General features: G+C 37.1%; 7 protein-coding genes across 10 annotated transcripts in view; 4 read left to right on the top strand and 3 right to left on the bottom strand.

Annotated features, from left to right (window-relative positions):
* LOC147521018 (protein BASIC PENTACYSTEINE1-like) overlaps positions 1-3,595 on the bottom strand; it is a 4,605-nt gene extending 1,010 nt beyond the window's left edge. Inside the window, exons 1-3 of one of the 4 annotated variants that reach the window (XR_015193586.1) lie at positions 3,456-3,595; positions 2,175-3,138; positions 1,896-1,974 (exon numbers count right to left, since the gene is read on the bottom strand). Coding sequence is in view for 3 of the 4 variants with exons in the window: in XM_086557772.1 (XP_086413898.1) it covers positions 1,411-1,441; positions 2,175-3,034 (891 nt within the window). In the remaining variant the exon portion in view is untranslated. Of the gene's footprint in view, positions 1-1,391; positions 1,442-1,895; positions 3,139-3,455 lie in introns of those variants that run through there. The other 3 variants (XM_086557772.1, XM_086558675.1, XM_086559072.1) reach the window with 3 other exon arrangements.
* Positions 3,596-6,721: 3,126 nt separating this feature from the next.
* On the top strand, positions 6,722-23,192 carry LOC147521017 (homeobox-leucine zipper protein ROC1-like). The gene is made up of 5 exons (XM_086557898.1): positions 6,722-6,751; positions 21,926-22,090; positions 22,172-22,336; positions 22,557-22,997; positions 23,091-23,192. Exons 1-5 carry the CDS (start codon positions 6,722-6,724, stop codon positions 23,190-23,192), a joined length of 903 nt encoding a protein of 300 aa, XP_086414024.1.
* Positions 23,193-29,240: 6,048 nt separating this feature from the next.
* LOC147521016 (uncharacterized) lies at positions 29,241-30,236 on the top strand. Its single transcript, XM_086557889.1, has one exon. It carries the CDS (start codon positions 29,241-29,243, stop codon positions 30,234-30,236), a length of 996 nt encoding a protein of 331 aa, XP_086414015.1.
* A 3,443-nt stretch (positions 30,237-33,679) lies between these two features.
* Positions 33,680-34,087, top strand: LOC147521015 (uncharacterized). Its single transcript, XM_086557853.1, has one exon. The coding sequence runs from the start codon at positions 33,680-33,682 to the stop codon at positions 34,085-34,087; it is 408 nt and encodes a 135-aa protein (XP_086413979.1).
* An 8,869-nt stretch (positions 34,088-42,956) lies between these two features.
* On the top strand, positions 42,957-45,771 carry MS1 (RING/FYVE/PHD zinc finger superfamily protein). Its single transcript, XM_086556803.1, has 2 exons — positions 42,957-43,012; positions 43,191-45,771. The coding sequence occupies exons 1-2, from the start codon at positions 42,972-42,974 to the stop codon at positions 44,587-44,589; spliced, it is 1,440 nt and encodes a 479-aa protein (XP_086412929.1). The 5' UTR covers positions 42,957-42,971; the 3' UTR covers positions 44,590-45,771.
* On the bottom strand, positions 45,274-45,723 carry LOC147521014 (uncharacterized). Its single transcript, XM_086557843.1, has one exon. The coding sequence runs from the start codon at positions 45,721-45,723 to the stop codon at positions 45,274-45,276; it is 450 nt and encodes a 149-aa protein (XP_086413969.1).
* A 6,987-nt stretch (positions 45,772-52,758) lies between the features above and the next one.
* LOC147521012 (uncharacterized) lies at positions 52,759-53,166 on the bottom strand. The gene has a single exon (XM_086557832.1). It carries the CDS (start codon positions 53,164-53,166, stop codon positions 52,759-52,761), a length of 408 nt encoding a protein of 135 aa, XP_086413958.1.
* Positions 53,167-72,089: the final 18,923 nt, after the last annotated feature.

Here is a 72,089-nt window from a genome sequence, read left to right as displayed (position 1 = left end):
CGGATACTTCCATAGAGGAACTTTACTACTGACGAAGTTTGTGTCAAATCATTGGTATGCCGTCAAAGTTAGGGGGTGTCATTCAGGGCAAGTGTTTGCAAAGTCTAGCATCCATTTGGCTCCTTCCGCACTACTCACACTTACAAACATAATTTTGTAAAATGTCTAGGTGCTAGTGATTAGCAACCTAAGATGAGACTTACACGTTTTGGCTGGACTCAGACACGAGAGAGGAAAGTGGACCAAAACCATGCCAGCTCAAAACCCTTTTCTTCCCCACAAAAAATTACTTCTGCTTTCCCAAAACTTCCACCATCTTAAACCCACTTGATGCCACTACGCTAACAATGATCCTGCATATCAATAAGAGGACCTAACTATACTGGATGTCGAGCACCAAGCGAGTACATGGGCTGCCCTAACCACCAAGCAGCATAGGTGGTGAATGACTCAACCAGAATAAAAAGAATATGGTTTTCAAGAGACCGATACAGTATTTCAAATCTCCACACTAAAGAAAATTAATTTTCAACAGTGATTAAAACAGGCTCCCAGTTAATCCAAACACCACTAGCACCAAAGCAACAACTTTAGAAAACGCGTGCCTCTGAAGATGAGTATACAAGAAATATATATATATATATATATTTGGTGTCTCGAGGCGACCATGGAGAAGGTAGTGATGTCTATCAAGGGACTTCTATTCTTCTGGACAAAGGTTGATGACGACATGCAGAATATACCCTTTGAGTATTTTGTGTGTAGATGGGAGTCTCTTATGTTTTGAGTGGATCTTTGTAATTGTTTAGATTTTTCTTTTTCAGATTATTCTCAGAGGAGATCTCTTGTATGGGTTTGGATATCTCATCCTAACCTAAATGGCTAAATGTATTATTTTTGTTTCATAAAATATATCTATTTACTGATAAATATATGTATATATATACAAGACAATAACACTGTCACGATAGGAAAACTGCAACGCAGGTATGACAGGTATCAATTCTTATCTATAAACGTCTAAGACATTGACAAGGGTACGTGTGTCGGTGTCTGAAGTGGATACGGGGGCATTAACTTTATTTCTTCTTTTTTTCGAATTTTACCGAAATGCTCTGTTTAAAAGTAGTGTAATTAGATTCCACACTCCGTTCTCTAGGAAAGGTAACATTAGACACTGCATCAACTGAGTTAATTAAAATTCCAAGAGTAGACATTCAGAAAATGAAACTTCTAATCACATATTGGTATTTATGAGGGCATGTACCTTACAGATATTATCTCATTGTTGAAATTAGGAAAGACACAGATGTGATAGATAGTTTTCTATTTATTTGAGTTAGAAATTCTTAGGAGGGCCTAACATTTCTAGGTAATTGTATAAAACTTACGTTGATTATTTTGTGCTGACTAACAATGAGTGATTATTGTCCCCGAACTCCTGAAGAAGAATCTAATCAGGATCCAACGCAATAGTCTAAACTCAATCATCAAGATATACGTAGACCAATTATGCAGAGAGAATTACTGATACATGTACATGGACACATCTCAGAATATGTACACATGGACACACTCAAAACACATGCATTCTAACACGTCTGGATGTATGTACGTATGTTTAGAAAATTTTAAATGTTAAAAAAATTGCACAAGAAAACATCTTCCGAGACATACCAAAACAAACAAGTTAAGTAGCAAAACTCAAAACATTCATTATATAAGTAATAAAAAAAAATCACATATCCATACATCAGATCAGTAATGTGCTAGTACCTAATACAAGGTCATGAATCACGGTATTAGTATAACGGCACATGTTCGTAAGAACAAAAAATGAGAACCATTATGGAAATCTACTATTTATCTCATAAATGGAAGGAGGTGAACATTACCCAACATAGGCCGATAAATTCAAAACTCAGTCTTCAATAACTGAATTATGGCAGTCAATTAAGATAGATAGGCCTTAAACTACAAGAAAATAGGTAAAGGAAACAACATATTCAGGGGAGCTGAATGTCTTAATAAACGGAGAAAGCATTTAACATAATAGAAAATTCATTGACAACAAACTACCGAGAAGCCTCTGCAACAGGCATAAACATATATACAGGAGAAACAGACTGAATGCAATGGGAAGCCCAGTTTTGGCACCCACATTGTACAGCTACCTGATTGTGACAAACTTGTTGGTGCCATGTTTCGCCCAGTGAGACCTCAAATCGATTGCATTAGAAAGGTCGTATCCTTCTGCTGCAAGTTTCTCCAACACTTTCTTAAATGCACCCTGGCTCATTTTCCGTCCTGCTATCCTCGCACCACGCCTTTTGGTACTCATTGGCAGCGGGTACACCGATATGCTTGTGGTACAGCATGCAGATTGCCACCCACCACATCCCCATCGATAACACTGCTGAGGTATCCCAGTGCATGAACAAACTGGTATGGGAATGCCCGAAATATCCACATCTATCCCATTTATGACAAGTGCGGTGTTCTTCCTTCCAGGCCTTGCTCTTTGAACAGAGGAGTTAATAGTATCATCTTTTGGCCCAGCTTTCTTATTCTTCTTAGTCTTGGGTGTTTTCAGTGGACGCCCACCAGGTCTCTTCTTCAAAGGGCCATCCTTCTTAATCTCTGGTTCCTCCAACCTTATCATCCTCTCATCCTTCGATGAATCAGGCGATTGCATCATATGCATTGGCTGAGATCCCGAAGTCTCACATAATATGTGTGAATAACTAGGATTCCCCGGCAAAACATGAAGAAGCTTATCTCTTTGCTGATGAATCCAACCATCGTGCCTCATGAAGTCCATGGGTATGGATGACTCAGGAATCCCACAGTGGTCCCTATGGTGATAGGTTCCGTTCGCACTAACCATGATAGTAGAAGGATCACGACCAGAGAAAAACGGTTTCGTATCTCGCTCTGCCGCAACATTCGACATGAGCTGTAGTGCCAGGTTTCCTTTAAGAGATGGTTCATAGTAACCCCAATTCCGAATATGCAATCCACTATCATCATCCATTACAACACCCACAAAAAGTCCGCCTCGCCCAAAAAAAAAAAGATCCAACCTTTATAAAATTCCTTCTCAACCCATCTTCATCTTCAGCATTCCTTATATCAAAACTACAAATAAATAACCAAATTTCAAAAAATCAAATATATATCACAGCAGATCCCCATTTCTCATTTTATCATAAAAATCTCAACTTTAAACAAATTCGTAAAAATTACTAGATTTCAAACAAAGGGGCTCTCTTAAAACATCAATCAATCTTAAAAAACATTTATGATTTCATAAATTTAATCTGCATTTTAAAAACAATTGCAGACCATTAGGGTTTTAGAGTATGATCTTTGTGTAATAAATAAACTAAATTTTTACTATTTCCAAAAATGAGAAAAAACAAGGGGAAATTGAGATTGGGAGAGAGAAGACTTACTTCGCAGATTGTGAAGCTTTTTAGGTTTCCTTTTCTTTTCCCTTTTTGTGAGATGGAGAGAGGATACAAATAGGCCCAACAGGACAGATTTCTAAGTTCTATTTATTTTGTTGTTATAAAATATTATTTTTTATTTTATTTTTTTGTTTTTTTAAAGTAAATCCCAGGTGCCCTGCACACTTTTTTATCTTATCGTCTATTTTAAATCTACTCAAAGTCTGGAACAATGTTGGTATCAAAAAAGGTTAAAAAAGAATGTTCGTACTTTTTAGCTGAAAATATTTAAACTAATATCCTGAAATACATAAGGACCGAAAATGAGGGTAATTCAACTTTTTATGAATTTTGAGATTTTTTGTATGTTTGGAGGTTGAAACTAAGTTCAAAGTCAATTTAGGTCAAAGTTTCAAGATTGCAAATTTGCAGAGTATATTTTAGGTGTATTTTGTTTTTTTGTTTTTTTTAGTATATAAGAAGATAAGTTATTTAATTAATATTTTAAATCTTTCAAACATTCTCTTTTGAGTCCGGTTCCCAGTACAGAAATGAATTTATGTAACCGTGTTATTGCACCGTTGGATCCTCTCGAAATACACACATTTGTCTCAAAATACAAACTTCGACTTCGACATCTGTGTGTTGTGTATTTCGACGCAGATCTAACGGTGCAATAACATGGTTACAGAAATTCATCTCATCTCTGTACCTCGTTATAGAGAAACCGAACTCATCTCTTTTTTCTTTGTTGCATGCCATTTTTCCCACTTTTCACAATTATGGGGCGAAACTCTACTAATAAATCTCCAATACTAAGTGTATCTATCCCAAAAACTGGACTACAATAAAAACAAATCTTGTTATATTTGTATTATTTTTCGAGGAACATATATTATTCACCTTCAAACCTTGTGTATATATATTTATCTCTAAATTTATAGGACGTGATATGTAGTGTATAAATTTACAGGCATAAACATGTTTTTGCAGTGTTAGTTTTCTTTCATTTTTATCTTCTTGTGTATACGTGCGTACCCTGTGTGTGAGAGTTGCAAAAACCTCAATTTCTCTCAAGTAAATGCTACATATTTGCTGCATGATCTCAAATTTCCATAACTTCTATCAATGGTGTTTCGTGTAACACTAAGCAGTGCTTTGACTTTCTCTTATAAAAATGATCCCAATAGCATGTATATAGTTCGATCATTTGTCAAACTATCATCCTTAATTTATCCACGTGTATGAAGAAAAATGTCGTCTACTGGTGTAAAGCAAATGGATTTAATTTCCACTATGGTCACATTGCCACCTATTTGCTGCATGATTCTCCTGTACTTTTACAACTAAATTTTTGTCTATAAATGTTTCAACAATGAGATTTGTTTTTGGTAATCAAACCACTTTAGGCATGTATGGCAAGATGAGTGGTACATTTGCTCTCAGACTCTCACTAGTGTATTCTTCATCACAGTTTCTCCTCGCCGCCACGCAAAACTCAGCCGAGCAAGTCCCAAAGAAAGCTAAAGTAGCAAAGGAGTAAAAAAAAACTTGATTCAAGCTTTACCGCTTCCTCTGCATAGATATGATGTTTAAAGTAGTATAGAAGTGGAGGAAAAACTTGTCTTTCATAGCCAATAAGGTATATTGGGTGGTATTAATAAGATTCTCTCTCTCAATCTCTTTCCCATTCTATCCCTTTTAAACTGAAGTTGTTTAACTAATTATTGTATTTTTTTTCCCTATCAGAACGAACAAGAACTCAACAATTTGGTCTTATAAACAACCAAAGTGCGATCAGAGGTGGTATATACAAATGGATGGTATCAGTGATTATGATTATCAACCTTTAAGATCCAATGGGCGTCTCACACCTAGCCAAGTTGAAAAACTCGAAGAGTAAAATACCTCACTTTCTTTATATTCTTGTATATTTTTTTTTTTAAATATTTATATTTCATTCTTATAGCAAATCTTGATTTGATTAAAAGTTTATTTTTTTATTGCATTATGTTTGGCCGTTGCTTTCTATAGTATAGATCTTAGCTCCATGTGGATCCCAATGAAAATGACAACGAAGTTCTATTTAAATCTGGGTTATCGTTCATAGATTATTTTGGTAGATTTGTTGGAATATTAAAGATTAGAAATCTATGTATATAAACTTTATTAGAGTCGGAAAAAAAAAAAGGGTCGTGGTGCCATGGAGCATTAAGGGACTCCACTCGTTTAATTTTATCATTTTCATTTTTTTTCTTCTAAAATCATTTAAATACCCGAGCATGAGCACAATATTGTCAAGCATACCACTTGATACATTCAAGGAACTTTATCCTCTAAATGAAACAATTATGAAATTCCCATACTTTTCTCAATTCGGGACGGAGGCAAAGAGGTGAAATCAAATTGGATTGAACTAATTAAATTAAATTAAATTAGTTCAAATTTCATAATACAAGGATACAGGATACATGGACACTTTTGTTTACCTTTAAAAACATTTCAAACAGACCATTATTAAATACCGTCAAAATCGTAACACTAAGAAAATTTCAACTTTCAGATGTCGACATTGAATATATCTAACGAAATTTCATGGGCATCGAATTCCTGTCTGTGTCTGTGAAATAAAGACGTCCACATGTCACGATATATGCCAAACTTTCATTGAGATTTTGAATTAGAATCATCACTTTGGAAAACGTTGATGAATTATTATATTAGGCCTCTTTTCTTTGAAACGAATTATGAAGATAAGTAAAATTAATATATCTGGGATTTATTTTGTTTTGTCTACTATCTACTATCTACTATCACCTCTCTCTATATTAAAGCAGAGTACCGCTGAGGTGGACAGTCTCTCTTAGGTGGCGCTCTCCAAGGAGAGAGTTCTCCCAAGTGGACACTTTTAATAATTATATCTTTATGTATTTAGTTTCCTAATTGAACTTGGACTTTTAAGTAAACAAATATAATTAAATGCCTTAATAATTATATCTTTGTGTATTTAGTTTCATAATTGAGCCTTGAACAGTTGAACTAATAACAAATATAATATACTGAAAAAAAGGTAAAGAAATATAAGCCACATTTAGAAATCAATTCTGATCCGATCAGGAAACAAATAGCATGAAATTTGACCCTTCGTTGCATTCAAAACATGAATTCCTATGCAAGGTTTCCATTACTAACTCGATCTTCACTTCAATGAATTTGTATATTTAACTAATTCCTACAATTGCATATTGCGATATTCATTAATATCTACATTCATGGTCTTGGTTGGGATATACATGTTGCAAGTATTGACAGTCGTGAGTGCATGAGATACGTTATTGATTAAATTCCATACCTCACAGTACTATCTAACGGTGGAACAAGATAGGAAATCAGACACGAAATTAGGAAATAAGAGGAATGGTTTTCTTGGTATAGAGATTATTAAGACCGTCTTTCTTTCCATAGGTATGTGTAGTATGCCTTTTTTTTGGTGTATAATACTAAATATATATAGTCGAGGTTATGGCGTTCAAGGCTTCAACCTATGGTACGGTGTTTAATCCTTTAGTCTTTTACCTTAATTATGTAGAAAAAGTTTGATGTTTGAGCTTCAAGCTAGCTATTTGAATGCGGTGTTATTTATATATTAATTATGGAATATGCATGTATTGAATTGATTATGTATAGGTATATGTATAAGATCCATTGAACTGATTTTTGGTAAATAAAGTGTATGTGATAATGGAGTAGTGCTCTGATTTGTGTTCAATTTGTTTGTTGTTAGACGTGTGATAATGTTATTCAAACTATGTTTTCAAGAATGTAGTTGAATGTAGTTGATGGAAAGTTATAACAAAAAAAAATTAAAAAACTTTGGAATTATATTATTGTAGCTCCAATGAAATGGGTAGACATTGGCTTGGCTTAAGCGATTATTATATACAACTTTGGCAGATTATCAATATATATATCGGTTTCATATATATCATCAATTTAATTATATTTTTTCTTAGAAGAGAGTTCGTGGTCCAAAAGTTGTGTCTCCTCTCCCACTTTCGAAAAGCTAAGAACCTTAAGGACGTACACATTCCTAAAAATAATGGTATAGCCTCAAAACTCAACGATAGCTAAAAGTATTAGGTCACCCTAAAAACCTCTAAGAGATAATACAATAACAATTGTGAGCACGTGATGTGTAGGTGCAGTATTGACATCATTTATGAAGCCTCTTTCTAATAGATAAGTAAGTACTCAAAGACCGGGTGGTTATAGATCGAGAATGCTACAATGGTTACAGTTTTACAAACATCTACTACAATATATTCACAAACAAGCTAAGAATTGAGGCATCTAGACATGATCATGTCATTCACAAGTTATACTACTGATCAAACTGATCACTATAGTACTTATCCCAGATTGAAATTGATTGGTCCAGTTTAAACTACGTTACCTGAAATATGTTTGGCGTTAGTTATTTATCTTTCTATCATATGCTCCCTGAGCTAAGCAATTGTTTGATTTACAAGGTAGTGACTCCTTAAATTCAGCAAATTGAGGAAATTACCACCCAAGCAAGATTTTCTTAATTTCTCTTAGGTGGGCGTTCTATTCCAGCTTGGAAACTCTTTTGAGCGAGGTATTTACGTAAGTGTCTAAATAATAAGCTGTTTATACTCCATATATCCATTCCCATTAAAAACATTCTTAGCACATAGAATTCCCCTTGCAACAATATTGCAAAAGTGGTGTGCAACATAAACAAATTGATTATTTCTTAATTGATGGTTTTGCCTAAACAACAAATTAAAGATCCACAAAGTAAGTTTGCAAAATTTATAAAACAATTATGGCAAAAACTATCTAAAAGATCCCGGCCATATGGCCGGGGTAAAAAACCTTGTCTATATACTAAAGCAGAGACCTCTAATTGAGGATTTTCTCTTTCCTATGTGGCACTCTAATATGAGAGAGTTAGTTTTTTCTCTCTCCTATGTGACACTCTAATATGAAAAATAGTCTTTTCTAATAGCCTACAATCTCACATACATAGAACCTCTTAGAAGAGTTTGAGTGTATTTCTAATTATTATATTTGGAAAGTTTGAGTGTATTTTCAATTCTTACATATTTGATCAAATAAAAAAAATTACTAAAAAATAGGTGATTTGTAAAAGGTAATTTCCTATTATGAATCAAACAATTTTAGTGTTCCAATTCTTATATATTTGATCAAATAAAAAAAAATAAAAAAAAATGATAATTTGTATAATTCCTTATTACAAATCATACAATTTTAGTGTCTATGATAAAACACTGACTTATTTCGAATATATTCTTAACACGGCCTCAAAACATAGTTAAAAACAATTATACAAAAAATAACATCACAAAATATATAATAGAAAATGAAAAAATAATAACGGCAAAGCAATAATGACAAATATTTTTAAAAATTGCTAAAAAATAGGTGATTTGTAAAAGGTAATTTTCTATTACGAATCAAACACTTTTAGTGTTCCAATTCTTATATATCTGATCAAATAAAAAAAATTACTAAAAAATATGTAATTTGTATAAACTAATTCCCTACTACAAATCATACAATTTTAGTGTCTATGATAAAACACCGACTTATTTCGAATATATCATTAACACGGCCTCAAAACATAGTTAAAAACAATTATATAAAAAATAACATTACAAAATATATAATAGAAAAAAAAAAAAAAAAAAAAAAAAAAAAAAAAAAAAAAAAAAAAACGGCAAAGCAATAATGACAAATATTTTAAAATATATATAATATTGAATGAAACTAATGTAAAAAAACAATTAATGGGGAACCGAAAACTGGATGCAAATGTATCGAACTAACCTCAAATAATATTTAACGAAAAATCAAAAATTGGATGCAAATGCAAACATTAAACTAATCTTAAAAAGTAATTAATAGAAAATTGGAATATATATAGATACAACTGTATTAAACTAACCTCAAAGAATAATTAATGGAAAATCAAAACTTGGATGCAAATACATCAAACTAACATAAAAAAATAATTGTCGGCAAATCGGAAACTGGATGCAAATGCATTGAGCTAACCATCAAAGATTAAATTAATAGGAAATCAGAAACTGGATGCAATTGCATTGAATTAACATCAAAGAAAAATTAATTATTAATTGGAAGCATGATGCAAATGCGTGGAACTAATATTAAAAAATAACTAATGGGAAATCGGAAACCGGATGGAACTGCACTGAACTAATCTCAAAAAATAAACTGGATGCAAATGCATTGAAGTAACCTCAAGAAATAATTAATGGAAAATAGGAAACTGGATGCAAATTCATTGAACTAATCTCAAACAATAATTAATGAGAAATCGGAAACTAGATGCAAATGTAACTTTATCAAATAATAAACGAGAAATCAGAAACTGGATGCAAATGCATTAAACTAATCTCACAAAATAATTACTGGGAAATCAGAAACTGGATGCAAATGCATTGAACTGACCTCAAATAACAATTAACAGGGAATTGGAAATTGGATGCAAATGTATTGAACTAATCGAAAAGAATAATTAACGAGAAATCAGAAACTGGATGCAACTGTATTGAACTAACCTCAAAATATAAATAACGGAAAATCAGAAACTGGATACAAATGCATTTAACTAACCTCAAAACATAGTTGGGTTATATGTTGTGGGAATGTCTCGATAAGTATAGTTTTGCATTTAAAATGATGTTTACCTTATCTCTTTCCGTATGATTAGGAACTCTTTGCTATTCAAGTAGCTACAATATATATGAACTTCACCTTATTAGGCAATCTCACAAAACTTCAATCAAACTTCTATTATTAAATAACAAAATGAAGTTGAAGGGTTTTATTAAAGGTACATGAGTTATTTTTTTTTAATGGAGAATGAGGTTTTCACGTTATAAGAAATTTGGTTGAGTGATCAATATAATATTAATATATAATAGTTTTGTATATTTGTAAATATTTTTCAAAATAATTAATATAACAACAACACCGTTAAGTAGATAATCTTTGAATATTCTACATAGTAAGTCATGCATAATTTAAAGAATAATTAATGGAAAATCGGGAACTGGATAATCTTCAATGATCCCACATAATAAATCAAACATAATTTACTTTTTATGTCATGTTTGCAAGGACACTACAGATGGATCAGTAGAAGTTGATATTATACACCACATTGGATAATTAAAAGGAAATCGGAAATTGGATCCAAATGCATAACTGAGCTCAAAGAGTAATTAACGAGAAATTGGAAACTTTATGCAAATGCAATAAACTAAACTAAAAAACTAATTAACTAGAAATTGAAAAATGGGTGCAATTGCATTAAACTAACGTCAGATAATAAATAAAGGGAAATTAGAAATTGTATGCAAATCTTTGAAAAATATTTAACGGAAAATCGGAAACGGTATCCAAATACATCAAACAAACCTCAGATAATAATTAATGGGCCGAGAAATCGGAAACTGGATGCAAATGCATTGAACTAAACTCAAAAAATAATTAACATAAAATAAAAAACCGAATGCAACTGCATTAAACTAACCTCATAGAATAATTGGTGGGAAATCGGAAACTAAATGCAAATGCATTGAAATAATCTCAAAAAATAATTATCGGGAAATAAAAAACCAGATATAATTGCATTGAACTAATCTCAAAGCATAAATAATCAGAGACTAGATGCAGATGTATTGAACTAATCTTAAAGAGTTATTAACGGGAAATCGAAAACTTAATCCAAATGCAATGAACTAATCTCAAAGACTAATTAACGAAACATTGAAAAATAGATGAAACTACACTGAACTAACCTAAATGAATAATTATCGGGAAATTATAAATTTGATGTAAATGCATTGAACTAACTTCAAAAAATAATTAATGGGAAATCGAAAACTTGATGCAAATGCATTGAACTAACCTCAAAGAACAATTAACATAAATTCGGAAATTGGATGCAACTGTATTAAACTAACCTCAAAGAATAATTAACAGAAAAACAAAAACTAGATGCAACTGCATTAAACTAAAATAAGATATTAACTAACGGGAAATCAGAAATTGGATGCAAATGCATTGAAATATCATAAAAAAATAGTTAACTGGAAATCGAAAGTCGGATGTAACTGCATCACACTGACCTCAAAGCATAAATGTCCGCTTTTTTAGCCTTCTCAGATGAGTAATTACGAGTAATTAGGAACCCAAAATGAAAGTGAGTTTAAAAAAACAGACTCTTACATGTATGCAAACTGTATAGAAATTGTAAACTATCGAACTAACTTATAAAAACAATTAACAGGAAATCAGAAACTGGATGCAGATGTATTGAACTAACCTCAAAGAGTAATTAACGAGAGATTAGAACCTGGATGCAAATGCAATAAACTAATCTCAAATACTAATTAACGAAACATCAAAAATTGGATGCAACTGTACTGAATTAACCATAATGAATAAGTAACGGGATATCATAAAATGGATGCAATTGCACTGAACTAACCTTAAATAATAATTGATAGGAAATCGGAAACTTGATGCAACTGCATTGAACTAACCTCAAAGAATAATTAATGAGAATTTTGGCCGCAACGCACTACATTAAACTAACCTCAAAGAATAATTAATAGAAAATCATAAACTTGATGCAAATGCATTCAACTAATAACCCTAAAAATATATTTGTATTATATGTAGGGGAATAAATGTCTCGACAAATATAGTTTTGCATTTTAAGTAGTGTTTATCATACTTTTTATTATTGATTGGGAATGCCTTGCTATTCAAGTAGCTTCAATATTATCTTCACCAAATTGGACATTCTCAAAAAACTTCAATCAAACTTCTATTGTTAAAACTAACAATGAAAAGAAATCGATGAGTTTTATCAAGGTTTGATGCTTCCTTTTTATAGAGAGTGGTGCAAGAAATTTAATTGAGTAATTAATATAATTTTTATATCTCATAGTTATGCATAGTTGCTAATATTTTTTAGAATAATTTAATATAACGACACCCGTTCGTAGGACACGTTCATGTGATAATTTTTTTCAAGTGGGAGTAGTGTATTCTTTGAGGATATGGAAACAATCAATCTGTTTTAGTGATTTGTACACATTATTACATAAGCTGAGCGGTGATGATTTACCGTTAAATCACCATAAATCTAATAAAACTATTATACAAGCTAGATCGAGTTTAAGATAATTTCATTTGAAAATTACGGATTAATATCCTAAACCACAAAGTGAAGAGGCTATCTCAATTTGATCCCTTAGTTTCCAAGTACTTATGTACCATAATCGCTGCTCGGTTATCTCAATTTGATCCCTTAGTTTCCAAGTACTTATGCACCATAATCGCTGCTCATTAACGTATTTCGGTTTATTTTCAATAAAAATATATTCTGATTCGAAAATTTGCTGCTAAATCACTATAAATCTAAGAAAACTATTATACAAGCTAGATCGGGTTTAAGATAATTTTATTTAAAAATTATGGATTAATATCCTAAACCATAAAGTGAAGATGCTATCTCAATTTGATCTCTTAGTTTCTAAGTACTTATGTACCATAATCGATGCTCATTAACATATTTTGATTTATTTTCAATAAAAATATATTCTGATTCGAAAATTTGTGTGAGACATTTTATAAAGCCTTTTCAAAGACACAAAATATTTAATAGATCCGTATATGCCCGGTCCAAAATCTAGTCTATATACTAAAAACAGAGACCTAAAAAGGAGGATTTTCTCTCCTATGTGGCACTCTAATATGAGAGTTAGCTATTTCTCTATCCTATGTGGCACTATAATATGAAAGATAGTATTTTCTAATAGCTTACAATCCTACGTACATTGAACCTCTTTGGAGAGTTTGAGTGTATTTCTAATTCTTATATTTGGAGAGTTTGAGTGTATTTTCAATTCTTATATATTTGATCAAATAAAAAAAAATGCTAAAAAATAGGTGATTTGTTGAATGTAATTTCATATTACGAATCAAACACTTTTATTGTTTTATTTTTATATATTTGATCAAATAAAAAAAATTGCTAAAAAATAGGTGATTTGTAGAAACTAATTTCATATTACAAATCATACAATTTTAGTGTCTATGAGACTATGATAAATCACCGACTTATTTTGAATATATCCTTAACACGTAACAATTATACAAAAAATAACATCACAAAATATATAATAGAAAATGAAAAAAATAATAATAACGACAAAGCAATAATAACATATTTTAAAATATGTATAATATTGAATGAAACTAACGTAAAAAAACAATTAATGGGGAACCAAAAACTGGATGCAAATGTATCGAACTAACCTCAAATAATATTTAACGGGAAATCGAAAACTGAATGCAAATATAAGCATTAAACTAATCTTAAAAAATAATTAATAGAGAATCGGAATATGGATACAACTACATTAAACTAATCTCAAAGAATAATTAACGGAAAATCAAAACTTGGATGTAAATACATCAAACTAACATTAAAAAATAATTGTCAGAAAATCGAAAACTGGATGCAAATGTATTGAGCTAACCCTCAAAGATTAAATTAAAGAAATCGAAACCGAATCATCGCATTGAACTAATCTCAAAGAAAAATTAATTATAAATTGGAAACATAATGCAAATGCGTAGAACTAATCTTAAAAAATAATTAACGGGAAATCGGAAACTAGATCCAAATACAACTTTATCAAATAATAAATCAGAAATCAGAAACTGGATGCAAATACATTAAATTAATCTCACAAAATAATTAACGGGAAATAAAAAAAACTGGATGTAAATGCATCGAACTGACCTTGAAGAATAATTAACAGGAAATTGGAAATTTGATGCAAATATATTAAACTAACCAAAAAGAATAATTAACGTGAAATCAAAAATTGGATGCAACGGCATTGAATTGATCTTAAAAAATAAATAACGGTAATTGGAAATTGGATGCAACTGTATTAAACTAACCTCAAAATATAAATAACAGAAAATCAGAAATTGGATGCAAATGCATTGAACTAACCTCAAAACATAGTTGGATTATATGTTGTGGGAATGTCTCGATAAATATAGTTTTGTATTTAAAATGGTGTTTATCTTATCTCTTTCCGTATTCAAGTGGCTTCAATATATATGAACTTCGCCTTATTAGGCAATCTCACAAAACATCAATCAAACTTCTATTATTAAACAACAAAATGAAGTTGAAGGGTTTTATCAAATGTGAGTTTTTTTTTTTAATGGAGAGTGAGGTTTTCACGTTATAAGAAATTTGGTTTAGTGATCAATGTAATATTAATATATAATAGTTATGCATATTTGCAAATATTTTTCAGAATAATTAATATAACAACACACGTTCGTAGATAATATTTGAAGATCGATTCCACATAGTGAGTCATGCATAATTTAAATAATAATTAACATGAAATCGAAAACTGAATAATCTTCGATGATCCCACATAGTAAATTAAGCATAATTAACTTTTTATGTCATGTTTGCAATGACACTACAGATGGATCAGTAGAAGTTGGTATTACACACCACATTAGATAATTATAAGAAAATTGAAAATTGGATTCAAATACATAACTGAGCTCAAAGAGTAATTAACGAGAAATTGGAAACTTTATGCAAATTGCATTAAACTAACGACAGAGAATAATTAACGGGAATTTAGAAATTGGATGCAAATCTTTGAAAAATATTTAACGAAAAATCGAAAATGGTATGCAAATACATCAAACAAACCTCAAATAATAATTAATGGGAAACCAAAAACTTGATGCAAATGCATTGAACTTAACTCAAAAAATAAAAAACCGAATGCAACTGCATTGAACTAACCTCATAGAATAATTGGTGGGAAATTGGAAACTAAATGCAAATGCATTGAAATAACTTCAAAGAATAGTTAACGGGAAATCAGAAACCGGATATAATTGTATCGAACTAACCTCAAAGCATAAATAATCAGAAACTAGATGCAGATGCATTGAACTAACCTTAAAGAGTTATTAACGGAAAATTGGAAACTGGATCCAAATGCAATGAAGTAATTTCAAAGACTAATTAACGAAACATTGAAAAATGGATGAAACTGCACTGAACTAACTTAAATGAATAATTAACGAGAAATTATAAATTTGATGTAACTGCATTGAACTAACCTCAAAAAATAATTAACGAGAAATCGGAAACTTGATGCAAATGCATTGAACTAATTTCAAAAAACAATTAACATAAAATCGGAAATCGGATGCAATTGCATTGAACTAACCTCAAAGAATAATTAACGGAAAACCAAAAACTGGATGCAACTGCATTAAACTAAAATCAGAGATTAACTAACGGGAAATCAAAAATTGGATGCAAATGCATTGAAATAACCTCAAAAAATAGTTAACTAGAAATCGGAAGTCGGATGTAACTGCATCGCACTGACCTCAAAGCATAAATGTCTATTTTTTTAGCCTTCTCACATGAGTAATTACGAGTAATTAGGAACCCAAAATGAAAGTGAGTTTATAAAAACAGACTATTACATGTATGCAAACTGTATAGAAATTGTAAACTATTGAACTAACCTAGAAAAACAATTAACGGAAAATCATAAACTGGATGCAAATGTATTAAACTAACCTCAAAGAATAATTAACGGGAGATTGGAACATGGATGTAAATACAATGAACTAATCTCAAAGACTAATTAATGAAACATCGAAAATTGGATGCAACTGTACTGAATTAACCTTAATGAATAACTAACAGGAAATCATAAAGTGGATACAATTGCACTGAACTAACCTCAAATAATAATTAACAGAAAATTGGAAACTTGATGCAACTACATTGAACTAGCCTTAAAGAATAATTAGTGAAAAATTAGAAACTGGATTCAACGTACTACATTAAACTAATCTCAAAGAATATATAATTAATGGAAAATAAAAAACTTGATGCAAATGCATTGAACTAATAACCCTAAAATATATTTGTATTATATGTAGGGAGAATAAATATCTCGACAAATATAGTTTTGCATTTTAAATAGTATTTATTATAATTTTTTTATTCAAGCAGTTTCAATATTATTTTGGCCACATTGGACATTCTCACAAAACTTTAATCAAACTTATATTATTAAACCTAACAATAAAAAGAAATCGATGAGTTTTATCAAGGTTTGGTGCTTTCTTTTTATAGAGAGTGTTGCAAGAAATTTAAATGAGTAATTAATATAATTTTCATTTTTTTCATAGCTATGCATAGTTGCTAATATTTTTTAGAATAATTTAATATAATGACACCCATTCATAGGACACGTTCATATGATAAATCTTTTCAAATGGGAATAGTGTATTTTTTGATGATATGGAAATAATCAATCTGTTTTAGTAATTTGTGCACACATTTTAAGTAAGTTGAAGCGGTGATGATTTACAGCTAAATCACCATAAATCTAATAAAACTATTATACAAGCTAGATTGAGTTTAAGATAATTCCATTTGAAAATTACGGATCAATATTCTAAACCACAAAGTGAATATGCTATCTCAATTTAATCCCTTAGTTTCCAAGTACTTATGCACCATAATCGCTGCTCATTAACGTATTTCGGTTTATTTTCAATAAAAATATATTATGATTCGAAAATTTGTCGCTAAATCACTATAAATCTAAGAAAACTATTATACAAGCTAGATCGAGTTTAAGATAATTCTATTTAAAAATTACGGATTAATATCCTAAACCACAAAGTGAATAGGATATCTCAATTTGATCATTTAGTTTCTAAGTACTTATGTACTATAATCATTTGCTTCATTAACGATATTTTGATTTATTTTAAATAAAAATATATTCCGATTAAAAATTTGTGTGAAACAGTTTGTAAAGCCTTTTTCAAAGACAAATAAAATATTTAATAGATCCGGACATATGTCCGGTCCAAAATCTAGTCTATATACTTAAAAGAGAGACTTTTAAATGAGGATTTTCTCTCTCCTATGTGGCACTCTAATATGAGAGTTAGCTTTTTCTCTATCGTATGTGGCACTTTAGTATGAAAGATAATATTTTCTAATAGCCTATAATCCCACATTGAACCTCTTTAGACAGTTTGATTGTATTTCTAATTTTGTATTTAGAAAGTTTGAGTGTATTTCCAATTCTTATATATTTGATCAAATAAAAAAATTGCTAAAAAAAGGTGGTGTGTAGAAAGTAATTTCCTATTACTTAATCAAACACTTTTTGTGTTCCAATTATTATATATTTGATCAAATAAAAAATTGCAAAAAAAAATAGGTGATTTATAAAACTAATTCCCTATTACAAATTATACAATTTTAGTGTCTATGATAAAACACCTAATTTATTTCAAATATATCCTTAACATGGCTTCAAAACATAGTTAAAAGCAATTATACAAAAAATAACATCACAAAATATATAATAGAAAATAAAAAAATAAATAACGGCAAAACAATAATGACAAATATTTTAAAAATATATAATATTGATTGAAACTAATGTAAAAAAAAAAACAATTAATGGGGAACTGAAAATTGGATGCAAATGCATCGAACTAACCACAACGTAACTAATATTTAATGGGAAATCGAATCGGATGCAAATGCAAGCATTAAACTAATCTTAAAAAAGTAAATAATAGAAAATAGGAATATGGATAGAACCGCATTAAAGTAACCTCAAAGAATAATAATTAACAGAAAATTAAAACTTGGATGCAAATATATTCAACTAACATCAAAAAATAATTGTCTAAAAAATCGAAATTGATGCAAATGCATTGAGCTAACCCTCAAAGATTAAATTAAGAGAGAATCGTAAAACTAGATGCATTTGAACTAACTTTAAAAAAAAAAATTATAAATTGGAAACATAATGCAAATGCATTGAACTAATCTTAAAAAATAATTAATGGGAAATCGAAAACCGAATGCAACTGCACTGAACTAATCTAAAAAAATAAACTGGATGTAAAACCTCCAGAAATAATTAACGGAAAATCGGAAACTGAATGTAAACTCATTGAACTAACCTCAAACAATAATTAACGGGAAATCGGAAACTAGATGAAAATGCAACTTTATTAAATAATAAATGAGAAATCGAAAAATGGATGCAAATGCATTAAACTAATCTTACAAAATAATTAACGGGAAATCAGAAACTAGATTAAAACCGCATTGAACCGACCTCAAATAATATAACAATTAACAACAAAAATTGGAAATTGGATGCAAATGTATTGAACTAATCAAAAGAATAATTAACGATAAATCGAAACTAGATGCAACTGCATTGAACCGATCTCAAAAAAAATAAATAACGGAATTGAAATTGGATGCAACTGCATTGAACTAACCTCAAAATATAAATAATGAGAAAAATCAAACCTGAATGCAAATACATTGAACTAACCTCAAAACATAGTTGGGCTATATGTTGTGGGAATGTCTCGATAAGTATAGTTTTGCATTTAAAATGGTATTTATATTATCTCTTTCCGTATGATTGTGAACTCCTTGCTATTTAAGTAGCTTCAATATATATGAACTTCGCCTTATTAGGTAATCTCACAAAACTTCAATCAAACTTATATTATTAAACAACAAAATGAAGTTGAAGGATTTTATCAAATGTGAGTTTTTTTTTTAATGGAGAGTGAGGTTTTCACGTTATAAGAAATTTGGTTGAGTAATTAATATAATATTAATATATAATAGTTATGCATATTTGCAAATATTTTTCAGAATAATTAATATAACAATACCCGTTCGTAGATAATCTTTGAAGATTCCACGTAGTGAGTCATGCATAATTTAAATAATAATTAACGAAAAATCGGGAACTACATAATCTTCGATGATCCCATGCACATAGTAAATTAAGCATAATTTACTTTTTATGTCATGTTTGCAAGGACACTACATATGAATCAGTAGAAGTTGGTATTATACACCACATTTAATAATTATAAGGAAATTGGAAACTGTATTCAAATATATAACTAAGCTCAAAGAGTAATTAATGAGAAATTAGAAACTTTATGCAAATTGCATTAAACTAACGACAAAGAGTAACTAACGGGAAATTAGAAATTGGATGCAAATCCTTGAAAAATATCTAATGGAAAATCAGAAACGATATGCAAATACATCAAAGAAACCTCAAATAATAATTAATGGGAAACCGAAAACTGGATGCAAATGCATTGAAGTTAACTCAAAAAATAATTAACAGAAAATCAAAAATCGAATGCAACTGCATTGAACTAACCTCATAGAATAATTGGTGGGAAATCGGAAACTAAATACAAATGCATTGAAATAACCTCAAAGAATAGTTAACGGGAAATCAGAAACCGGATATAATTGTATCGAACTAACCTAAAAGTATAAATAATCAAAAACTAGATGCAGATGTATTGAACTAACCTTAAAGAGTTATTAATGGAAAATCGGAAACTGGATCCAAATGCAATAAACTAATCTCATAGACTAATTAACGAAACATTAAAAAATGGATGAAACTGTACTGAACTAACCTAAATGAATAATTAACGAAAAATTATAAATTTGATGTAACTGCATTGAACTAACCTAAAAAAATAATTAACAGGAAATCGAAAACTTGATGCAAATGCATTGAACTAACCTCAAAGAACAATTAACATAAAATCAAAAATTGGATGCAACTGCATTGAACTAACCTTAAAGAATAATTAACGGAAAACTAAAAATTGGATGCAACTGCATTAAACTAAAATCAGAGATTAACTAACGGGAAATCCAAAATTGGATACAAATGCATTGAAATAACCTCAAAAAATAGTTAACTAGAAATCAAAAGTTGGATATAACTGCATCGTACTAACCTCAAAGCATAAATGTTCAATTTTTTAGCCTCCTCACATGAGTAATTATGAGTAATTAGGAATCCAAAACAAGAGTGAGTTTATAAAAATAGACTCTTACATATATGCAAACTGTATAGAAATTATAAACTATCGAACTAACCTAGAAAAACAATTAACGGGAAATTAGAAACTGGATGCAGATGTATTGAACTAACCTCAAAGAGTAATTAACGGGAGATTGGAACCTGGATGCAAATGCAATGAACTAATCTCAAACACTAATTAACGAAACATTGAAAACTAGATGCAACTATACTGAATTAACCTTTTAATGAATAACTAATGGGAAATCATAAAGTGAATGCAATTGCACTGAACTAACCTCAAATGATAATTAACAGAAAATCGAAAACTTGATGAAACTGCATTGAACTAACCTCAAAGAATAATTAATGAGAAATTGGAAACTAGATGCAACGTAATATATTAAACTAACCTCAAAGAATAATTAATGAAAAATCAGAAACTTGATGCAAATACATTTAACTAATAACCATAAAACATATTTGTATTATATATAGGGGGAATAAATGTTTCGACAAATATAGTTTTGCATTTCAAGTAGTATTTATTATAATTCTTTTATTGTGATTGGGAATGCCTTGCTATTCAAGTAGCTTCAATATTATCTTCGCCACATTGGGCATTCTCACAAAACTTCAATCAAACTTTTATTATTAAACCTAACAATAAAAAGAAGTCGATGAGTTTTATCAAGGTTTGATGCTTTATTTTTATAGAGAGTGGTGCAAGAAATTTAAATGAGTAATTAATATAATTTTCATATCTCATAGCTATGTATAGTTGCTAATATTTTTTAGAATAATTTAATATAACAACACCCATTCGTAGGACATGTTCATGTGATAAATCTTTTCAAGTGGGAGTAGTGTATTCTTTGAGGATATGGAAACAATCAATATGTGTTAGTGATTTATACACATTAGTATGTAAGTTTAACGGTGATGATTTACCGCTAAATCACCATAAATCTAATAAAACTATTATACAAGCTAGATTGAGTTTAAGATAATTTCATTTGAAAATTACGGATTAATATTCTAAACCATTAAAGTGAAGAGACTATTCAATGTGATCTTGGTTTTAAGTTTATGCATTCATAATCGCCGCCATTAACGATATTTTGGTTTATTTTTAATAAAATATATTCCCGATTCAAAATTTTTCGCTAAATCACCATAAATCTAATAAAACTATTGTACAAGCTTAGATCGAGTTGAAGATAACTTTATTTGAAAATTACGGCTGCAAATTTTGAATCATAATATATTTTTATTGAAAATAAACCAAATACATTAATGACCAAAGAATTATGATAAGTACTTTCTAAAACTAAGGGATCAAATTGAGAGAGCCTATTCACTTTTGTGTGAGACATTTTGTAAAGCCTTTTCAGCACACAAAATATTTAATAGATCCCGGGCGTATGCCCGGGTCCAAAATCTAGTTTATGGACTGAAAGGGAATTCAACCAATCACGAGTGGCAGATCAGACAAAACTAGTCCGCCTAAGCCAGGAGTTAGGACTGCCCACTCAACAAATCAAGTACTGGTTCCAAAACAGGAGAATAAAAGAAAAGGTATCTCGTTTTCTTACTTCTTGCTCTCATTCTTTTTTTATATTCACGACTGAACATTTTTTTTTTGGTTATGTGGTACAGTCTATAAATGAACAACTTGAGAATCACAATCTACGTACTGAGAATGAATCACTCAGGGTTGAGAACAGCCGTCTCAAGGAAGAATGGGATAAAGCGCATTGCGGAAATTGTTGTCAAGATGAGAACAGAAGATTGTTTCAGGAGAATATTGTGTTACAGAATGAGGTAGTTTCTTCATATATGATATTTTATATTTCAATCATATTGCACTATGATAGTATGATGTTTCGCGACAGAAGTACCCGGTGTAGTTTTATGTTTCTTGAGCATATGTAATTGTGTGGCTCGCTCCTTATAATTCCCAAATAATAAAAAAGTTCTCTCTGAGGGAAACTTGATCACTATTCACTGTAAGATTTTCATACTCTTTTAAACAATTTTGCAGCTAGAAAGACTAACTACCATTGCTGGCAACCTGGAAGATGCACGTCGGATGTCTTCATATCAACACATGTCAAGTGCCTTGGACCTACAAGCTGCAAGGGGTGATGCAGACGTAACCGGCAATTCTTCTGGTCCTGATTTTGCAAGTATTCCTATGTACGATCCTAGATCGCCTGTAGACATAGGAGTGTACGAGATAGCTCTCCTGGCACATATTGCTACAAAAGCAGTGGATGAACTGATGACACTTTCTCAAAATAATGAGCAGTTATGGTGCAAGTCTTCCTTTGATGGAAGAGAAATCCTGGATGTTTATAACTATAGAAGGTTGTTCCCAATAGATGACCATTTTAAAAATGGAAATTCTTGGGTGGAAGCATCTAGACATTCAGGAGTCGTGATGATGGATGGATTAACTTTAGTTGACATGTTCATGGATGTGGTGAGTTCAATTACTTTATGTTTCCAATATATCAATGTGATTTTGGATCATATTTCTCAGCTTGCAGATTATGTATTTTTTTTTAATGTGTAGAACAAGTGGATGAAATACTTTCCAACTATCGTTGCGGATGCAGTGGTCGTTGAAGTAATTAAGTCCAACGTCAGAGGAAACTGTCACAGCCCGAATTTCTAAACAATTAAAAAAAAATGAATATTTGAAATATAAATATCTCAAACATTCACTCGGTTCAATTGTCTAAAAACCTAGGCTATGACGGGGTGAATACAACACAGTTCAAAACCTAAAACCCACATCATAAAGAATCTTAACAACACAAATAATCTCCAAAATTTCTCTTTATTACTTTATACAAGTCTATCTTCCATCCAAAAATCATCAATATAACATTCTAAGAATAATTGTCCTCAACATCGTATTCTCATGTCATATGAAAAGAAAACTACGTTATTACATACTTTCAAAAGATTAGACCTAATAAAAATAAACTCCCACCGCTCCAAGTCAAATCTCTTTCAAACGCCATGGTTCCATCGCCTTCCACCTATGTTCCTAAGAACACACCCACGCCAAGCAAAACAAAGCAAACATGGGTCAAAGAAATTGAATTTTTGGTATGAGTAGACTAAATACATATAAACATTTCAAACTTTACTTATCCAACTAACACTTTAAATCTATCATAACCTAATCATTCTCAGCTTGGAAGACAGGCAGTTCCGTCATCTCAACCGGCATAATTTCTTCCCAAGCAAAACTTCCATTTTATTAACTTCCATTTTATTAACTCATTCTAATAACTCCTTTTAATATCTAAATAATTGAATTACACTTACCGATGTCCACATCAGATAAGTGGTAGGACGGCGTCCTTGCACAAAATGTTATTAAGTCCTACCCTCCCCGCAAAAGAAAGTTAGAACTTGCATATAACATATGTAGATATCCTATGTATTCAAAAGTAACCCAAACACTCGCGATAATCAAAGAATACAACTAACCAAGCAAGGCTTAATACCTTAGTTCGTTCTCTCTACAGGTAGTCCAAACAATCGGGTCATTCATGGCACATTCAATGAATACCGGGTCATTCATGGCACATTCAATGAATACCCATAGATAACGCTTAACGGGCCATTTATGGCACATTCAATAAATGCCCACCTAACATATGACATGGCAAATATAAAACTAAATTATGAAATTTTAGCGTGGAGAGTTCTAAAAAGGGGTAATTTTGTTTACGATTATTGAACTTTATTTCATGTATTATTTCCGAGAACGAAGAAATATCTTGATTCACGTATTTTTTGTTTACGCGTTATTAATTTCATAAGTGTATAAGTATCATAACGTTGTATATCATAAAATACTGCACAATTACATATTAGTTAATACACGTACACACGTATATATAGAAAGGTCTTAGCTTAAAGCCAAGCACGTTAATAGTCCTAGACTTATCCTATTAGACCGAATCATAATTTTAGGAAAAAGTCAAATTTTCGAGTCAACTGGTCAAAGTCAACCCTGGTCAAAGTCAGAGTCCACTCTTGTCAACAGTCAAAGTCAGAGTCCACAAACTCTTCTAACCCAAAGGCCCATAGTCTAACTTAAGCCCAAAAACTAAAAGTCCAAAAGTTAAAACATAAGAGCCCACACGATTTTGGCCCAAGCCCAAATTTGTTTTTTCCTTTGTTCATCTCCTTCCTCCCCAAACTTCCACCACCACAATAGCCACCACCGCCATCCATCTCCAAAATAAACCCAGCGGGTTTGGTTCATGGAGAAAAACCCCATGTACCTATACCAACAAAACGCGACTTCCTTTATAATGAAAAAACGAGGTCGACGCCATTAATGGTCAGCTTCTAGAGCTTCGACCCCACCCAAACTAGTATTTAACCCTTCCACCAACCCTTTACTTCCCCGACATCAATCATCATTTTAACCTCGCATCAAAACCAAAACAACCAATGTTCACATAACCTATCGAAAATTCTTTGTTGCCGCCATTAAAGCTTGTTCAAAGCTTCAAGCTTTAATGACTCCACTCAATCGATGACCTCATACATTCTACACTATCCCACTTCTCAACAACAACCCAATTCAAGCCGACAAATCAAAAAACCAACAGCGACACCCTTAGTGTCGGATCTTTGCTTTCGGAGCCCCAACACCACACCACCAATGTCAATCTCGACAAAGACTCCAATCCACTCAACAACCTACTTCAAACACCACACCCCCGACATCCATCAACAAAATTCCAAACCACGGTAAATAAAAAGAATGCAAAACAAGTGCAAACAAGGAAAAAACGATTTCTCTATTGGGCTTTAAGCGCCCTTAACGCCCATAAAACTTGGGACAAAATTCCACTTTCCGAAGTTTTAACCAGAGTTTAACCGGGCCATAACGACGGTTTAACAAGTTTTCACATCAACGGATCTAATAATAATGACAGAAAAGAGCGTAAAACCATGAGTGGAATCTTTGAACGGTAAAAGTTAGGCGTGAATAGAAAAACTAATCTACTCACCTGTAAGCTCGAAAGTATCGTTTAGCTAGCTAATGAGAAAAAAACTCTTCCTTTTCTTCTTTCGGTAAAACTCCATTTTTTTTTTCTAAAACCCTCAGCGTGTGTTTTTTCCCAAAACTCTACGTGAGAAAACTTCCCGAAAAACAAGGATTCAAACTTATCTACTTACTTACGGGCTTTTATCCGTAACTGCTGGGTACCCTATATCTGTTTTATCTATTTATTATTATTTTTATTATTATTATTTGGAAAAAGAAAGAATAAAAACACGGGGTGTTATAGAAACCGTAGTGGATCCTTGCAATTGGTAAGAACTAATAAATGTTCTCCTCTTTCAGACAAAAAAAATAATAATAAAAAAAATATTTAGGTCGTCTCGTTCAATGAATCTCATTGAGAGATGTCTAAGCCACTAATTTTTTTAATTGAAAACAATTTGCATTAAAAAATTCTAAAATGCAACAGCTGCATATATAAGGTCTTGTCTCTCCAAGTATGTCATTGTGAAAATTTAAGTGGATCCTATAAGAAACCAGTCTAATCTATATGTCAACGCAGATTTCTCAAGTTTTACAGGTGCTTTCACCTGTAGTGCAAACTCGAGAACTTCATTTCCTTCGGTTTTGTAAGGAAATAGGACAAGGTTTATGGGCAGTAGTTGATCTATCATTTTATGCTTACGAAGAGAATCAGTCTTCTTGTCTGAAAGTGTGGAAGTTCCCTTCGGGATGTGTGATCCAAGACATAGTCAATAGGTGCTCCAAGGTAATTGTATTCGCCATTTGCAAGTTATGAAACTGCAAAATATGAGTCCAAGATAAAGAATAGGGACTTTCTCTAAGATGGTATTCTTTATTGGAAATCAAAAGGTTACTTGGATTGAACACGTTGAAGTTGAAGGCGAGAAGGACATTGATTACCTTTACAAAGATCTTATTGAAAGTGGTATAGCCTTTGGAGCTGAACGTTGGTTTTCATCTCTTCAAAGCATATCTGAGCGCTTAAAGTATTTGCAAGTGAACTGTTCTGCTACTCAGACCCCATAAACGTAGTGAAATTTCAATGGGTTTTTGCATTTTGGTCCTACTATTAATAGTGAATTTAGGGTTTGATCCACAATTAATCGTTTATTGCACTTTGGTCTAAAATTGCCGTTTAAGTGTGTTGACTGTGAGTTGACCGAACGGTCCATGTCTATTCCGTTCATATATTTTCTAAAATACCTATAATACCCTATACATGTTGTACACGCCCGACTTATTTGAGGACCAAACTGCAAATATTGCTATTAAAAGTGGGACCAATTACTAAAAATTATACATGACATCATCTCATTCATTCAATCCAACGATTTTAGACAATTAACATTTTTTTTCTTGAACACCACTCCACCACCACCTCCACTCTCCATAACAATCTGAATCGCCACCACCACCACTATATAAAAGCAATGGCCGCCATTAACACAATCAACTACCAATCAAAAACACATTTCTTACATTTTCACTTTACGATCATATTTTTAAGTTTGTCGGCGCTTTTTGAACATTCAAGTTTGTTGCTGATCTTTGATACTCAATTTTTTTTTGGATTTCGGGTTAAAATAAGACCGGATTGTTAAGATTTTTGTCTCATTTATTAGGGAGTTTAAGTTGAAATTTCAAATACCCAATTTTATTTTTTTTTTTAAATTCAAAATTAATTTTTGTAGTCCTATAGTGTTTTAAGTTCAATAGGACAAATGATTTTGATCTTTGTATAAAGTTGAGAAAGCTAGATGACGGTGATTGTGGAATGGTGATGAATGAGGTGATAATTGAGTGGTGGAAGAGATAATTGAGTGGTGGTTATGGTGGTAAGATATGAAAAATATAAAATGTAAGTTTAGGACTCGGTTAGTTGAGATATACATGGTGTAAGACAAGCCATTGATTAAAATCAAATAATTAAATGATGGCTAATGATTTTAAGGATAAATATGGTATTATGAAATTTTAGATGGATTGACGAGGCCAAAATGCAATAAACGATTAATTGTAGACCAAACCCTAATATCACTATTATCACTAGGACCAAACTGCAAAATACTAGTTAAGTGATCGCCCGTTGATTAGTTTCACATGCAGTACATGTGTTAGGGTAATTTGGCTATTAAGAAAGTATGGACGGACCTCAGTCAATTAGGGACCAAAATGCAATAAACGATTAATTATAGACCAAACCCTAAATTCGCTATTAATAGTATGACCAAAATATAAATGTCCCAAACTTAAATCTATTCCACTTTTTATGTTTTGTTTATCAGAATAAGTTTGTGGACACTCAAGTATTTAGCTGTGAACAAGACCTCATTTTCTAATGGGTGGAGTGGCTGCCCCAAAAAACTGTATTATTGTTCAAAAAAACTGTTAAACCAATCGAAAATGAATTTAACTAATGGAAATATACTGTTTGTGGACAAGTCTGTACACAAATTCGGACTCTTTGTTTATCAGCAACTTTTCTACGTTCTATTCTTATTTTAATTACTTTATCCAGTCATTTCCTCCCCTGAAGTGAAGCAAAATATAATGAAGCTTACACAAAAGATGATTAACAATTTTTTGCAAGTGTGACTGCACATAAGGGACACGGGTGGATTGTACTGTCTCAATCAAACAAAATTGTAATACGAGTTAGACACGATTGGATGGTTCTCAGTGTGTCAACCTCGCTATGGCTCCCCTACCATCCCATTATCTATTTGACTTTAAGGAATGAATACCGTAGGGGGCCATTGGAGAAAAAGGCTGACAAGTCAGCGGACCTCCTGGAGGAGTCAGTGAAAGGAGATAGGACGGGAGCATTGGAATGGAACCTAGGGAAAGACCAGGTCAGCGGGACATCAGGTGGAGGAGTACCCTTGGGAGAGACCATCGAATGGCAGGGGATCATAGCCGGGAAACCCTAGAGCGCGGACGTGGCAGAGGTACGGCAGAAAGAGAGATGGTCGGATGAGGGACAGATGGACAGATAAGATGAGAGAGGAAGGGATATAAAAAGGGGAGGATAGGGAAAAGAGAGGAGGAGAGAAAAGAGTGAAAAAAAGTGGAGAAAGAGGGAGGAGAGAGGTCCTACCATATTTTGTGTAACTACATTTGGCGCCGTCTGTGGGGATCCGAAGCAGAATAGAGATGGCTCCGAAGAAACGAGTAGGTAGACCAAAGAAAGTGCCAATGCGGGAAATGACGCCAGAGGCGGGAGTAGAGGAAGAAGGAGTCGGAAGAGCAGATCTGGGGGCGGAGGAGATGAGGCTTATGAGGGAGGAGATCGGAAGACTAAGGGAAGAGAACGATGGTTTGAGGAGAGAGAGGGAACGAGAAGAGGAAGGACTGGACGAAGAGGAGGATGATAGCTTGGGGGAGGAAGGAGAGGAACCCAATTTGGTGGAGAATCCGGTGACCGCCTGACCATGGAGCGGGTGCAGGAAATGATAGATAGGGATAGGGGAAGCGAACCGCCAGGAGAGAAAAGTCGTGGAGGAGCGGCCAATCAGGTGGTGGCGAGGGGCTAAACCGCGAATCCGCCAACTGGACGACATTTGGGCGTCGGAGGTCCCAAAGCGTTTTAACCAGCCTCGGTTCGAGAGGTACGACGGGAAAGGGGACCCGGCGGACCATATCCATCACTTCAGACAACAGATGCCGCTATGGCAGGAAGCACGGTACGATGGATTGCGATGCATGATGTTCCCCGCCAGTTTGAAAGGAGGGGCGTCGGATTGGTACTATCGTCTGCCGGCGGGAAGCATTAAGAATTTCCAAGAATTGGAGCAAGCCTTCGTGAGTCATTTCATACATCAGAAGAAAAGGGCGGTGGACATCGCGGCCCTGTTCAATGTGAGACAGAAGTCACTAGAGACAGTAAGGGAGTACTTATGTCGGTTCAAGGCTGAGACACTGAAGGTAGAGAATTTGGACGAGAGAACTGCGGTTATTGCCTTTGAGCGAGGATTGCGTCCGGGGGCGAGAGTACACCACCACCGCGCAAAGAATGAAATTCGCGACTGTAATGAGTTATATCCGCGGGTAGAGAAGTACATCAGGTACGAGGATACTCTACCAAGGGAGTCTAAGAAATCAGGGAGAGATGTGTTGTCTTTGGATAGGGATAGGGAGTATCACAGAGAGAAGGCGTCGGACAAGGGAAGCTGGGGGAACCGCGGTTACACACCGAGGGTCGAGAGGGTACGGGAGGGAGCTCGGCGGGAGAATAGGGAGAGGAAGCCGTACCGAGATATAGAGGTGACGCCGCTGAACAGACCGCTGAGTGAAATATTGCCTCTGATTAAAAGCCTGCAGGGGTATGAGGGTCCGCGGAATAAACCCATAGAGCTGCCAGATAAACCGTACTGCGCGTACCATCAGATGCGAAACCATGAGACAGATGACTGCTATGCTTTGAGGTGGATGGTGCAGAGATTAGTGGAGAAAGGCAAGATGAAGGAGTTTGTGAAGGAAGCACAAAATGAGGAGCGAGTGGCGCGACAGGACCAATTGTTGGGTACCATACATGTGATTTTTAGCGGGGAGGTGCTAAGTCGTAATGCGCATAGAGATAAGGTGAGAAGGACGGCGAGCATCCAGCAGGTCGAGGAAAGAGTAGAAGCACCGCGACCAAGAGGGGGATCACCATGACGTAAAACATGATCGCCTTCTTGGCGGATTTGCGGGGAGTAGACTCTCCGCATGAGGACGCGCTGGTGATCACGGTGACAATGGGTAATTACCGGGTAAAGAGAGTGTTGGTGGATTGTGGAAGTGCTGTAGATTTGTTGTTCAAGGGAGCTTTGGAGGAAATGGGAATGGAGCCAAGGCAGTTGAGGCCTCCCCACACCAATTTGTACGGATTCAATGGAAGCGGGGATGAGCCTATGGGGAACTCTTTGCCGCCAAGTAACCACGGGCCCAGTGACGGTGATTGCACGTTTTATGGTGGTGGACTCCGCATCCCAATACAACGCCATCTTAGGGAGGAGGTGGATTCATGAGATGAAGGCAGTCCCGTCCACCTACTATCAAGTGATAAGGTTCCCAACTCCGACGGGCACATATGAGGTCCGCGGTGATCAGGTGACCGCCAAAAACAGTCACAGAGGGACAGTGAAGCGATTGATGCATGAAATGGAAGAGGGAAGCTCCCATACCAGGAAGAGGCAGGCATAGCAATTACAGATCGCCTCCGCAGATAGTAAGGAGAAGCTGGCGGAGGGTTCGAAGACGATAGATGAAATCGAAGTGGTAAATATAGGGGATGGAGAGGAAGAAAGATTCACATCGGTGGGGGCCAGTCTATCGGATGATTGGAAGAATAAAATGGTGCAGTTCTTGTCGGAAAATAGGGATGTGTTCGCTTGGGATATCGAGGACGTTACGGGATTAGACCCGGAGTTTGCGTGCCATAGGTTGCACATGAAGGAAGAAGCCAAGCCGGTGAGGCAGAAGATGCGGAGTATTAGGCCCAAATATGCAGAGAGTATCCGCGAAGAGGTATCACGGTTGAAGGGAGCTGGCATAATACGGGAGACCGAGTTCACCGAGTGGTTGTCTAACGTGGTCGCCGTACCTAAAAAGAATGGCAAAGTGCGGATGTGCGTCGACTTCACAGACGTGAACAAGGAATGTCCGAAAGATAGTTACCCCATGCCGCGGGTAGATGAACTGGTGGATAGGACCGCGGGGTACAAGGTGTTCTCGTTCATGGACGCGTCTATGGGATATAATCAGGTAGCGATGTATGGGCCTGATCAGGACAAGACAGCATTTGTGGTGGAAGGCGGCACCTATTGCTATACAAGGATGCCTTTTGGACTGAAGAACGCGGGAGCCACCTTCCAAAGGTTGGGGGAGAAGATGTTTGAAAGCAAGATTCGGAAGGGGATCGAAATATATATAGACGACATGGTGGAGAAGAGTATGTCGGAGGAAGAACACCTGGAGGGATTGCGGGAGACCTTCAAAGATATCGCGGGAGGCACAACTTAAAATTGAATCCGGATAAGTGTACCTTTGGAGTGACCACGGGCAAGTTCCTGGGATACATCGTGACACATCGAGGTATAGAGGCCAACCCTGAGCAGATAAGGGCCTTGGTAGAGATGCCATCGCCGCAGAATGTGAAGGAGGTACAGCGGTTAGCGGGGAGAGTGGCGGCATTAAACAGGTTTATTTCCAAGTCATCCGACAAATGCCGACCGCTGTATAGACTGTTGAGAAGTAATCCAGATTTCTTGTGGACAACCGAATGCGAAGAGGCATTTCAAGAATTGAAAGGGTATTTGGGCAAAGCGCCTTTATTGTCACGACCGGAAGAAGGGGAGAAGTTGTACTTGTACCTGGGGGCATCCGATTATGCGGTGAGTTCAGTTTTGGTCCGCTTGGTGGGCAGGGTGGAGAAGCCGGTATATTTTCAGAGTAAAACGTTACTGGATGCAGAGACTAGATATAGCAGAATCGAGAGGTATGCCCTGGCCCTAATCTTCTCGACTCTGAAGCTGAGGCCCTACTTCGAGTCTCATCCCGTGGTAGTGGTCACCAATCTACCACTCAAGCAGGCGCTTAAAGACAGAAAGTTCGGGAGGATGTTGAAGTGGGCGGTGATGCTTTAGTGCTTATGAGATACAATATCGAGTAGGACCGCGGAGAAAGAAAGCACAAGCCGTAGCGAGTTTCTAGTGGAGTTCCGGCGAAGATCCCAATTGGGGAGAAGAGATGGTTATGGAACCGAAAGAAACGGGGAGCCCAATGTGAATCAGGTGGGATGAAAGAAATGGGTGGAGGATATTCATGGACGGATCGCCTTAATCGAATGAAAGCGGCGGCATAGGAGTAGTGTTAGTTACACCGATAACAACCCGCGATAGAGTTGATCGGCGAGATTGGGGTTCACAAAGATCTAGCAATGAAGCGGAGTATGAAGCAGTGATAGCGGGACTAAGGATGGCCGAGGATGCGGGGGTCAGAGAGCTGACGGTGTACTCGGATTCGAATCTTGTGATTTGCCAAGTTAATGGGGAATTTGGTAGCAGTGCCGAGAATGGCAAAGTATCCGGGTGGTGCAAAGAGAGGCCCGCAGATTCGCAGATATTCGATTCGTGCACTGGTCATGGAGAGAAACGGATTAACGCCAGATGCATTAGCATATGTGGTGGCAGCGATGCCGGGTCGAGGGATAGGGTGATAATGGTAAGCAGAGTGGACCGACCAGCCCTGAAAAAGAAAGGGCCTGTGACTTGTCGGGTGATGGAGGAGGAAGAATGCTGGATGAATCCCATCGTCGATTTCTTAGGAGGAAAAGAGGTGACCGACAAGAAAGAAAAGAGAAGACTGGAACAGACCTCCCAAAGGTACATCATAGTGGAGGGGGAGTTGTACCGGAAAAATTTCAACGGGCCCTTGCTGAAATGTTTAAGCCCGCGGTCTGCTAACGAGGTGTTGAGGGAGCTGCATGAGGGCGACTGTGGGAGCCATTCTGCAGGGAGGACCACCGCGCACCGGCTGTTGACGCAGGGTTACTTTTGGCCACACATGAGGAGAGATGCGGCGGACTTCGCCAAGAAGTGTGACAAATGTCAGAGGTTTGCACAGCGGATATTCGCTCCCGCCGAACCCCTGCATAATGTGTCAAGTCCGTGGCCGTTTTCCATGTGGGCGATGGATGTCGTGGGGCCACTGCCTATGGCCAGCGGCAAGAGGCGATACATGTTGGCGGCCACCGATTATTTCACAAAATGGATAGAGGCCGTCCCTTTGCAGCAAGTCAAAGAGACACAGGTGATTAAGTTTTTGTGGGAAAACATCATATGTAGATTCGGATTGCCGTATGCAGTCATCGCAGATAACGGGACACAATTCACGGGAGCTAAAGTAGCGGCGTTTCTACGATCATATCGGGTGAAACAGGATTCTCAAATTTTACAACCCCCGAGGGAACGGCGGCTGAATCTTCTAACAAGACGATAATGAACAACCTGAAGAGGAAGTTAGAGGACAAAAAAGGCGCCTGGGCCGATGAATTGAACCATGTTCTATGGGCCTACCGGACCACACCGAGAACTAGCACCAAAGAGACTCCATTTGCCATGGCATACGGGGTTGAAGCCGTGATTCCCTCAGAGATGATCGAGAGTACAATGAGAACCAAAGTGGTGAAGGATGGGTCGAACTGGCGCATTTTGGCGGGGGACTTAAACCTAGTAGAAGAGAAAAGAGACGCGGCACGCATCCGACTGGAAGAATACCACCGAAGATTGCAGAGACAGTACAATCAAAGGGTTAAGCCGCGACATTTCCAGATTGGGGAGATGGTGCTGCGGCGAGTGACTCCGACCACAAAGGAAGAGAAGGATGGGAAACTGGGGCCAACATGGGAGGGGCCGTACACCGTGGTGGAGACAGGAGGGTCAGGGACCTACAAGTTGCAAACCGTGGAGGGCAAATTGATAGAAAAACCGTGGAATGTAAGAATGTTGAAGAAGTTTCATAGTTGAAAGTAGAAAAAGCTTAAACGATGTAAGGAGGTCCAACATAGAGACCGACAGCTGAATGTAAATATATAAAACCACAGCACTTTTGGGAATGAAATGACGTTGGTTATAGGCAATGTCATAGAGAATAGCACTATCCAGGAATCAGTGGACAGGGACAAATAGAAGGCACCCCTTGAGTATGAGAGTAGGGCTGAGCCACGGGGGGAATGAGCCCCCGAGGACCCTAAAATTCAACGCCGCGAGGACAATAGAGCGGCCCAAAAAGGTAAGAGGATCGGGGCAGCCGGGGGATGAGCCCTCGCGGACCTTAATCCAAGAACAGGGGGCAATATAGAGCGGGCCAGCAAGGGTAAGAGACTGGGCGAGCCGCGGGGGGGATGAGCCCCTCGCGGACCCAGAATTCAGCAACACGGAGGCAATGGAGTAGCCCCGGCAGGGGCAGAAGACTGAGCGACCTGCGGGGCGGGAGGAGCCCTCCGCGGGTCGGAGATGCCAGAGAGACATGGGGCAATGAGAGAGCCCTAACCGGCGACAACCCGGTCGAGCCCGTGGAGTGGGATGAGCCCTCCGCGGAGCAGAGATGCTAGAGATACATGGGGCAATGAGAGAGCCCTAACCCGGCGATAACCGGTCCGAGCCAGCGGGGTGGGATGAGCCTCCGCTGAGCCGGAGACGCTAGAGATACATGGGGCAATGAGAGAGCCCTAACCGGCGACAACCCGGTCGAGCCCGCGGGGTGGGATGAGCCCTCCGCGGAGCAGAGATGTTAGAGATACATGGGGCAATGAGAGAGCCCTAACCGGCGACAACCGGTCGAGCCCGCGGGGTGGGATGAGCCCTCCGCGGGAGAGAGATGTTAGAGATACATGGGGCAATGAGAGAGCCCTAACCGGGCGACAACCCGGTCGAGCCAGCGCTGGGTGGGATGAGCCCCATGGGAGCAGAGATGTTAGAGATACATGGGGCAATGAGAGAGCCCTAACCGGCGACAACCCGGTCGAGCCCGCGGGGTGGGATGAGCCCTCCGCGGAGCAGAGATGTTAGAGATACATGGGGCAATGAGAGAGCCCTAACCGGCGACAACCCGGTCGAGCCCGCGGGGTGGGATGAGCCCTCCGCGTATGAGAGATGTTAGAGATACATGGGGCAATGAGTGAGCCCCTATAGGCGAGAGCCCGAGCGAGCCGGGGCAATGGAGTGTTCCCGGCTAGTGTGGGAGTTGGAACGATCCGCGGGGTGGGGTGTTCGCGGATCACATATGTCAACCACGTGGGTGTGAAGTTAGGGGTCCCGACTTGTTCGAGCCCCTTGGGTGATGCAGGAGCGGATGATAGCGCTAAGAGGAGTTGGAATAACAAAGAAGAGTTAAAGGAAAACATGCATGAGACAATAATAAAACATATAAAATCCAAACATCTTGTTACATGGAAGGCATAGCCAACTGCGGGGCCATGAAAGTAAAAACATCTTATAACAAAACAAAAGTCCCTAGTTAACATTAGGGGCGGGCTCCTCGGCGGGCACCCCGAAGCGTCTTTTCAAAGATCCGCCGGAGGGTGCCGTGGATCGGACTCTGTGGTCCGACGGCGGCCGTCAAAGAACGCAACGTCGGGAGTGCCGCTCGTGGGAGCGACCGGCCCTTCAGGGAGGAGGCGGCCCTCGTGGAGGAGTCTGTCCATAGTTTCTTGAACTTTTTTGGCCACCCTCTTCTCAGCCAGAAGCTTGAAGCGGTCGCGGAGTATGTTCATGTCCGCCAGGTTCTTTTGGGACTCGGCGGCGCTGGCCTCTTCGTACTTCTGTTTAAGGGCCTCTAGCTCCTCTTGATGCCTTTGGGCCGCGGAGTCCAAGGCGAGCTGATGGTGCTGGAGAAGGGAGTCCCTTTGCTGGCTTAGGCGACCATTGACTTGATCCATATACTTTTGGTGAGCGCGCTCAGCAGACTGGAGCTCATCCTGGGCCTGCAGCTTGGCCAGGTTGGCGGCCGCCAATTCGGATTGCAGGCTAGCATGGGACGCTCTCAGCCCTTGGGGTCCTTCCAGCTCCTTCTCCAAAGTAGACAGCTTGTTTCGGGCACTGAGCAGGCCGCGGATCATGTAGGAGATATCCAGACTGACCTGAGACACAAGGGGGAGAAAAAAAAAAAAAAAAAAAAAAAGAGAGAGAGAGAAAAGTGAGAGAACGTACCCTCTCCCAGTTGGTGTACAATGACGTGCGGTGCGAATCGAACGTACCACCGTCGGCATACGCGATATCGCGAGGCAAATGGGAGTTATAAAATAAAGAAGAGGCAACCGCGGCATTGTCCAGAGCCGAGTCAGAGGTATTCACTCTGCGGTTGCGCACCTTGAAGACGGGGCGGAACTCTTCTTCGGCGACGGGGGAAGGTGCCGTGACATCAGTGGGCATGGGCACCGAAGCCGGTTCCTTGCCAGCCCGGTGGGGCGGGAGTGGTGGCGCGGCAGTGGATGGGGTAGCAACGAGGGGGGTGGGGTCCCTAGGATCAGAATCAGAGTCACGGGGTATGGGGAGCTCAGGCCCGCCGGAACTCGATGTCCGCGGTTTCTTGGAAGGCGGTTGTTCTTCAGAGGTGCGGGTCTCGGCAGAGGGAACCTCTACAACCCCCTCGTCGTCAGAATCGCTGTCAAACAGCTTCTGTGTATGAACATCCATGTTGTCAGTGGGGGAGTTGTGGTACTGGTCAGCCCAGTCAGAGATGGAGCGATAGGAGTGGGTGCCTTCAGGGGCGGGCGAGGGGGTATGTTCGCGGTTGCGGTGGGAGGCGCGGGAGCGGGACCTTTTCTTGGGGGAGGCTCGGGGTTTGCGTTCTTTGGGAGGGGGAGGGCGATAAAAAGGGGCAGAAAACTCACCGAAGTGTTGGAGTGCAGGAACGTGCAGAAGTGGAGTCGCAGTAGTAGGGTGAATACCTAGATGGGCAGCTTGGTTAGGTCCCAGGTCACGGAGTCGTTGGAAGATAGGACAGGAAATGCCGGAGTATATCTGAGACTTGGAATCCGGTCGCCACCCTGTACACGGAAGAAAAACCATGGTTAGGAAAGAATGAAAGAGTACGTTGGAAGAGGAAGGGAGAGCCGAGATACTCACCACGGGATTTGAAGGCGAGGTGGTTAAGAGTCAGATCATCGGGGAGATCCGCGGATAGGAAGGGACCTGACACGTACAGGGGGTAGTGGTGCCATACTTTATCTGATGAGGTGATGTGAAGCAAGAAATTCTTCTTTTGAGGACGCACGCAGAATGACTGGTACCCGACCCCGACATCTTTGGTGCTCTTTTTAAGGTAGTATTGGGAGAAGATGTCGCGGCTCGTGATTTTGGGGTCCCCGGTCTGATTGTAGGAGTTCGCGGCATACAAAATCCTCCAAAAATTGCCTATGCCTTGGCAGGGGGGAATATTGAAATGGTTACATACCTCGACATCTAACAAGGTGAGAGGTAGTCGCAAGCCGGCCACAATTTGGCCTACCGCGGACGACCAGGGCACCGGACGTCGAGGGACCAGTGGGGGTAATGGGTGGTGGTAGGCCGCGTGTTCTAAAATTATGTCGGCCGGGATACCATAGGCGCCTCTAATCGCGCCAAATTAGGTCTACGACATCGGGGAAGGGGGTGGCGATAAAGAGGCCGGACGGCCTGAGGTGGAAGGACCGTAATTTGAAACAACGGGGACGGAGATGCCCCCCGTCAGTTGAGGATGAGGAGGAGCCGGAAGACTCGAGGCCCGACATCGAAGAACTACGACTAGATCTAGAAGAGGAAAATTTCAAACAAAAACAGAAAGTAAAAATTCGAGCGCAAAGAGACTTACCAAGGGAGTGAGCAGCCTGAGGGGAATGCGCGAGAAAGAAGAGGTTCTCTGGAGGAGGAGGGAAAAGGGGACCAGTGGCAGAGGCTTGGATAGAGTGGACGAAGAGAACAACAAGAAGAAAGGGAAGGAGCAGTTCGGAGAGACAGGAAGAAAGTGAAATGAGGGAAGAAGAGGAAGTGAAGAGGCTTATATAGAGGAGGGGCAAAGATGTCATTTGAGAGAGTAAGGAAGTCGAAACGCTGGGGCAGGAAGGTAATTGCAGGAAGGGGGGAAACCGAGGCGACCAGACAGTCAGCCGGTCTAAAGGAGACACGTGGTAACACGAAGCCCGAAAGTCGGCGAAAAACGCGCGTGATGAAGACAATCATCCTAACACGAAAACCGAGGGGCACGCGCAAAGATGCGTGAGGAACAAGGAGAGAGGGGGTTCTTGACTCACGGCCCATAAGTAGGACCGCGAAGTCAAGAAGGGGCATTTGTAGGGGGCCATTGGAGAAAAAGGCTGACAAGTCAGCGGACCTCCTGGAGGAGTCAGTGAAAGGAGATAGGACGGGAGCATTGGAATGGAACCTAGGGAAAGACCAGGTCAGCGGGACATCAGGTGGAGGAGTACCCTTGGGAGAGACCATCGAATGGCAGGGGATCATAGCCGGAAAACCCTAGAGCGCGGACGTGGCAGAGGTACGGCAGAAAGAGAGATGGTCGGATGAGGGACAGATGGACGGATAAGATGAGAGAGGAAGGGATATAAAAAGGGGAGGATAGGGAAAAGAGAGGAGGAGAGAAAAGAGTGAAAAAAGTGGAGAAAGAGGGAGGAGAGAGGTCCTACCATATTTTGTGTAACTACAAATACCCTCATTTTTCAGGTAATAAATGTAAGGGAGGGTTCTAGGGACATATTTTATCTTGATACGTAAACAAACTCAAAATCGTTAGGGCATTTATAAGTTTCGGATTAGGCTAATTTTTTGTAGATATGATCTCCTAAATATTCTAAACATTGTCACAAATAATCAAAAAATTCCAAACTTGCCAAATGTAGTTAACAATTTACAAAATTTGGCTAATTGTAGACCGTTCATTTTTACCATTTTTGATACTATATTTAGTAAGTTTAGAAATTTTTTATTTTTTTGATTATTTGTGACAGTGTTTAGAATAGTTAGGAGATTATATCTACAAAAAAATTAACCTAATCCAAAACTTATAAATGCCCTAACGATTTTGAGTTTGTTTACATGTCAAGATAAAATATGTCCCTAGAACCCCTCCCTAAATGTAATTCCTTTTTCTTTCGATTTTTGAAAAATAAAAAATAGAAAACTAGAAAAAATTCCAGTGAGGAGTTTTGTTGTAAAGAATTTATTTTACGTTTATTTCTCCTTTTGGGTTATTGTCAGCTGGATTTTCCCTCTCGTAGTTGTATTATAAAGAGGATTGCTTCCATTCAAAACGAGGCACACCCTAGAAACTGTGTATCATTTCTTCAAGTAAGTCTCAATTCCCAAACTTGTTGAATATTTCTTAGATCACCTCTTCTGAGCATGCTCTTGGTGATGCTTATCTCTTCACTCTAAATTTTTTTTGGGTTTTATAGATCTGCACCCTTATTTTGAAATGAAATTTGAATTGCCTCCACTCACACACCGTTATTTCGAGGTGAAATGTCTTAAATACCTTTGCATGTGTAACATTACTTAAATGTCTCCTTTACTTCAGAAGACCAAATTTTTTTATTTTAAAAAAATAAACACACGTATTAGCATCTTATTCACTCTAATCAACAGTCACGATTGCAAGACCAAAAATCTTTTACACAATGCAAGTACAACTAGAATAACTACACTTGAATTACACTACTTACTAACTTTTTATTTAGACTTACATCCCCAATATAAACCTATAATTAGATAAACACCCCTAACATTACTATTTTATTTAGACTTGTCCCTCTAATACAAACTTGGAACAAGAGAAACACCTCCATTCTAAGATAACCAAAAAAAGGTAGTTAGGACATTTCACCACGAGATAACAAAGACATTTCACCGTGTGTGAGTTTGGGGGACAAGTCTAATTTCACTGAATTTGGGAGGAGGCAAGTCTAATTTCGCTTCAAAATAGGGGTGCAGATCTATAAAACTTTTTTCTTGATGGTTTTGATTAGGGGTGACTTCGGATCGGATCGGATCGGATTAACCTCCTTCGGAATTTTTCCAAAAAAATTTCGGAACCTAATATGCTAGCCAAATCCGATCCAATTTTTTTTCGGATTCAAAATATATTTCCAATTTCGGAACTTTCGGAAATTTTTGAATAACTCGGAAATTTCGGAATACTTGGTAAATTTTCAAAGCTCTCTTTACTTTCAATTATTTTTGGAATATCATACGCCAATGTTCATTGTAGGGAGAGAAAACCATGTCCACAACACCAATGTACCAACAATAGTACGCACTTGTTTATTGAGAAAACCCATTTTCATTCAAACAAGTGATCCAAGAAAAAACGAGAAAAAGAACCTGCAGCCACCAATAGCAAGCATTGCATTCTGTTGAGGTCTGGGTATTTGTAATGTTTCAATCTTTTTTCGTGTGTGGAAATTGAAGCGTGAAGTGTCTGCATAAATAATGGATTATGGTATTGGACTCAAAGTAGCTTTTACATAATATTCTATCTATTGGAATTTGGCTTTTGGATTAGTGCGAAGTCATTGTATGACTCAATGACATTTTTTTTTCATATCATTGTTGTTATGGCAGACGGTGTAATGGCCAAATGATAGAGTGGTCCATTCAAGTGGGGAAGTAAGCGGTTTAGGTTATGTTTTTGTTTTGTTTTGGAAGTAAAAACTAGAAAATGAATGAACGGTCGAGATCTAATCAAGTGGATAGTGAGAGAAGTATATATTTTTGGGAATAAATTGGCAATAATATCGAAATTTCGAATTTTTCGGATCGGATCGGATTTTAGAATTATATCCAATCCGATCCAATTTTTTTTTTTTCGAATTTTCGGAAATCAGAAAATTGGAAAATCGGCCCATGAAAACTACACCCAAAGCCAGACTAATTTCGGATCGAATTTCGGAAAAATCGGAAATTCGGCAAAAAGAGAAACCCCTAGTTTTGATGATTACTTTTTGAAATATTAAGAGATTTTAACAGGCCACCTAAAATTGAACCAGACCATCAGAACGTCACTTCTTTAGAAAGTACTTTTCATTTTCTAGCTGGTCTCGAGCTGCAGTCAAAAACAAATAATCACTATCCTTCATCATTTGTGCAAAAGAACTGGTAACAATAACCTGAAGTTATTATCATATTCAATTGTGTCATCAAATTGACTTCTCTGTTGAATTTGAGTCTACCTGTTTTAAAACAATTCAGATCAATTTTCACATAATGTACATAGTCAGCATTCTCCTCAGATTTGCACATAGGCTCAAAAAACAGAACACACACTATATATTATACTTTGCTGGCGCTTCTGTCGAGTTCATCATCTATTTTCTTTTTAACAGGTTGTGGATCGATATAAAGATAAGAGAATGATACTTCAAGAAAGCTCAACTGATTCTTCAGTGTCCATGCTAGTTTGTGCTAATGTTGAAATGGATCATTATAACGACGTACTTTACAGGGATGCTGATTGACGTGGATGAAGGTTGACCTTTTTCATATGGTCTCAAGTGCTCGTCTCACCAATCTGAAGATACATTGCCGAAAAACTTGATGCTCATCTACTCACAAGGCTGTTCAGAGTATTAGCATGAAATCTTTATTAGTCTAAAATATCCTCATACCGTTGGTTTACCAAGAAAAACTGAGTTTTATCTGTTGTGATCATGTTTTTAAATGTATTAGTCCCAGGTATTGTCGGAGTCCACCATTGCACCATTGGTTCCAATTGAGCATGAAAAAACTAATCGCCCTTGTAACTGTTAGATTGTTCGGTGACAAAAGTGTGGACTTATTACTTTATTTCAAACTCCTATAATTTCATATGTACATTGCGATTGTATCGACAATCATGCTTATAGCAAGACATCCCTTAACATATTTTGAAAAGCTAATAGGTGCTTTTGGTTCCCACCAATTTAATTTCTAGGCACTGAGTGTGTGATCTAGCTCTATATATACTATGGATGTCCTATTTTCCTAGTGTTCACACTGGGCTTATTCTTCAAACTTCTACAATGACGAACACCACAAGTTGCAAGAAAAGGAAGAAAGGAGGGAAGGTTTTTGGATTTAAAACCTTCTGTGATCAAGGAAACCCATTTAATTTCAATGGTACTTTTCGTGACAACATAAAAAAACTTCTCGAATTTGCGCGTTCAGAAAATAATATGAGTGGAGGAATGAAAAGCTGGTCATTTCAGCTTGAGCTAGACAATCATCCCCCAGTTCACATAACGTTGTTTATCATCGAAGAACTGATAGAATCTTCAGTTTCTCGTCATTGTCGTCACTGCCAATATATAGGTAAGTACTTCATATGAAAGTTATTACAAACAGTAAAACTCTGATTTCTCATCTGTTAGGTATACCAGTATGATGTAGCAACTAGCAAGCACATTTGTATGCAAAAAACACCTTTATTATGATATGATAACATACAATAATATTACTCAAGTCTTTTATAGCGAAGGACGATTTAGGCCAGTGCCACACTGCCACAGAACAGACTTATTCTTGTAAACCAGTTTTGCAAGGTCTAGAGAACAGATAGTTTGATGTATCTTCATTTTTTATGTTGGTTCTAATCGATAAAGAATATGAAACATTCATTTGGTATAGCTCAGGCTGCTGGGGTCATCACATGATTTCAAATGAACGTTTTCACTTTGTTCTGCCCTCCAAGGAAACGGCACTAGTGATGACAGTGTGCCCCAACTATGAGGAAAATGGAGTATCCAGTACAATGACTGGGAAGCCAAATTTTGTCGACTTACAAGGCCATCTATTGCATGGTGTCCTTCACTCTAATGGATTTGGACATTTAATCTGCATTAATGGGATCGAAGAGGGGTCTGAGGTGAGCGGGAATGATTTGATGGACTTTTGGGATCGGATATGCACCGGACTACGAGCAAGGTTAGGTTCACATTCTTTTTTCTGAAGTACCTATCACAGCATTTATATGTTCACTAAATGTAAATAACATTCCTGCTTGAGGCAGGAAGATCTTGGTGACAAAAGGCTTAGCATCAACTATGTTGTACATCTTGACATGTCCAATTTTTTTAAGCTCTTACTTATAATTATTTTGCAGGAAAGTGAGTCTAAATGATGTTGCAAAGAAGAGAAACATGGATTTGCGATTATTTCATGGAGTAGCCTTTGGTGAACCTTGGTTCGGTCGTTGGGGCTACCGTTTTGTGCGGGGAAGCTATGGTGTCACTCAGCTAATGTACCAGAAAGCTATAGAAGGGTTACAGAGCATGCCCTTAGGTTTACTCATTCAGCAGTCTAATGTGTCAGACTATGAAGTTCTTGCCATCTGCAATAGATATCAGGCAATGTCTGGCCATTCCTTGTCGACGTTGGGCCATCTTTTCTGTTTTATGTACGAACTAAAGCACCGACTTCCACTCGAAAATCACATGATTTCTGCTAATAGCGCTAAGACTATTGTAGAAACCACTTGTAGATGGTCACCGAAACGAATTGAAATGGCAAAGCGAGTGATTGTTGAAGCACTAAGGAGAGCAGAGTTTAGATGGGTATCAAGGCAAGAGGTAAGGGATGCTGCTCGCGCCTACATTGGTGACACTGGCTTACTTGATTTTGTACTGAAATCATTAGGGAACCACATAGTGGGGAACTATGTAGTGCGTCGCACTGTGAACCCAGTGACCAAAGTTTTAGAATACTGTTTGGAGGACATATCTACCACATTTTGCAATCAAGAAGGGTTTCCTTTAAGCAGTTCAACAACAAAGTCACATTCCCACTTCACAAGAAATCAACTTACAAGCGACATGCTATACGTTTACAATTATATCTTCAAAGAAACAAGGCCAACGATAACCACAGGGATAGATTCTGCAATTTGGATGGCTACTAGGTTAGTTCTTGATGCGAAGCGTCTTGTAAAAGATTATACAGGCGAGTTATACCCAAAATTCTCATTGGGCAGGGAGGATACACTAAAACTTTTATGTACAATATGTATACGAAACAAGGATGGCGGCTTTGGTTGCAATGAAGGGATAAGGAAGGCTTTGCCACCCTATGATATCATAAGTATGCATCCTCATGCTACCTTTAAAGAGCTTAAGATGGAAGTAGAGAAAACCTTTAAAGAGACATACTGGGGTTTGAAAAGCTTATCTGTGGACTCAGTTGTAGATGTAAATGCCACTGATTCAGATTTGGTTTTGGGGCTAGTTGAAGCGGGTTCTAGCTTGGTTTTTACAGGGAGGATCGAAGACAAGGAAGCTGATGCTAAGGAAATTTATGAGACTAAGAATGACAGCTTGGTGGTTGATTGCCTCTGTGGAGCAAAGGAAGATGATGGTGAAAAGCTGATCACATGTGATATTTGTGAAGTTCGGCAACACAATCGATGCACACGGATAGACAATACTGAAGATGTTCCTCATATCTTTCTCTGCAGTAGGTGTGAGCAAGACATCATTCTCTTCCCTTCTCTACCACAATCAAATTAATTATCACACTTTCTTAAACGTATGTATGTAACAAAATCAGACATCGTCAAATACCTAAGCAATCTCTCCCTAGCATGAAATTAAGATTCTTGTAAGGCAAGAAATGAATCAATATTCCTTATTTTGCTCCATCTGTCATGTGATGGGAATATGGGATGAACTTGTCTAACTATATATGGTTGTACCGTTCTACTACATTTCTGGGTTCATCAATTCACTAAAAGTGATACTTTTGCGAAGCACTCGTCGATATCTTTCAAGTGAGACTAATAATGAACGATACTCAACTATAAGACGATAAATAAAAAGTACTCAAACACGGGCTGAGGTGACACAAAAGCATGATGGTCTGTGCGGACGGCGTGTGTAGAACATGTAGACATGTGTGATAACATATATGGAGATGTCGCCGAGCAACGTGCCACAGATATACTAAGGTTGATGCTTGGCCAGACGCCACAGCATAACAGGGGAGGTAACGAGGCTCACTTGAAACAAATTTTTTTGGAACAAATTTCTTGCCATATCAATATAAAAACTCAAGGGAGAGGGATTTTAGCATATAGGATCAGTTAAAAAAATTCTCTAAAGAGGGTGAAATTTTGAAAAGAATACACATTTGTCTATCTTTCCATGGATATAAACCATAAACTGATTTAACTACAAGGACAAATGTAACAAAAACTAGTACAAAGCCCGTTCAATAGGCGCCATTTGCGCAGCTAGTTCACGAGAAGCCTTTAGCGCCTTGTAGATTTCAAAAATCAACTTGGTCTCAAACACATCAGTCTTGGAAACTTTGCTAATTTTCCTAGCTCTTGGAATTCTTTTCCCTCCGAAGAAGTTATCACCACTTAATGATCCAACATTTCCTGCCAGTCCAAGCATCATATTGATGTAAGCGTCCCTTAGCTTTGCCATAAGCTTGATTGGTGACACAATCTTTAACCCCCATTTCAACTTTGGTGTTAATTTTATCTTCCAAGTTCTTTTCCTCTTCCCTCCCAACCTTATAGCCTTCGGGTTCTTCGTAATAGCTCCATCAATGCGTTGGTATTGCCGCCTTCTCCAGTACCTCTTCAAGCTTCCATAAAATGTAGTAGTAGAACTGATCATCTCCATGCTCATGGTCATGTTCTTGTTCCTCAAGCAAAAGCAGATAAGTATGTTTTGGTTTTGAATGACTAAAAAGCAGATAGTGTCCTGTTTAAATAGAAGCATAAGTAGTGCAGAACAAGCACACATGACATTCCCATTTGAAGAATTGAAGTCAGCAAAGCCAGGTCTGGCCTTACAATTATGTATGTATATAATATGGACATACAAGTACGTCCTAATATTGAATTACTAAAATAATGCAATTTTTTTTTGCTAAACTAAAATAATGCAATTGATCTTCAAATACGCGCTTATTATATATTAAAATAAAAGATATGTTCAATGTTCTTAAAATGTAACTATATGGTACTTTGACCGAGCTCTGGTTTCCTGGCAAATCACTAAAATGCATGACATGTTTGCTGGAATTCCTACACAACTTCATCAAATTGTTTATGTTTTAAAAGTGCAAATGGTTTTCATGTTGTTTTCTTAATCAGAATGATGAAATCTTCTAGATACGACATAATTGTTTATGTTTTAAAAGTGCAAATGGTTTTCATGTTGTTTTCTTAATCAGAATGATGAAATCTTCTAGATACGACATACATTGTTTATCAGCTACAAAAGACACATACTGCACAACAACACTACTTGGGAAAGTACATATGAGGATGAAATAGTCTTAATAATGTCAACACTATGAATTAGTCATGGGTCAGAAACTCAGAACCAGTATTCCAGGCCAATTCCTAAGGTTCCCAAATTGAAACATATGAGCTGCTATAATATGTTTACCAGAATAGAGTGGCAACTTGGCATTTCTATAAGGGCGATACTCCAAGCCTCCAAGGAAATTAAATTTCAACATTTTGTGCAAATATCACCTAAAATATCAGGTGTTTATTTTTTTCCGAAAAACATATTAGGTGTGATTTTGATCAATATACAAACGGAAAAAAGTCAGGGGTTTTTCGTTTTGACACTCCACATAGTAATATCCATCTTCAAATTCAAAGCAGTGTAGTGTTGACAATCCGAGAAGGCGAGATGTCTCATTGAGATTTTTCTTTCAAAGCCCAAGGTGAAGCCCATTAAAGGCCCAAACCATCAACTGGGGTCTGGGAAGAGTCAAACGTTATGCCACTGTAATCAATTTATTCCTAACCATTTTTTTTTTTTTTTTTTTAAATTTACTACCCTACATTTTTTATCCTTTTCTTTTTTATATTTTTTCCAATTAAAACCTTTCCAACTCAGTCAAAATTGAGAAATTTTCTATCCTTGAAAAAATGAATTAATTTCCTATCCTATTTTGTTCATATTTCAAATTCCTCTAATTTTTCCAATTTTAAAAAGTTTTCTATTGTTAAAGCAAATCAATTTCCATGTCCTTGTCACTGCTAGTGTGTGTGCCATTTTTTTTTTTTTTTTTAAAAATTTACTACCCTACATTTTTTATCCTTTTCTTTTTCCAAGTTCCAAATTTGGATCATTTAATTTAATTCCTTTCGTAGTTATATTTTTTCCAATTAAAACCTTTCCAACTCAGTCAAAATTGAGAAATTTTCTATCCTTGAAAAAATGAATTAATTTCCTATCCTATTTTGTTCATATTTCAAATTCCTCTAATTTTTCCAATTTTAAAAAGTTTTCTATTGTTAAAGCAAATCAATTTCCATGTCCTTGTCACTGCTAGTGTGTGTGTACGAGGGAAATAATTGAAAGTAGGTGAACAAGATTGCTATGCTTATGATTAGATGAGTAAATCAAAGATGATTTCTTTAAATAAAGTTTAAGTGATATATGATTGCAGATATTAAATTAGCTAGAAGATATGGTTGGTATAACTTGTGATAAATTTTCTTATCGAACCCGTTCAACTTCAAGTCAGCAAGGCCGGGATGTCCATTCCATGTTTATGAAAACGAAAGGATGATAATTTCGGATTAAAACCTTGCAAACTTTGTAGTAATTCAGTGATACGAATATAATATGCACGTGTGTTTGCTTCACAAACTAGTTTACTTAAGAACTGCTGTTTTATGCTGTTTTAGCGGCACTCTATTTAGGTTTTTAGGCTTTTAGGAATTTAGGTTAGACCTTGCACTTCAATAATTCACACGGAGATATTTCAGTTCTGGATTCGCACTAGGCACTTCAATTTTCTGCACCGTGGAGTTTTCTGCAACCGGGTAGACTAACCAAAAGACAACAATCCTGGAAAGAAACTTGCTTCAGACTGGGTAGTTTTACACATCCCAATTCCCAATTACGATTAACATATTACTGATTGAATAATTTAGTTAATAAAATGGCCAAAGGGATTGTTTATATGGTTAGGACTTACGAGTTAAGACAATGTCTAAATAGATCAACTTTCTTTATGCCTTGGTTAACCTTAACCATAACAGGGAGTGACTCTCAGGACAGATCGGGGTAAAAAAGTAACTCTCACAATCATTTTTTTTAATCACTCACAAAGACGGAGTAGATGAAAGGTTAAGTATACTCTTGACGCGAAATTAAAAACGGCTCGGATAGATGAAAAATCAAATATACTCCTAACGCGAAATAATAAATGGGCCGATCTAACCGAAACGACCCAGTGTAGGTGTATATAATATGAACAATCATTGTTTATATCTATTTGGGGTATGAACAATTACTTTTCATTATACCTCAACATAATGTATGATCAGTAAGAACACCTATTGGAGTAATTGTTCATACTTATTTGGGTTACATACCTTAACATGAGCTATGAACAATGAACAGTGATTGTTCATACTTCAACATAATGTATGATCAGTAAGAATATCTATTAGAGTATGAACAATAATTGTTCATATCTATTTGGGTTGTTCATACCTTAACATGAGCTATAAACACTCATTGTTCATACTTTAGAGCTATAAATGAACAATCATTGTTCATACCTCAACATGAGCTATGGACAATCAATGTTCATACCTCAACATAATATATGATCAGTAAGAGCACCTATTGAAGTATGAACAATCATTGTTTATACTTCAACATGAGCTATGAACAATCATTGTTCATACATTAATATATTGTATGAGATACGTTCACCTATTTGGGTATTAACACTCATTATTCATATATCAACATAAGATATTAATATTCATTGTTCATAACAAAATGACAGAAATGGTAAAATAAGAAAATATTTATTTCAAATTCGAGTTATTTGTCCTTATGGATTATTTTCATTCGAAAATTGGTTTTTAGAATTATTTTCACTCGAAAATTGTTTTTGAGAGTGATTAAAAAAAAAACTGATTGTGAGAGTTATTTTCTTTCAAAAATGGCATCGGGACCAATTTATTGTAACCATATACCCCAAGTACTTAATAATGCATGACATACCGCCAGCGATTACTTGTCCTCTGTTTCCTCAGTCTAGAATTTAGGTACTAGTTTAAGTGTGTCACAGCCCGAATTTCTAAATAATAAAAAAAAATGAATATTTGAAATATAAATATCTCAAACATCACTTGGTTCAATTGTCTAAAAACCCAGGCTATGACGGGATGGATACAATACATGTCAAAACCTAAAACCCACATCATAAACAATCTTAACCACAAATTCAATCTCCAAAAATTCTCTTTATTACTTTATACAAGTCTATCTTCCATCAAAAATCATCAATATAACATTCTAAGAATAACATGTCCTCAACATCGTATTCTCATGTCATACTAAAAATGTAACCTACGTTATTACATCCTCCCAAAAGATCAGACCTAATAAACTAAACTCCCAGACTGCTCCAGGCGAGAATCTCAATCACACGCCGGTTCCAACTGCCTTCCACCTATGTTCCCAAGAACACACCCACGTTGCCAAAACAAAGCAAACATGGGTCAAGAAAATGGAATTTCTTTGGTATGAGTAGACTAACCATATATAACCATTATCATACTTTTAATTATTCAAACAATCACTTTATTTTATCCCATAACTCAATCATTCACAGCTTGGAAGACAGGTAGTTCCGTCATTTTAACCGGCATAATTTCTTCCCAAGCAAGACTTCCATTATATAACTCATTATAATAACTCGTTTTAATATCTAAACCATAGAATTAAAACTTACCGATATCCATCGGCCAGATAAGGGTAGGATCGCGTCCCTGCACAAAATGTTATTAAGTCCTACCCTCCTGCAAAAGAAAGTTAGAACTTCTATATAACCTATGTAGATATTATATTATGTATTCAAAAGCAAACCCAAACACTCGCATAATCAAACAATACAACTAACCCGCAAGGCGAATACCTTAGTTCCTCTCAGGGGGAGTTCAAATAATCGGTCATTCATGGATATTCAATGAATACCCTGGGTCATTCCCGCCACATTCAAGGAATACCCAATCCTACATTCTCAGACACTCAAGGAATACAACTAACCAAGAAGGCTAATAATACCTTAGTTCCTCTTTAGAGGCGATCAAACAAACAATCTGGTCATTCATGGCACATTCAATGAATACGGTCATTCATGGCACATTCAATGAATACCCATATATAACGCTAACGGGCCATTTATGGCACATTCAATAAATGCCCACCTAACATATGATATCAATAGTCATAAAACTCAATTCCAAAACTTGAGTCGTGGAGTTCTAAAAGAGTGCGGTAAATTTATTTACGCATTATTGAACTTTATTTTATATATCATTTCAAAGAACGAATGAGTATCTTGATTCCTGTATTTTTGATTTACGCGTTATAAATTTCAGGGATGTCTTAGTGTCATAACGTTGCATATCATAAAATACTGCAAAATCACATAGTAGTTAATACACATACACACGTATATATAGAGGTCTTAGCCTAAAGTCAAGTATGCTAATAGCCCTAGACCTATCTTAATAACCCAAATCATAATCCGAGTTAAAAGTCAACTCTGGTCAACGATCAAAGTCAACTCTGGTCAAAGTCAACACGTCATTGTCAAAGTCAAACTGTCGTTTTCATGTTCGACCGGTTCAGGGTCATAGCCATGGTTCATGACTAAGGTCAAAGGTGTATGACTCATGGGCTCATGGTTAAGGCCATGGTTCGGACCCAACTGGCCAAACCCAAACCTTAGAACCCGGAAGTCTAAACATTTAAAAACCCAATTAAATCTATTTTAAGTCCAATGGTGGCCCCAAACAATATTAAACGGCCAAAAACTTATATCTTGAGCCCAAAAACACAACCGAAGTTCGGGCCTAAAACTTTAAATTAAACGGTCCATAAATTTCAAAACAAATAGAAAAGGGGCCCAACCACTTAAATTAGATTTCGGCCCACATAACAACTTAACTAAAAACCGGCCCAACCAAACTAATGTTTTTGGCCCAACCGATTTGGCCCAAGCCCAAAATCGGATTACTGTTCATCTTCTTCACTCCACCAGCCACCACCAAAATTGGCCACCACAACCTTCACACACCACCCTACACAAACCCACCGATTTTAATCCTCACAAGAAACCCAACAACATTAAAGAAAACAAAAAACCCAAATCGTCCATTCCCAACATCACCAAAACTAGATCTAAAATCGTTTCGGCCACCATTAAAGCTTGTTCCAAGCTCCAATCGACAGCCCCACACAACTCTCAACCACCACTAACCAACCAATAACCAAACATAGTTCAAACAATTGTTAAAACGCATAAACCCCAAGTCCCAGTATCACTGGCAGTAACGCTATTAACAAGTCCTGGGAGCTTCCACCAAGCTTCCCAGCACCCATTCGACAGCCTCATACGCCCTACACTACCCAATATACCACAACACTTCAACCCCATCATCAACAATAAAAAAAACGAAAACCAACAATGACAAGCATTCGGGCGATTTCTGGTCGCCATTAATAGCCGTTCAAGCTTTTTACCCGCCTTCAAATTTCCCCACCCGACTCTCCAACCACCACCAATGGTAATCCCACTAACCCCACCACACAACAGCTTTTTAAATCCATGAATGGGCCGGAGGAGCCGCCATTGACGCTCCTCGAAGCTTTTTGCTCTTCAAAGCTTTGACGGTTTACCCAATTAACACAGTTCGATAGTTAAATTCAAACCAAATTCAATAAAGTTTAATAAAACAGATGGCACGAAGTCCAATACCACGGATAATAAACAAGTATCAAATATTAATGAAAACCATAAGTTCGATTGAAATAGCAAAATAGCTACTCACCAGAAGCGTTTCTCCGATTATCAACCGCCTACCGGGAAAACCTTCATTTCCTTCCTTGGTCGGATTTTTTTTTTCTAAAACCCCCCTGTGTTTTTTCCCAAAACTCTACGTCTTAAAGACTAGAAAAAAACAAGGACAACCCTTATCCATTTATCTACGGGCTTTTATCCTTAACTGATAGTTATCCTATATTATTTTATATATTATTCATTATTATTATTATTATTAAAATAAGAGAACTAAAACACGGGGTGTTATAAAGTGTCTCGAAAGTTTGTGTGAGAATCAGAATGTGAGGAAATAGTTATCTTCTAATGGAAATTCAAGGGCAATATTGTCTTTCAGTACTTATTTTTTTGTTTTTAACAAATTACCGCATGTGCTTACGACTTAGAAGAGTGTTCTAATAAAAATTGTTGCTTGTGCATGATTCTTGGATTTTTTATATTTTTTACACAATTAAGATTAATTGTTCATTGTCTAAGCCAAAGGAAATCGATATCCCATAATTTATCGAGGTGCCCAACGGTGCCATACTCTGCATCTATTAAGTCTGGATCATGAACTTGAGAGACTTTACTGTAAACAATCAAGATTGTGCACCACATCAACATATAAACAAGGCTCAAATCAATTTTTCAAGAACCATTCAAACAATCCATGCCTTAAGATAGATTACATCATTAACAGATGGGAGGATTTCGTTACAAATCAAGTTTTATCCATTTTTCCAATTGAAAGTGGGCATTACCTGCAACTTACTGTTAACTAATTTCAAAAGAAAAGGATAATTTTTTCCTGTTCTGTAAAATCATATAACTGAACTATTTCGTTCAGGTCTTCAATGAGAAGCCAATTCACGAGAAGCCATTAGTGCCTTGTAAATTTCAAAAATCAATTTGGTCTCAAATTCTTCAACCTTAGAAGCTTTGCTAATTGTCCTGGCTTTTGGAATCCTTTTTCCTCCAAAGAAATTGTCACCATTCAAATAACCAACATTACCAGCAAGCCCAAGCATCATATTCATGTAAGCATCTCTAACTTTTCTCAAAAGCTTGATTGGTGACACAATCTTAAACCCCCACTTCAACTTTGGTATAGTTCTAACTCTCCAAAAACTCTTTCTTTTACCTCCCAACCTAGCCACCTTCATGTTCTTACCAGTCACTGCACCATCAAGACGTTGGTATCTTCTTCTTCTCCAATATCTCTTTAAACTTCCATTGAATGGATATGAAATGATCTCCATTTTGGTTCTTGTTGCTTTTAGAATGTGAAAGACTGCTAGAGGAGTAGTGAACAAGAAAGAAGCTGATTTAGTTTAGTTGAAGAAGGCAGAGATGATTTCCTCTATATGTAGGAGTGAACAAAATTAATAAATCGGCATCGATTCGGTCTTGGTCAATAAAGAGGTGTGCCAATTTAAGTCAACAAAGCCAGATTTGACTTTTATATGTGGTCAGAGAATAATAATATAGGAAACTGACGGAACTCTTATGTTCTTTGAATGATAAGGACATGATTAATAATTGGGTGTTGTCGATGAATTATGATGCATTACTTAGAACCATCGTGTGTTCAAACTTCAAACTTCCAAGCAAGTTTCCGAGAAAAATGTGTTTGCTGAAGTTCTATAACGAAGTAAATCTATTGCAACTCTATTGCACGGAATAAGTACTGAGTAAAATACAAGTTGTAATTTTGACAAAATTCTCACTAGCATGGATATACTCATATACATCTTGTACCCGTGACTCTGTGAGCGTGCGTGAGACTATAGACTTTCGTTCACGACCCCACAATTTGACATGAAGATAGGAAGGTTAGTGTTATAAACTGGAAATCTTCGGTCAAGATTTTTGGAATCGGACTTCGATCCAATCTATATACTATACACATACGATAACTAAACTATGCTATAAGTGCGCATCTTTTGAAATAGCAATTTATTTGTAGATATGATCTCTCCAAAATATCAGTGGACTTTGAAGACATATTAATTTATTATTATTATTATTATTATATATTATATTTTTTTTATGAAATTTTTATTGATAATGATAAATTTTTTAATGTAACAAACGAAATCGCACCTTTTTTGACAAATCCTATTTTTCTAAATACAAACTCGATAACATTACAGTTTATAAATAATTAATGAGCTTAATGTGACTATCAGTGTCGCAAAAACCAAAATGTCAAAATTGAATGGAATGAAATTTAACAGACTACAAGTTTCTTCGTGTTTCTCAATTTAATAGTGAGTCGTCTGACACAAGTTTTTCGAAGTTATTGAAGCTACTGGGACAGATGCTTCCTCACCCAAATCTCTTGTCGAAATCCTTGAATGGAGTCAAGAAGATCACATTGTCTGTTTATGGGATGAAGTATGATAAAATACATGCATGTCCAAATGATTGTATACTCTATAGGGGTGTTAAATACAAAGATGAAACTATATATGTGCCCTATTTGTAGAGTCTCAAAATATAAAGAGAACAAGATAGCAACCAACAAATCAGGTGGAGTACCAGCAAAAGTTTTGTGGTATTTTCCACCAATTCCAAGATTCAAAATGTTTTCAATCTGCCCAAACATCAAAGTCAATAACATGGCATGCCGATGAAAAGGTGGTTGATGGTAAGATGCACCACCCAAACTCTAGCATGTTGGAAGTTGGTTGATGAAAAATGGCCAAAATTTGCAACAAAATCCAAAAATCTTCGTCTAGCACTTTCACCGATGGAGTCAATCAACACCGTACTCTTAGTACTAAGTATAGTTTATGGCCCGGCCTTTATGCTGGTCACATACAACCTCCCACCGTGGCTATGCATGAAAAGAAAGTATATGATGCTTACGATGTTGATATCAAGTCCAAATCAACCTGGAAACAATATCGACGTCTACTTGGCACCCTTGGTTGACGACTTAAATGTTCTATTGAAGATAGGGGTGGAGGCTTATGATGTATACCGACATGAACCATTTATACTTAAAGCTATTTTGTTATGGACAATCAATGATCTTCCTGCGTATAGCAATCTTTCTGGGTGTACTGTGAAAGGTTATTTTGCTTGTCCTATTTGTGGCGAGGGCACGTCCTCAACCAGGCTTAAACACTGGGAAGAACGTATATATACACAACCAATAGAAGGTTTCTTCCACGCTATCATCCATATCGAAGACAAAAAAAACCTTCAATGATGAAACAGAGCTGCGGGAGGCACCTGAACCCTTAACTGGTTTGAAAGTACTGGAAGAAGTTGAAGGGATCAAAGTCATATGGGGAGCAAAGGGAACCATTAAGGGTGCTACCAATTGTTTTAAGAAGAAATCAGTTTTTTTTAGCTTCCATACTGGATATATCTATAACTCCGACATAATGTGGATTTTATGCACATGAGAAAAAATATATGTGACAGCACTGTTGGGACCCTACTTAACATTCCACGTAAAAATAAATACACCATTAAGTCTCATCTTAACCTCCAAGAAATAGGTCTAAGGACAGAATTGGCTCCAACAATTGGGGAAAAACAATCGTTCTTGCCTCCTGCTTGTCACACACTATCTAGAGATGAGAAAAAAAGACTATGCAAAACTTTGCATGAGTTAAAAGTCCCAAGTGGATACTCTTTAAATTTTAGGCCTCTTGTCTCGATGCAAGATTTAAAACTGCAAAATATGAAGTCGCGACGAATTGTTATGTTTTGAAAAGAACTTCTTCCGGTTGCAATAAGAACAATTTTGCTAAAGAATGTGAGATGTGCAATTATTAAGCTATATATTTTTTTTAAAGTCTATTTGCTCGAAAGTAATAGATAAGGAAAAATTGCCTCAAATTCAGGAAGACATTGTGCTCATAGTATGTATGCTGGAAAAGTATTTTCCGCCATCATTTTTCAACATTATGATTCATCTAACAATGCACCTTGTAAAAGAAGTTGATCTTTGTGGCCCTGTATTCTACCGATAGATGTATACATTTGAGAGGTACAATGAATTATATATTACCCTTCAATATTTCTTAATGCGCTTTTCTTTATGAACATTACTATTGTGCAATCTCTTAGGTACATGATCGTGTTAAAGGGTTTTATATGCAATCGAAATCGACCGGAAACTTGTATTGTTGAGAATTACATTACAGAGGAAGCAATTGAATTTTGTAGCGAATTCTTACCTGAATTAGATACAATTGGGATTCCTCTCCGCAAAGATAACACTACCACATATTTGATATCATATGGAAATCTTCCCCCAGGAAGTACCTGTCGGGGCAAAACATTAACCCGACGCTCCCGATGTGATGGTGCTTTTGAAGGCTCGAAAGAGATGGGGGATTGGGATTTTTGAGGAAGAGAGACTGCACCAATGTTCCGTTGCCACATGAATCATTTATGAGGAATCCGGGATCAAGTCTCTTTTTTTACGTAGTTCTGGAAGATGCAGAAGCCTCCGTATATATAGCAATCCCCTGCCTTGGCGGCCAATCAAGGGATTCTCGGAGATTGCCTTCTTTGATGAATCCTAGTATGATCCTATCTAAAATAGGATCATTCCCCAAGATTTCATTCTATCCTTGTGCAAGATCTTATCGGATTGCACTAGGATTTTTAACTTCCGCGGATCGGATTATTGGATCAGAATCATCCGAACGGATTGGATCCATGGATCTGGGCCACTCGGGCCCTGGACCTGTTCTGAACTTTGATGGATTAGAAGACCGAACGATCCAAAACACAACCAAATCACCGGGTCCGGCCGGGCCCATATCCGGTCCATGGTTCGAGTATACTTTAGACTAGAAATATAATGTATGGTACACACATTGCCCCCTCTTCAACAAAGGAGCAAACGAAGATGAAGGTGGTATGTTGAAGAAAAAAAAAATGATGGAAAAAACCAAAATGACATAATAGGGAAAGGGGAACGTGTAACGGGAAAAAATAATAAGTATGTTATAGAGATGGACGAAAAAATGTGGGATAATCAAAAGAAACAAAAGTAGAAAAAGTGAAGGGTATAAACGGAAATGATTGTCTTAGGTAAATAGGAAAGAAAGAAAAATGATAATGAGAGTTAATCTTAAAATAGAGAAGTGGGTGTAACTCAATAAATGACAGGAACCATAAGAGGGGCTAAAGTCAAAAGGTGAGAAAAGTAAAAGGGGTTGGGTGAGGATCAAAAGAAAGGGATAAGAAGATAAAGAAGAATAAAGAGATAAGTGAAGAACTAAGCCTTACCATGTAAGTGCGCTTCAATTTTTCACTTAATTCATTTGTGTAGTTATTACTAGATGTGAAATAGGTAAAACTTTGCATGTTTAGCTTATGAGGTTTAAAGAATCATATAAAACCCATAGCTTTAATACTTTAGTGAGTAAATTGAGTGACCAAATTAGTGATATGGTTATGGGAGATGTTAACTTGGCCTAAAAATAAACCAAATGAGTTGAAAAAGAGCTGACCCAGGAAGGAAACATACTGACCCGGCCTAAAAACTAGTGACCCGAAAAGGAAACAGTCTGACCCGGTACGAAAATAGAGAAAATTTGCCATATCCATATATAAGTAAGTCTGGACCGGCCTGTAGACCGCCGGAACCAGCTTGTATACCAGTGACCCGGCAGGGAAAAGCCAAAATAACAAGAAAAACGCCTAGACCAGCTGGAAAATATGTGATCCGGCTGTAAAAACTCCCAAACCAGCTGAAACCGTCCTGAACCGGATAAAAAAAACGCTTGGACAAGCTGGAACCGGCCGAAAAATGCCGGAACCAGTGATAAAAATGCTAGAACTGGTTGAAAAGTTGTTGAACCGGTGGGAATAACGCCTGAACCGGCTGGAATATGCCCGAACCGGAGGGGAAATTGCTGAACCGGCTGGTCACTGGTGCCGGTCGCCGGTGGTGCAGTAATTGTGGATTGTGGATTGTGGGTTTTGGGCTTTATGGATTTTGGGTTGTCGAAATGCAACGCTTGATGGAATGCTTGTATTGCGAAAACATCACTCACATCCTGAACTTCGGCGTGAAGCTTCCTGAACCGTCGTACCAAACTCTTAATTGTTTTGCCTTTTTCCTTAGCTTAGATTGAGCGGTGTGCTCGGGACTCTTCTTCGCCTTCATGTTTAATCAAAACGCTCAACAAACATATATCACCGAGCTTGGTAAATGAATCAATTGAACATGGAGGCAACTTGTTGAAGTGATAGTCGCGTGATCCTTTCAACGCCACCGGAAAAATACGACACATTAACGACTCATAAAATTCCCATAAGGTCATAGCCGCTTGGTAGCTCATAGCGTGCTTCGTTTGGACACCATCCACCTCATCGTAAGTCGGAAAAGGGGTCGTTTGAATGCCTCGGGATGAGCACAAATCCGAATGTCATTTACAAAGGGTGAAAATTTTGGACCTCGCACAGCCCTTTCCAAGAGTGGATCGTCTCGGATGGTTTGCCTGGTCACAACTTGGTTAATCAATTCCTTAACCCTTTGTTCATTCATATTCTCAACACGTCCTCATCTTGATTCTCTTCTCTCGTGATCCGCTCATTGAGCTAAGATTCGAAGGGATTGATTCGTTGCCGATGTTCGATTCTACCTATATACCGCTCACCGCCACTCTGTTGGATAACGGACTCTCATTCTGATTTGTGTGTTGGGATTCATATCTTGATCCGGACACATCTACGGATGCTGGCGTTTCCGAACTGGAACCAATGCATTTCTTTGGCGCTTCAGATTGTCATGGATCATGTCCGAGGATTTGTGCCCAAACGATCCCAGACATTGTTTGACTATGAATGAGTGTGGACAGTCCGGCTTTGGCTTGGATCTCTAGCTTGACCATTATTGTGAATAAGGTTTTGGCCATTATTGTGAATAAGGTTTTGGCCATTATTAGGATCTTCGCTATCCGCGGTTCGTGGCCTTTGCCTAACGCAAGAACAAAGGGGACTCGATCGATTGGTGCTCAAGGTCTCTAGGCCGTTTGCCTAGTTGATTTATCAAATTTTGTTTTTCGCAACTACTCTTTGTCAAAAGAGAGATTAGATTTGGATCCGATTGGTATTGCAAGTTCGGATGGAGGCGTGGGTTAGCATGTCGGCAATGACTTTTTATTAGAGCATAACGGGGTGGGTTCAAGCGGGACCATCCCCCGACGTGGATCGGCATTTCGCGGCTCGCGACAAAGATTGCGGCCGAGGGACACGGGATTAGATTCCCGAGCCCGAGTGTGTGGAACTACTTGCATACCTGTTTCCTCCGTTATGAGAGAAAGATCTACGACCGCCCCACCTCCGTAGTGGTGCCTAGAATAGTCTCCATGTTTTGCGAGTTGCTAATGCCCGGTTTAGATACTCATCGCAATTTGTTCACCATGGTAACGAGGACGTATGAAAAATAAGGCCGATGATATCAAACTCCAACGGAATACCACATGGTCGTGGGTTCGTCCCCACGACGGTAAAGAATGTCGGGCAAAAGCGTTAACCCGACGCCCCGACAATGATGGTGCTTCCGGAAGGCTCGAAGAGATGGGGATTGGGATTTTTGAAGAAAGAGATCGCACCAATGTTCGGTTGCCTACGCATGAGGAACCGGGATCAAGTCTCTTTTTACGTGAATTTCGGAGGATGCGAAGCCTCTCGTATATATAGCAATCCCGCCTTGGCGGCCAATCAAGGGATTCCGGAGATTGCCTTTCTTGATGAATCCTAGTAATCATTCCCCAAGATTTCATTCTATCCTTGTGCAAGATCTTATCGGATTGCACTAGGATTTTTAGCTTCCGCAGATCGGATTATTGGATCGAGAATCATCCGAACGGATTGATCCATGGATCCGGGCCTTTCGGATGGGCCCTAGACGATTCGAACTTTGATGGATTAGAAGACCGAACGATCCAAAAGTGTTTATTTGGACAGTCACTAGACTGGTCTGCCGCTGGGCCCATATCCGGTCCATGGTTCGAGTATACTTTAGACTGGAAATATAATGTATGGTACACACAGTACCTATAGTCAAGTAGATAGAAAAATGTTGGACTAGGCACATCTATATGTGTTGCAAGCTCGTTGGATGTGTCCAAATCGAGTGGATACCGAATCCTTAGTTCTCTTATTGTTTTTGTCAACTCTCTCTCGAAAATTCTCATATATTTTCTCCCAATAGTGTGTGACTGTTACCTCGCACCAACAATTGGTTCTTCATTAACATATATTCATGCCTTGTAAAGAGATTCGTCTTCTTTAATTGAGAAATTTGCAATCATAGATTGAACATCCTCTAGAGTCACACTTCTATTCTAGAGGTAGAAGACTGATCAGTTTCGGGTATTGAAGATGTAGAGGTGAAGGCTGTAGTAGATCTCTGGGGTATCGAAGGCACTGTTCTATATGAATTACGTATCTGTTGAGGACCGCGAGTCGGATTAGGCAATAGTCCCTTGTCCATGTTATTCTTGTGCAGACAGTCCTTTTTCCAATACTTCGGACTAATTATTATCAAACAATTGAAAAAATTGATAATTGAGAAATTTGCAGACCTTGACTTTGTCTTTCATTTTGATGTAGTTGTTTGTTCATTTGGATCTATTGTTGTAGTTGGAGCATGTGAATAGCAAATCATATATTTCTAAAAACAAATTCGATTTTATAAATATAACGAGTTTTTGTTTTTAATATCCTCATCCTATCTATTCATTTTCGAACTTCCATGTATCCAATTGCTTACAAGTCACAACTCACAACCACTTTCACGACTCACGAGCATGATAAATACTTCCTTACCCCCATCAACACCTTCAACAACAAAGGCATTATTAATACCAGCCCATGATCACCTCCATGGCTCCACCGAACGATACTTGCCTTCAATGCTTACTGATAGTTCGAGCACAGGGATGGATAGAATTCGGTAGAAGAGTACACCCTATCCCTTTTGTAATAAATATCTAACTAATTTCAGCCCCACTCTACCCTTGTAAGAGCGGGCGGGATATTTGATTTTTAATTAGAATAATTGTCTGAATCTGATACAAATGCAAATGTGAACTTGTGATTTGTGAAGTACTTGAAGTCTTGTTAGTTGTCACATAATAATTGTCACATACACCAAATATTAGGCCAACTTATTTAGAGCATTTGTCACAGGTGATACACCAAATAACTATCACCAACTTATTTAAAAGTCTTTGTGAATCCCTGATAAACTCGGTGATAGTTTTTTTCAAAACAAAGTAAAACTTCAACTGTTTGTAGACTTGTCGGGCAGGGATGTGATTATGCGGTTATGTTTTTTTAAAAAATGGTTTTTTGTGGACGGGATGTTAGATTTGTGGACAATTTAACGGTTTTTTTTTTGATTTTTTAAATTTTGCGGGATGTTTCATTCCGTCCGAATGTTTTTTCAATTTTTATGTCCGGACGGAATCCATGTCGAGATATTTTTATCAGTGACTGTCAAAAAACTGCATTGCCCAAAAACTTTGTTTTTCACCGATTGGTAAAAAGGGGTGAATAAGTGATTTAGAGGGGAAAACTAATGCATTGCAAATGCTCTTAGAGCCCTGACTTGATTTTTAACACACTGTTGTAGACTTGTCGGCAGAGTGATTATGCGGTTATGCCTATCAGTCTGTCAGACTTATACTAAACAGCAAGTAACTGTTTGCTGTCCATAATACTTCAGCCGACTTCAGCTTCTGATGGGTGGAGTGACTGTCCAAAAAAACTATATTACTGCCCAAAAAAACTTTAAACTGACTGAAAATAGATTTAACCAATAAAAATGTACTGTTTGTGGACAAATCTGTCTGTCCACAAATTCAGACTCTATACTAAAGAGAATACAATACTTAAGTTTTTACCATTTCTAAAGATTTTCAGTCCATTGAACAAAAATACTCCTAAATATCATTTGATATGAAAATATCAAACCGGTTTTCTCCACCTTTTAATTAGCGACGTCAAACATACATCTATCACGAATTCACACTCACTGAGACGGTGACTATCAATAAAATTCTGATAATTGTGGGATGATTACGAAATAATTAAAACCATGCCATCTGATCGATCTATACATTTGTACGAAAAATGAAATTCCAAAAGAGTTAACCTAAAACCTTGCTCATATAATTTGTTATTTAACACAAACCAAGTAATATACAATTTTCTTCAGGAAAAGATAATAAACAAATAGAATAAAATAAACTCCACTTCATTGGGAAGCTGCTAACTGACGTGCAGCCATTAGTGACTTGTAAATTTCGAAAATCAGCTTAGCCTCAAATTCTTCAGCCTTAGAATCTCTACTACTTTTCACTCCTTTTGGATTAATCCTTTTTGATGCAAAAAATTTGTACCATTGAGTACACCAACTTTACCTTCCAAGCCGATCATCATATTGATGTAAGCATCTCTTAGCGTTGCCAAAACTTTGATTGGTGATACTAACTTGAACCTCAACTTCAACTTTGGTATAGCTCTAATTCTCCAACTTCTCTTTCTTTTTCCTCCAAGCCTTGCCACTTGCATATTTTTCTTACTGGTGATTGTGCCATCAAGACGTTGGTATCTTCTCGCTCTCCAATACCTCTTCAAGCCCCTAGTGATCTCCATGTTTCTTTGTTTCTCTTAGAGAGATAGAGAGGTGAAGAATTGGTAAATGGTGTAGCAATGAGAAGCTATATATATATATATATATATAGAAGAAAATGATATATCTTTTTCAAATTGGAGGTGAAGAAGACATGGTTGTGTTTTTATGGTTGAATGGTGAACACCTTAATTGTCATAAAGCCACCAGGTCAACAAAGTTGGGTTAGAGTGTTCATATTTTTAAGGATACTGAAATGAGGATCAGCTGATTCCCAACCAGGGTATAAGATTTTAAAGTTCCACCTGATTTTCTGCCACGTCCGACAACCACCACCAACTTGTGATTTGATTACCTAAATTATATATCATGCGCAATTATGCAGGTTAATTTATGCACACTCACTACTCATGTTTATTCCATTAGGTAATTAATATTATATTCTCGGATAAAAATGAGACCATGCATGCCAGACTGCCAGTTCAGCTACACCATGTAGACCGCCTTGGCGCCCCCTGTGTATTCTCACAGCTAGATCACTCAAATGTTTCATACTAGTACTTGATTCACTTCCGTCATTAAAAATACGTCGATGTATATATGTTGTTTACTTGTTTGTATGTATTGAGAATTTGAGATATATCATCTGATCTCAGGTACGCAAACAAATCTATAATTTTGGTTCATAAATTGATATCACTATAGCTAGGAAACAAAATAAAATGTGGAAAACAACGAATGGTGAAATCACAAAATTCTCCCACCCCGTAGCAACAGACATGATCACCTCATGACATCATCCTAGCTAGCTAAAACAGTAACATAAATTTGGGGGACGAACGTTGCAGCCTTGCAGGAATCAAAATGTAAACCTTTTGAAATAATGCCACGCATGTTTTCAACTTTCAAATTCTGCGTTGAATATATGTTTGGTAGCACGACTTGATTTTGTCCTTGTCCGGCACTTCTTTGACTTTGTGTATATCTAATAGAGATCTCTATCTTTAATATTCTTACGACATTTTGATAATTTGAGCATCATCACTTCTCAGTCAAGAGATGAAACCTTGTCTACATGTTAGATGAGATCATGATGGTCTGAAGCATTCCATATATCTGCACTTTGTTGAGAATATACTATATTGGCTTTTAGGTCTGAATGGTGGACTGGATGACCGGGTGTATATGCTTGTCGATAATTGACGACAGAGTCCTGTATTGGACACTCACCAAATTCGATTGGGCAGCCTCCAGCCCAAGCCCAACAAGAAGCCCAATACACATACCTCAGTGTCTCGGTTACTCATTTTTTTTTTCATCTGTTCTAACCGGTCATCTCTCTCGCAAGTTCTGAACTCAAAAACGCAAAAAACTAAATAAATAAATAAAAAAAATTGAGTTTTCTCTCGAACCGGTCATCTCTCTTGCGAGTCCTTGGTTTTATATTCTGAGTTCCATAATGGGCTGAGATCGCTACAACACCAACATGGAATTTGACAGAAATTGTTTAAACCAATCATTCTAATTAAATTTCTTGTATTAATCACTCTTCCAATGTTGAGTTGATCAAGATATGCATTTGTGCTAGTGAAGAAAGAAATAGTCAGGATATACAAGTACCAAACCGAATTATTGTTTGAAAAAGCCCCAAACGATCCAGTGAGGTGACTAAGGTCGTTTTCAAGGTGCCCCAAACGACTAATTGAGATCGTTTTGTATATGGGCCAAACGACCTAGTGAGGTCCGTTTGAACGTTTTTTTTTTTTTTTTTTTTTTTTTTAAATATTTTTGTACATTAGTTGTATGAGCTAGTTAATATAAGATTTTGAGTTATTTAGGAGCTTAATCAAAGTGAGGTCCTGTATTGGGCAACCACCAAATTCGACTCAAATTTTGAGTACATACATTAGCTGAAGCTGAATCAAAGTCCAGTTTCTTTCTTTCATGGTTTAATTCCACTTCTCATTTTGCACCCAACTTCACTAAAATGAACCTCATGACAAACAAACCGATTTTTTTTTGTCCAAACGACCCAGTTATGTCGCCAAGAGAGTCCCCAAACGACCCCGCCATGTTGTCCTGGAGACTGCCCAAACGACCCCACCATATCGTCTAGTTAAAAACCCAAGAGTTTTGTCTCAAACGACACAAAAAGACTGTTTGAGTGTACACTGAAACGACATGGCGAGACCGTTTTAGTGTATACGTACTTAAACGAAACGACATGCATGGCGAGACCGTTTGAGTGTACACTCAAACGACCCGAGAGTTTCGTTATGGCAAGACCGGTTAAATTGGTTGTTGGGCCTAGGCTTTGATGACAAACTTGTAATATTTTTTTTAGGGTTCACCTTGACGACAGTAGGGGCACCAAAAAATATTATATCTTACTGGGCCTCAAGTTGGAATCTGTTCCATGGAGCCCAAGACCTTTGGAATTGATGGGCATGGACACGAGTATTTGGTTTTGGGTCAATCTAGGGGAATTTAAGAGGTGTGTTGATTAATGTCGTTTTAGCATAATTGCTACACTGACCCATTTATTTGACTTACTATTTGAATATATTAATGTGTCAAAAGTCTTAATTATTGAATTACATAGAGATACGTGTCCGTGTATAATGCAAACCAACATTATCTAAATAGTGAGTCGTAATAGTAGGTATAAAAAATAGGGCTCTATAGCACTACTCCCGTTTTAAAGCTTGGCATGACTTAAATCGGGGGTATTTTTCTAGAAAAAATGGGGAAGAGTTCATAGCATTGTTTTAGAACTCCACTTCTAATTGGAAATCCAACACAATTTGTAATAGGAATCCAAGCACACATATGATGATAAATCGGTCTTTTCTAATTGTTGTTGCTCTTTCTATTTTACTCTTATTCTTTAAATACAAACAAGAGGCACTCAACTTTTTCGTTTACAAGCTCATACGTTTTGGAGGAAAGCTGCAAAATAATTTCGTAGTTTCCAGTGATCAGGTATGTAGGTATTTTCAATTGTTCTTGGTTATATAGTTTGTTTTGGTAGCATGTAGGTTATTTCATTAATTTATATTAATGTTGTTTAATATTGCCTTAGGAAATACTCGTGAACCTATAATGTTTTATATTTTTCGTTTGCAAAAAGAAACAAAAGAGAAAATGTTTACTTTACAATTGCATTGAGGTCCGTATTTACCCTTTTGGGTTAAGGAAGGTTCAAGGTTCTGATAAACTTGATTGCCGTTAGTAAGAAGATACTTGTATTTTGACATGGTATCCGTGATCCACTGCCTAAGATAAATCATGGGTGAATAAAAGACTGCAGGAACAATGTATGTATACAATTCAAATTTTGCACGTGTGTTTAATCTCCATGAATCACATTTTCTTTTTAACCACAATAATGGACAAATTCATTACAATGATTTTTTTAAGTTTCAATCATCTCTACAGTCTACAACTCTACACCATAAGCAAATTGAGAAATGCAGTCAAAAACAAATTCAATTCAATGTGGTAGAAATGTATAATTCCTATTCAAGGTTAAAGAAATTTCTAACATTGCACCCGTGACCTTCATTGACCAATATATGGAACTTATAAATATCTCTTTATTTCAAGAATTAACCTCTTCAGGTCACTGATAGCACTGATTGCACGTACAGTTCACTAATTCAGTCATTTCTTTAGAGTTTAGACGCTGTAGGCGATGGCGGGTGCTGATTGCTCCGGAATAAACTTTGAGGAGTATAATCGACGAGAACTGTATGACACGCCGGAATATCTGCTGCTCGATTCTCTTGATGATGAATTCTTATACGGACCAAAAAGAAAGAATCTACAGCTCGATGAACAATTTGAAGAAAATGAGTATTATTGCGTGGATCACAGAAGGCATGATGAAGTATCTAGAAAAGTAATTGATGGTTACTGCATGACTAAAAAGCTTGACGATAACATGAAGGTACATCTCATGGAGTGGGCGCAAACAGTTGCTTCCATAGCACATAATGTAGCTATTGAACAAAAGTCTTCTTCTGAATGGTTAGGAGCCAGTTGTTCCCCTGACAAACTTTTTAGCTAGTTTACGTGATTTTCATCTGTGCAAACATGATGACCATGTATGGTCTGCTGGCCGTTAGGAAAACCTCCTTAGGACTTTAGTTATGAAATGAATTCTCTGATTCAACATAGTCTTTCCAGGAAGCTCCAAAACGAAGTTTTGTTAGGATCTATGTTAGAGGTTGAAGTTTGATAAGAGAACTGATAAGAAGCGCAATGGAGAATAGATGAGCGATTTTTCAGTAACTGTAATCAGCTTTTGTTTTTCACTCTGACACATAATATAATCTTATGTACGTTAGGAAACATGTATATAGCCATATGTAAGATAGGAAACCAAATCCCTTGATTAGTTTGATTGATTAGATCGATAGGTTGTACTACTCTATTTATAGAGCACTTTCTCTCCGTGAAAAACCTTCACTGAGCATTTCCTCATTGTCCATTTTATCATGGTATCAGTTTGATTTTATTATTCTGCCTTTTTTTTTTTTTTTTTTTTTGAAAAAATAGCCAAAATATGTAACGTACTTTCCTGAAAATGTATTTTTTTTCTCGTCAATTTGGGTAACGTACTTATTAAATTCGTCATTCCAAGTAATCTGTTAACTTGTCGTTCAAATTAGCCTATATGGCAGTCATTTTTACGTGTAATATATCTATTTATGTTTAATTCCGTTAAAAAATGACTACACATAGGCTGATTTGAACGGCAAGTTAACAGATTACCTAGAATGACGAATTTATTAAGTACGTTATCCAAATTGACGAGAAAAAAAATATGTTACCCAAATAAAAAATTTCATAAAAGTACGTTACCCTTTAGCTATTTTTTTTTTTTTTTTCCATCCATGGCAAACACAAAAACTACAGAAATTGCTCGCACCCGAGAAAGTTGTCAATAATATTTCAAACCCTTACTATATCCACCACTCTCTGACAACCCAGGGTTGGCCCTTGTCACACAGCCTCTCGCAGGTGATAAGTGATAACTCGTTATAGAGTCGGCAGGGGCGGACCTAGGAGAGGGCTGGACCAGGCTTCAGCCCGGGGTCCTTTAGCTACAAAACAAAAAATACTATACTACCTAAACTACCTAAAGCCCAACTGCCCAAGGCAAAAAAGTCTGCTCACATACTTAGAGCATCTCTAGGTGGTAGTATCACCTCTAAATTTGCTTCCAAAACTCGGAATTTTGCGAAAAACCAACTCTAAGTGGAAGCAAATCTGGTAGTATCACCTGTCTAGCCGCATCCCTGGATGCAAATTTTCGATTTCGGATGTGGATGCGGCGCTACAATGGTAATGTCGCACGCCATTCCAAATGTCGCGTGGGGTTGTTTTTTTTTTAACTTTTTCAATTTAGCACGACATTCGCGCGACTGGGAATGTCGCGTTTTTTTTTTTTTTTACTTTTTAAATTTGGGGCGACATTACCAATGACGCGCGGGGTGGGGTGAAATTTGCGGCCATCTAGAGTTGGTCAGATTTTGAGAAAAGTTTTGTCAAATTTCGGAGGCAAATATGCAGGTGATACTACCACCACCTAAAGATACTCTTAGAACTTGGGCTTGAATGATTACACAATGACATGGCTATCATATTTTAGGCTTTTAGCCCGGAGAGAGTTGAAGTCCTGGGTCCGCCCCTGAAAGTCGGGCTATGCACACGACTCTAAATGCCAAAAAGCAAAAACAAGATATGTTTTATCGGTAGTTTGTGCACTAGTCCAACATCTGATGAGTTTCCACTATGGGAATGATGCGATGATATGGTATGGTCAAATCTTGACTACTTAATTCGGTCTCTCACGACATTGCAGATAGCGTTATCTACGTCCCTACTGCTTTTAGATATCTGGAAAGACCTTTGAGAACGCTTTGTCCAGAGTAATATTCCTCGTATTTATCAACTTCGTCAAAACATTGCACTGTGTATCCAAGACAACCTTTCTGTTGCTGCATACTTCACTAAGCTGAAATGCCGGCCTTAATTTGGGATGAATTGTCATCTTTAATTATCATTCCTGATTGTTCTTGCGGCTCTTCAAAGGCCATACAACATTTCCAACAACAATTTTATCTCAATGAATTTTTAATGGGTCTCCAAGAATCATTCAGCGCCATTCGAGGACAGATTCTGCTCATGGATCCACTCCCTACCATCAACAAAGCATACTATTAAATTTTATACTTCAAGAAGATCGAAAAACAACGATGTGTGATTGCTCAATCCCTAATCTTGACTGAAGTTGCTACTTTGGCGACATCTTCCAATATCCGCAATCAACATAGAGTGTCACATGATTCCAATATTAGCGCCAAACCACGAGGTAATCGACGTCTTCATCCTACTTGTGATCATTGCTGATGGGTTGGTCACACCATAGAAAAATATTATATATTTTTTGCATGGCTACCCACTTGGCCACCGGTTGCACCAATCTGGCACCAGTTCCAAAAGCAACAATGACGCTACTGCAAATGTTCCATATTTTACTGTAGAACAATATCAACAACTCTTGAACATGCTAAAAAAAGAAGTTAGTGCACAACCATATGTGTCACAGCCCGAATTTCTAAACAATTACAAAGTGAATATTTGAAATATAAATATCTCAAACATCACTCGGTTCAATTGTCTAAAACCAAGTATGGCGATGACGTGGATACAACACATGTCAAAACCTAAAACCCACATCATAAAAAATCAACTTAACAACAAAATATCTCCAAACTTTCTCAACCATCACTTTATTAAAAGACCATCTTTCGTTCAAAAATCATCAATATAAAACTCTAAGAATAATAGGTCTTCAACATCATATTCTCATGTCATGATGGATATGAAACTACGTTATTATATGTTTTCAAAAAGATCAGACCTAATAAAATTAAACTCCCGAACTGCTCGAAACAAATCCAAACCAAACGCCGTGGTTCCACTGCCTTCCACCTATGTTCCCAAGAACACACCCAAGTTACCAAAACAAAGCAAACATGGGTCAACAAAATGGAATTTGCTGGTATGAGTAGACTAACCACATATAAACATTTCCAGTCTTTACTTATCAAACTATCACTTTAAATATATCCTAACTTAATCATTCTCAGCTTGTGTAGTTCCATCATTTCAACCGGCATAGTTTCTTCCCAAACAAGACTTTCATTTTATTAACTCATTATAATAACTTATTTTAATAACTAAGTCATTGAATTAAAACTTACCGATATCCATCTGGCCAGATAAGGGTAGGACCGGCCCTCAAGACAAAAGGTTGTTAAGTCCTACTCTCCTGCAATAGAAAGTTAGAACTTTTATATAACATATGTAAATATTCAAATGTAAGTCCAAGCACACCCGTACAATCAAATCAATTTCTCTTATTAATTAATCAATTATTTTTCTTATACACCCACCATTTAGTACCTATGTACTTTAGGTCATTTCCACCACATTCAAGGAATACCCAACCCTACATTCCCGTACACTCAAGGAATACAACTAACTTGCAAGGTGAATACCTTAGTTCCTCTCTAAGACAGTCCAAACAATCTAGTCATTCATGACACATTCAATAAATACCCGGGTCATTCATGGCACATTCAATGAATACCCATATATAACACTAACGGACCATTTATGACACATTCAATAAATGCCCACCTAACATATGACATCATCAGTCATAAAACTCAAATCCAAAACTTGAGGCGTGGAAAGTTCTAAAAGGATGCGGTAAATTTGTTTACGCATTATTGAACTTTATAGCATAAATTATTTCAGAGAACGTAGGAGTATCTTGTTTCTTGTATTATTGTTTACGTTTTATTAATATATCGATGTCTAAGTGTCATAGCGTCGTATATAAAACTGAAATATCACATAGTAGTTAATACACGTACACACGTATATATAAAGGTCTTAGACAAGCATGCTAATAGCCCTAGACCTGTCCTAATAGACCGAATCATAATCCGAGTTAAAAATCAAACTAGGTCAATTGGTCAAAGTCAACCCTAGTCATCAGTCAAAGTCAACCTGCCTATAGTCAACAGTCAAAGTCAACCTGCCAATGGTCAACAAGTCAACCAGCCACTGGTCAACAGCAGTCAACCAGACCTAAACTCCTCTAACCCAAAAGCCCAAAGCCTAAGGCCCAAAGTCTAAACTTAAGTCCAAAATGAAAATCTAAAATTTAAAACACATAAGCCCACCCATGATTTGGCCCAAGCCCAAATCGAAATTCACTGTTCATCTTCTTCCTCACAACACCTCCACCACCACAGCCACCACCGGCCATCCAACAAGACTAATTGGTTCGACCCATACAACCATAGGAATGGTTCAGCCCAAGCCCAATAGAAAAAGAAATCGTAGGTCATCTTTTTCTTCCTCCAGCACCTCTACCACCATAGCCACCACCGGCCATCACTCGCCACCACCATTGAACCCAGCGGTTGGGTTCCTTAAGAAAACCCCTACACACCTATACCAACAAATCGTGATTCCATTATATGATGAAAAACTCGAATCGACGCCATTAATGTCTGTAAAAGCTTCCCCTCGCACTCTCCAGTACCCAATCTCCCTTCAACAATCAACAATCAAAATTACAGCCTAACCTCACAACAAAACCAACAAAACAAATTATTCAAACAATCAAAATCATGACGATTTGGTTATTTTGTTTGGATGCCATTACTGCTCCTACGGAGCTTCAACAGCCCAATCTCACGACACCAACAATCGCCGTCAATACAAATCAAAGAAACGCATAGATACTTATCTAGTTCCATCAAGACAATTACAGTAATCATAACCAATTTATGTATTCGTTTTATTTCAAAGGATTGGGGCAGATTTTCTGTCGACAATCTCGAACCAACGATAACAGTAGTTAAACCACATAATTTTAAATATAAAATTTATCATGTGAACACAATAGGTATTCTCCAATTCCTCCGCATAGATACAGAGTGAGTAAACACATAAACTTAACATGAGCAAAAAGGTAAACCCGATAGCAAGATAACTTTGTCGGTAAACCCAAAACATGCTGTAAGAGTAATAAGAGTAAGAAATTTCATGTTTAAATGAATTGAAGTATTCTCTACTCACTTGTAGCACGCTCAGACTATCAGCTAGCTAACAGAAAAACTCTTCCTTTTCTTCTGTCAGTAAAACCCATTTTTTTTCTTTCCTCTCTGAAAAACTCTCGCTGTGTTTTTCCCCTCCAAACTCTACGTGAAAAAACTTTTTTTTTTTTTATTAGTTTTAACAACCTCACCGAAAAACAAGGATAACACTTATCTGTTTACTTACAAGAGTTTTATTCCTAAGTTGATAGTTATCATATATCTAGTTTTATTTATTTTCATTATTACTACTATTATTATAGGAAAACATATAAAAAGTTGGGGTGTTATAATATGTGAACTTAGCAGATAATTAATCCAACCTTTTTGTTTCCACTAAGTATTCATGGATTGTGATACTGGCGCAGATCACATG

This window comes from Coptis chinensis, chromosome 1, assembly GCF_015680905.1.
Source record: "Coptis chinensis isolate HL-2020 chromosome 1, ASM1568090v1, whole genome shotgun sequence".
NCBI classification, from domain to species: Eukaryota; Viridiplantae; Streptophyta; class Magnoliopsida; order Ranunculales; family Ranunculaceae; genus Coptis; species Coptis chinensis.
This window is presented reverse-complemented; position numbering and strand designations above follow the sequence as displayed.

Bases quoted from the DNA above. Each gene is read 5' to 3' on its own strand.
- LOC147521017 (XM_086557898.1), top strand. From the start codon at position 6,722: ATGGTCTTGGTTGGGATATACATGTTGCAA. The intron at 22,091-22,171 runs GTATCTCGTTTT...TATGTGGTACAG, and splicing joins ACAGGAGAATAAAAGAAAAG to TCTATAAATGAACAACTTGA. The intron at 22,998-23,090 runs GTGAGTTCAATT...TTTAATGTGTAG, and splicing joins TTGACATGTTCATGGATGTG to AACAAGTGGATGAAATACTT.
- LOC147521016 (XM_086557889.1), top strand. From the start codon at position 29,241: ATGCCGCTATGGCAGGAAGCACGGTACGATGGATTGCGATGCATGATG.
- LOC147521015 (XM_086557853.1), top strand. From the start codon at position 33,680: ATGGCATACGGGGTTGAAGCCGTGATTCCCTCAGAGATGATCGAGAGT.
- MS1 (XM_086556803.1), top strand. From the start codon at position 42,972: ATGGACTTTTGGGATCGGATATGCACCGGACTACGAGCAAG. The intron at 43,013-43,190 runs GTTAGGTTCACA...ATTATTTTGCAG, and splicing joins TGCACCGGACTACGAGCAAG to GAAAGTGAGTCTAAATGATG.
- LOC147521014 (XM_086557843.1), bottom strand. From the start codon at position 45,723: ATGACCATGAGCATGGAGATGATCAGTTCTACTACTACATTTTATGGA.
- LOC147521012 (XM_086557832.1), bottom strand. From the start codon at position 53,166: ATGGAGATCATTTCATATCCATTCAATGGAAGTTTAAAGAGATATTGG.